The sequence below is a fragment of the Zonotrichia leucophrys genome, chromosome 3, assembly GCF_028769735.1.
Source record: "Zonotrichia leucophrys gambelii isolate GWCS_2022_RI chromosome 3, RI_Zleu_2.0, whole genome shotgun sequence".
Lineage (NCBI taxonomy): Eukaryota > Metazoa > Chordata > Aves > Passeriformes > Passerellidae > Zonotrichia > Zonotrichia leucophrys.
In genome coordinates, this window is record NC_088172.1 from 65,561,304 (window position 1) to 65,633,392 (window position 72,089).

A 72,089-nucleotide genomic window follows, 5' to 3' on the forward strand; every position below is an offset into this window, starting at 1 on the left:
CACACCCATTGGCAGGTGGCAGGAATACTGCACGCTCTCCAAAGGCACCAAAACTGAAGTTAGGTTACCTGTCTCTTTGACCCTCATGGAGACTGAGTCAGTCCATGTGTGAAGCTCCTTTGCTACTCAAGACTAACAAAGCCTCAACATGTATGTGTTGCTTCTTTCGGTTCATTTTCCTGGCTGGCTTTGAACTTCCCACTTGAACCTTGAGAAAGGTTTTATGTGAACTCCTTCCCACCACCTCTTTCCCTAAAAGGCCATGTCTATTATGTGCTTGACACATATCCAAAAGGTCTTTGTTCATTATTGAGAAAGGTTGAGCCAAGATTTGAGGCTCAGCTGTACATAGAAAATGAAGGATCAAGTGGCTTTGTGTGCTGTTCTGTGGGTATGGGAGGGGGGCACTATGGAATCAATTGCTTAAATAACCTTGGACCTGGGACACAAACCCTACCTTCAGCCTCAGGAGTCCAACAATTTTCCAAACAGCCAGGGTTATATGTGAATATTGGAGTACTTGGAATAGTCATCTTTGAAACAGTAAACCACTGTCAATCCCAAATGTAACTCAGTCTTTATTCTGGCACTGTTTCTGTTTCATTCTGTGACATTTTTTACTAAAGAATGATTAAAACTGAGTAGGGACATCAGAATTTGTTCCATACACCATAATGCTGAGACAGTGCACACTGCTGTGTCAACTACAGAAATGCATGTTTTCCTGGCATGACTTCCCAGTTTGATGTAGAGCTTAGTGACCTCTTCCCACTCCTGCCAAAAGCAGCTGTAATGAGGAGTTACTTATGGCTGTCCATTTAAGTTGAGAAGTTCTTTTCATGTTGGTCTCTGGGATACAATTTAGTAGCGACCATTTGAGACTTCCCAAGTCTCATGGGTGAAAGAACCAACAAAAAGAAATCTTCTATGTTTGTGGTGCAAGAAACATCAGACATTTCACCTGTAGATTTTACTTGTAGCAGAGTATTTTTATGCAAACCGAATACATAGAACTGACAAGAAAAAAATGTCTGGCATGCAAAATGTTCCTGAACAATATAAAGGATCAGCTTCACTTTGTGAGCAGTTTTCTATGACTTTGTGAAATGTGCCTGCAACTTTTCTGGGATATCTAGGTTTTCCTGCAAGACTCCTTCTACTTCTGGAGGTTTATACAATGAGGATCATTTTTCTCTAAATGTTGCCTGCTTGAAATATGGAATGTGTATTTACTGTGGATTTTCTTTCAGGCTTTAAGATTTGTATTGATGACAGTTCAGTTTGTGTCTAAAATAAGTCCAAATTGATTTTTTAATCAGTACAGAATTCAAGGGTGCTTTTGTCAGTTTTTGAGTTGGTTTGGTCAGTTTTTTTCTCCCTAGCCATTCTTAACATCAACCTTTTGGAGTAGACAAAGGTTTAGAGATAAATTTCTTATTAGAATAATCACTCAACAGATCATGGTCTGCCTAGGAAAAATTCCTTGATCCTCCCTTCCTAGGAACATTCCTACACAGTGAAGGCCAACTTCTGTTTCCTACTGACATAAATCTCTTCTGTTTGCTTAATATTTGGTACTGTAGATAATCTGATACTTGTGGATTATCCCAAGGGATCCAGTAACAACTGCTATATATGTGATAGAAATGTTGTAGCCAGTGTAGACATTTCAGCATTGAGGCAATTTGATTCTCTTTTTGTTAGCTTTTAAGTTTTTCCTAAGCTAATACTCTCAATTAAAATTTTCTGGTTTTGAGGCTGCCCCAAAGATATTTTCTCAGAAATGTTGAGGGAAAAAACTTGGGAAGGTTGTTTATAAAGCTGGAATGAGCACATCTTACACCTGATATCCTCAATTCATATAAAAACCGTCATTTTGAAGCAGCTTTGCATCCCCATTTTTGGAATAAAGTATCAAAATTGAATTAAAAGAGCAAGAAGCAATTTTACTTGGAAATGCTGAGAAAGTAGTTTGGGAGTTACTCTGAAGATCAGATCAGGGGAGTCAGGAGTCAGAGAAAGTAGTGCTGGTCAGGAGATAGAAGGACATTTGGGTACTAGACGAGAGATGAAGGCAGGAAGGACATCATGTGATTGATGTCACACATGGGGGACAGATAATGGCATTTCTTTAAGAGAAAGACATTGGAGTGTAGGAGCAGGAGAATAAGAAATGACATCCAAGAGAGACACTGACTTGATAGAGAATTCTTATAGATAGTTCTAGCACCCTCACTGCAGAATTGAACTTTTAGGAATTTGAGTTCATGACTCCCAAGAGAGATTTGTGTGAAACCTGCAGGAAAGGGTAGGACTATCCTTGTTCAAAGCCTACATCACTACTCAGCCACTGCTTTTCCCACTCTTTAGTATCTGCAATTTTTGTCAGAAGCCTGTACTGGTGATCCAACCTGTGGGCAAATGTTTGACATAAAGGAATTCCTGGGTGTATTCATTGGGTCATGTATTACTTTTAGAACTTCTAAATAATGAGGCATGGTACAAGACCTGGAATAATTTGCACTTTTTACCCTTCCAGCCTGTCTGTCTTGGTTTATCTTGCTCTAACAGAGCTTAGAAGGTCAATTTCCTTTAATGAAGGAAATTAACTCCCCTTCAGAATCTGAGTCCAGCACTGACTTAAACAACCAAATCTATACCTGAATTTAGAATATTCTCTGCTTCTGTGTTATGGACTTAGTGTCCTCATTCATTCCCTTGGGGATTTTAGACATTGCTTCTTTGTTCTTCACTATTAAATTTCATTACCTGCATTTTTCACATTTGTTCTTTTGGCCACATGTTGAATTGTGAGAGGAGGTAACAACTTGGTAGCCAAAGAACAAATTATTATCTGAGAGATTAAGCAGGAAAGACCCAAAGGGCCTTCAAAATGTTGGATACATGGCAACACTAAGGAAAAAATTGTGTTCAGGCTTATCAGAACAATGTGTGAACTCTGACAACTCAGTCATTTACCGTCACTGCAACTTTTAAAGTCATGTTTTGTTAATTTTGGTCTTTGGTAAGCATTTTGGATCTTGTTCATTTCAGACTAGCTTTTAAGAGGGGGAGTCATCCTTTGGAAATGACTGTGTCTCTCTGTTGACCACAGAAAGACTAGAAGTTGTACAGCTAAGTGTTGTATAACCAGCTTCTGAGTTAACTGAGAAAAAATATATTTTTATATTAGGGCAGCTCTCAATGCATCACAATTGGAATTTTCCAAAATCTCAGTATCCTATTTGACATTTTTTCTTTCTCAGCTAGCATAGTCTCATTAGTTTTAAAATTCCCCTTCCATGGTGCTGTGCCATGACCTGCTTACCGCTTTTACAATGCACAGACGTACACCAAATGTGCTTTTTATCATGAAGACAGATGACTAAATGCAGTTGTGAAATAGGTTGCCTATAAAGCGATCCAGTGAAGATCAAAGAAGATCTCGGGCTGGCCTTCTGTTATGAAAGTTCTAAAACACATTTCCTTTTGGCTGTGTGTTCAACCTAACACGGACCTCAGTGATGCAGAGTCTGATGACATTTTAATTATATCTGGGACTGAATTTCTAAGAAAATCAGCATTCTAACCAGCCAAGCCTCAGAAAACAGCTTTCACTGCCTTTTTTTCAACAATAAATTGAGATAATTTTCTTTTGCGTTCTTCCATAGATTCGACTTTTGAAAACTATATATATATATATATAAGGCAGTTAGAAGCTACTGAGTTTTTGTTAAAACTAACCATTGTAGATTTATCACCAAAGTCAGACTGTGTCTTACCAAGAGAAGAAAACACTACTGTATGCTTAAAAGATAATAGAAACCCTTTTAACAGAGACAGTAGCAATGGACAATGAGCAACTTATACACCTATGGCTACACTACCACATAATTAGCCAGATGTCTTTCAAGCTTGTTTGAACTAAAAACTTTTAAGTTTAACTGTTTTTGTCTCTCTGTGATGTGTTGAAGCTGTCAGTGTACAGATCATGTCACGGCAGTCTTCTAAGCAACACATAACAATAGAGACATAACTCAAATTTACATCCTATTTGCACAGGAGTGCTGCATGCCTCTGAGGAGAAAGGAGGGTGGAAAGACAAGTTTACACCTCAGCATAAAAATGTAACTCTGTGAAAGCCACTAAGGACACGTGGTGCAAATAACCTCATCCTCTGGTTATGTGTCATCCATCAGCTCCCTTCAGAAGGTGGTTTAAGAGACTGAAAGCAGTATTTGGCTGAATATATTCTACTCCATATAAGGAACCCCAGGCTGGATAAAGAGATTGCACCACTTCCATTTAGAGTGAAACGCATTCTTTTAGAGGTGGTGTCTAGTTTTACTTTTCAACCCAAGAAGCTAAATTACTAATTCTAAACAAGGGTCAGGTAGCTAGATTTTTACTAATTACTAACAACTTGATTTCCAACAAAAAAAGAACCTTAATCTAATTTTGGATTAAAATGTATAGACACAACTAATATTCCACTAACTTACTTATACTGGAAATTAATCTGAGAAAATCACAAGAGTACTGAGAAATTACGAAAGAACACAAAACAGGACATGGTTAACCATCTCTGATGATGTAAAAAATAACCAACTTTTAAATATCCTATGAACTGCCACTGACTTTAAAATCATAAACTTTATTACATTGAAAATGTCTCCTCTTACCATGTAAGAATGTGGTCTCAAGGGGACTCACACAGGTATGAGTTAATAAAATTGTAGCTACAGTTCTTAGTGAAAGGTTGATGCAGGGAATATGCCTTAGCATTTGCTTTATGTCTGAAGAGAAATGCATAAACAGTTGTCCAGGAATATTTCTTCACGATCAAATCTGAACAGGACTATAGACTATCTAACATCTTAACACAAGTCATATGTTGCAAGCCATAGAGTAAACTGAAATGTTAAGCAAGTCTTAAAGTCCTAAAGAGGAGGTACTCCAAACGGCCATGTTGTTTTTCACTTAGTATCCAAAATTCAGTAGCAAGAATATCACTTTCTCTGCAGTTCTATAAAAAAATTGAAAAACAACCGATCATAAAAGCCTGTTTCTAATGAACTATAGAATTATATTTCCACAGACTTACGCTATAGGAACTAGAGATTCTGAAGGTGTGTTGAGTTGCTTAAAAAACAGAGGCTCAGTTACTTGTTTATTTTAATGTGGGAGCCAAATGCATTTTAGTATGATTTATTGTTTCAGACACGCTCAAAATCATGTGTCTGAAACAATAAATAAAGACATATAACCAGCTTTATGTAAAAAGCACTTCAATACTTCTGGGATGCAGAGGGTGGTACTTGGGTACCTCCCTTTGACATCCTTGAGTACATTAAAGTGCCACAGTAATTCTGGGGCCCAATGGAAGGAGAGAGCATTTGCATAATTTAACAGAATAATTGATCAAAATAAGGTATTTTACTTTGGAGGAAAAATATGGTTGACTTTTTCTACCTCAGTTCTAAGAGAGCACTTATTAAGAAATTTAATAGGAAAGCTAGTAATATCTATGTTACTAGAATCTAGGTTAATAGAAAAATATGTTCTCCAAGACAGAAACTTAGTTTTCTTTGAGAGCAGGATCAAGAAGATAATTAAAGGCATTTCTGAGCAAAATTTAAATTCTTCAGCTGATATTTATATTAAGAGTTTGTCATTTATTGTTTCAAGAATCTTTTCACCATAGATCCATCATAGATTAAAGGCAGTAGTAAATAGAGCACAGTAACTCTTTTGATTGCAGTAATAGTTATAAGAGAAAGATCTTCACTGTGGGTGGCTGAAGACAGTATTGCAGAGAGGTCCTACAAGGGGCTCTTCTCATTGCAGCCACATTCACTAGTTGCATACACCTGAAACAAAATACCAAAACTGCTGAGGTCTTCAAATTACGTAAATATTTGACGTGGCGTCCCTTAAGAACACACAGTTTAATCCAATGAAATATGAGAATATAGGAAATGGTGACTCTAGTCTTTGTAAAGGGACACACTGCAATAATTAATTGAATAATCCATCAAGAACTACAACAGGATTATGAAAAAGTATTTACATCTTGGACATACATAAATAGGCAAATACCAAGTAGAACAGGGAAAATATTTTTATCACATATTTCACTGAAAAGCTATATCCACTTCTAGTGTTCATATTTCAAAAATATACACGGATTTTGAATGCAAGAAGGAAAAAGAAAAGGGAAAAAAAAGGAAAAATAATTTAATAAACGGTATTGAAAAAGAATATAATATCTGAGGTAGAAGAAAAGGCTAAACTCCCTGAGTCAGATATTTCCAAAATTTACATCACCAAATAATTTCTGCATCAGGACTTTGAAGGAACTGGCACCAGAGGCTCCAAATCCAGAAGTGAGTAATTTGAATCTGTCTTATCTGGGACAGTCTCACAGGAAATGGGTAAAATTAAAAAATAAAGGAGGAGAGCAAATCAGATCTCAGTAAAGCACAATGAATTTTAAAATGCTGAAACCAGGAACACAAACTGGATAAAAGTAAGATCTATTTGCCAAAGAAAAATGATGGCTTTTATGCTAAGACAGACCTTGTAGAGAAGTAAAATGCAAAATATCAAATTCTGCAGTTGTTAGCAAAACATGTCAAATGTTAGCCCAATGTCAAATGAAGAATTATCGATTAAATTGCAGGAAATAAAGACAGCTAAAAGAGCAGGAATTTTGAATGATGAGTCATCCAGGCTGGCAGATAATTAGCTAGGAAACTGCCTCAGGCACAACTTTTTCTGATGGCTGTTATTGAGCTGATGGTTTTTGGGTAGAGTTTTATAAACATGCAAAGGATTAGACTTTTAAGTGGGCACAGAAAAATGAGGAATAACAGTACAAACAATTAAAATTAAGTGAATAATTGCTTGTTTTCTATATCATTTTTGAGAAAAAATTGTATTAAATGCAAATTAAAAGCATATGAAAGGCATTCTGCTGTATTTGAACAAGGGGATGACAGGATTAACATGTAGTATATATTTAACCAAAACAAAAAGAAGTAAAGCTACATATTTGCACCCAAGCTGAGTCTGAAATTCAATATCTTCAACATAGCGTAACACAGGGAGCTTACCAGACTTATGCAATGGACATGACTTTGGACAGTTAGACACTTGTGTTCACACAAATGCATTAACAGAACCCCACACAAACCTCTACAACATGCAGGATTCCACCACCAGTGACATGTGACACAGGATCACCCCAACATCTGCAAATCATTCATCCAATTGCAAAAGAGCCACAATCATCAGCCCTGCTTCTCTTTTCCTTATTGCTGTGAACCATGCAAATTGCCATGCAAATTTAAGATGCATTATGTGGTTAGCTGAAAGAAAAATCAGAAGCTTTATCCTCAGCAGAGCTTTTCTTGAAGTAGAGTCAACTTTTTTCCTTGGGGCTTCATAGAAGCAAACCATAAGAAACATAAAATAATTAACTAAATAAAATGCAAGATGATAATAAACACTAACGTGCCTCTTCATCTGATCAAGTAGCATTCCATTGCTATGCCCCCATTTCCAACACCTCCTTGTAAGCATTCATGGAAAGGAAAGTGAAGCAATGCTAAGAAAGCAGTATCACTTGGGAAAAATGATGCAGGTAATTTCTGTAAAGTGAGTAAACAAGTAAAAATATTAATATCAGTAAACCACGTATAGGTTGAATTATATCTCTGTTGCTTAGCTTATAATTTTCTTATTGTCAGAGAACAAGTATAGTAATAGCAAGAGAATGATTCATAGCAAGGGCAATAAATTGCAGTTTCCTTGTAGTCTATCACTGATGTGAAGGCAATTAGTCCTTAAATAGAGCAAAACACAAAGCTAATCACAAATAAATAAATAAATAAATAAATTTAAAGCTAGTAACTTGCAAGAAGTGGCAAATCTGCAATGAATATGTGTGAAGGTACATGGCTTTGTTCCTGGTGTATGTTGTAACGAATACTTTTTCAACATTCCATTATATGCTTAAACCAAATTGAGTAGTCTATGGTTATCATCAGAGCAAATTTCTCCCTGTTCCCTCTTCAAAAGCAGAGAAAACTACAGTGGAACACAGAATGTAATAGCAAAACTTACTTTCTTTACCTTTGAACTCTTTCAGAGGATGGTTGAAATTATTTAATTCTATGTGGATGATGTCTTTCAGAGATGTTTCAGAGCAAAATGGATGTTTGTAAGCATAAGTATCATTAAAGGTCCTGCTTTTAACATGTATAGCCAAGTATTTGTTTGGGAAGTGATGGTGTGCTAACTGGGGAGCATGAATGCTGCCATCTGACTCCTCTTACCATTTACAGCAAAGCAAGATGAGCTGGATTTTAAGTATTTATCAAGAATGCAAATAACAGCTCTATGACCACACCCAAATTATTAATGTGCTAGGGGAAAATGTGGTCTGAGTGTGGATGTTCTTAGGAGGGGAAAAAGAGGCAAAAACATATTAGAGTAAAAAAAAAATATGGGAATTATTTGTTCAGCTTTAATCTTCATAATCATTATCAGGCCACAGCTTAATGATTTTCTTTCTTCCAGTTAGAAACACAGCCAGCAGTAGCAGTTTCATGATTTGCCTTCTTTCATCTCTTCACTTCATCCTGTGGGACTCATGACTCCATCTGTGGAAGTTCTGAACATATGGAGAGATATCAAACCCCCAGACTGTTCTCTGTGGCCTTTCAAAGTTTTTACAATCAATTTCAACTCTTTTCAGTACTTTTTTTTTTTTCTTGGCCTGTTGGAGCTTTCTTCCATTCAGTTTCTCTACCCAGTTATGCCTCCCAGTCTCTCCAGACTCCGTGAATCCCATGCTACAGGGACACACTGTACCTGGTGAGGCCGTATTTTGCTGCCAGCCAGCAAAATACATACATGTAGAAAAATGGGGCCCAGGAGAAAAGTTCAGATACCTAGGCTCTTGCTGGAAGGAGAGACAAAGCATAGCAGAGGTAGCACCTTTGGTCAAGGGACTGCATGTCTGCCAAGAAAAGGGGTCCTCTCCTGTGTTTGCACCTTAAGTCCCCTCAGGACGAGCCCCCCAACAGTCAGCACATGCAGCAGTGGGAATAATCCACATTTCACAAGGCAGTTGTGCAGGTAAGGCAAGGACCCATCATAATTCTGATGAAACAAAAGGGTGGGCCTCATTGCAATAAATAATTCTTTTTAGACTAAGATCATTCAAACATTTGTTATAGCTCATTGAGCTCTCAGTAAGCATTTGGCATTTTGTTTCACCTAACTAAATGAAAAGAAAGTAGGTCCAAGCCTTCAAAAGCAGTTTGGCGCTACGTCCTCCTGAAATGAATGACATCGATTCCCCCAAACAACTTTTAAAATCCAGCTGGACCACTGAAGTCATAATTTTAGTTGTATTCACATACCCCTCAGCTAAAGCTACTGTCAACTTCAGCATGTTTTACTTCTAAGTACGGATTTAATCCAAATAATTTAAAAGCTTGGAGATTGGGTTGGCTTTGAACATATGTAGATACAACAGACCAAATCCCATTTGACATACAAAAAGCATGGTATTGGAAATATAATAGGAATTATAATATTACAGCCTGTAAGTATAATCTTAGCTGTTTAAAAGTCAGTGCTTTAGTGACTTTTTCCTGTTGTAACTGAAAACATCAATACTTCTGTGATAAAATGTGAAACTGCGTAACAAAGTTGAATAAAGCAGGTCTTTGGGTAATAAATCTGTCCTGAATCTGGTAAAAGGTTTGGGGTTTTTTTAACCCAGAGCAGCAACATGGGATTTACAGAGCATTTTCAATGCTCATTTGCACTGCACTTGGTAGAGGAATGTTCCTTTTTGGAGGCTGAAAATACTTGGCACTCTTAGTATGTTCAGCAGCTCACGTGGGGAGAGAGTACAAAAATTCTGTAAAATGGTTAAGGACACAGTTAACTGTTTGTAGATGGATATTTGTTTTGTCATATGTACTGCACGAACAGGAAATAAAAAGGGTTCCCAGATCCAAGTTTCTGACCATGAGTTAAGAGTCTTGGGTTCCACTTACATATGGCTCTTTCCATAACTTGCTGTGTGACACCAGTTAAATCATGTAGGAACCAACGTAGCAAAACACTCAGATGTGGACTTAGCTTTAAACTCAAAGTCTTCCTGCTGAAACACTGCACAAGTTTTTGTGTACAGCCCTTTTTAAACTAAAGAAGTAGTTTGCAAATGGGTGGTAGCAGTATTTCCCTCTTTGACAAGTTTATTGTAACAGCATACCAGTTGGTGCTTGTGTACAGTCAATGGCCATTTGTTCTGACAAAATGCATTAGCATTTCTGTCTGGATATATTTTATACCTGGAAATTACTTAAGGGGGGGTTTAAAACAAGAGCAAAACACTTCCTCTGAAACAAAGAGCAGAAGATTAAGTACCTAATTATGATACTCATTTTTATCTGGCACCAGAACTTAAACTAAAGCATACATAAAGCTTTGTCAAAACTACCTCTCTCCCTCATCATAGATGAATTCACTCTCCCGTGTGTATTCCATTCCAGGACTCAAAATATGCATTTAGTTGAAGTATTTACAACATGTTATCAGCGGAAGCATTCAGGTCTCTCTCCTCATTCCTACTAGCTCATTCAAAAAACTCAGTGACTGAGTCGCACACTAATCTCAAGTTACCTGTTTCAGTTTTGGAACCTCAATACAGCGAATTATGAAAACCAAATTCCACCACAGGAAGAAAAAAAAGAAAAATTCTTCACGGCTTTTTGACAGCTTTTCTGTAAGAATGATTATCAGGTGAAATCCAGGACCGGTCATGCAACCAGATCTATTTCAGCTAGTGGGGATGCTTTTGTCAGAAAAGGAAAAAAAAGATCAGAATTTCACACAGTAAAAGTCACAGAATTTGTCTTTTGGATCATGACAAAAGCACAAAGTTTCAATTTTATCAGAAAAACAGTAAAAGAAAAAAAAATAGCATGTAAAGCATATTCCACTTTATTGGGATTCCTTCTAATGTAGGAGAGTTCAAGTCTTCCCCAAAGTCAAGCTCAGTCAGAATGACAGGGTTAAAGTCCTAGGCAAAACCATGGAATATTTGGTGGACATCCATCAAATTACAGTTCTTTTTGAGACAGTGCCATACCAGAATCTTGACATTCTCCAGCGATTTTCAGTAATGTATGTTACCTTGTCCGATGTTTACATGATCCATAATGGAAAGTAAAGTCCCAAGGGCTAGTACAGAAGGAAAACAGCAGATTGAAAAAGGCATAGGGAGGTGCATAAAGAGATGAGAAGTTAAGGACCTGTGCTCATGTCCGATGTGCTGGTCTGAAGCAGTGAAGGGTAAAATAATACAGAAAACCATCACTATGAGATCTACTGTTACCTCAGCTGTGTTCATATGTTAGCAAATCTGACTTTACAATCTCTCTAATTACCATTGTTCACTTTCCCTTTGCACTGAAAAATCAGGTAAATTGAGACACGTGAATATTATTCCAATGCTTGCATGTGTACATTGGCTCGCTGAGCAAAGCAGAGTGTTTGTTTCCTTGAGACTTTCCATCAGGAATCTTGGAAAGAAGATGTTTACCTCTTCCAAGGTGGCCAGGGGAAAAGTGAGCAAGGCAAGCATTTTTATGGTTGTGGAAAGACTACAATCAAAACTGTCTTCTCAAAGGTCATCATCCTATATATAAACCACTCAGCTCAAAACAATATGCTATCGATCCTTCATTCCTAGAGCACTCAGAGACTGAAAGGAAAGATTTGCTATGAGGCAGCTGGTTAGAAGGTGACAAATAAAATTTGTCTCTTTATTGTTATTTTATTGACTTAAAAAATTCTATTGTAAAAAGGCTTTCCATATAAATGTACAAGTAATTAATGATATTATCTCAAAGATGTTTGTTTCTTCTTGGTCTCTTAAACACTTTGCTGCATTCTCTTCTCCAGCTGTAATCCCAGAGCAGCTTCCTGATGAGAGTTATCCCAGCACAGTTCAATCTAGTGGAAAACATACCGCACAGCTACATATATAGATATAAAGACTAAGTCTTAATATAGCAGGGGGAATGAGTAAACCCACTAGAATTTGAGGTTTTGTGAACATCATTAACTATTTTTTAAAATTCTTGAGGTTTTGCAAAACTGAAAACCAAATGTTTTAGGAAGACAAAAAAGCCCTCTCCCTCCTATCTTGGCTCAGTCCCCTGGATCCTGTGAGAAAGGGGAAGGCTCCTTGGCTCCTGCTACCCTGCAAGGCCAAGGCCAGCCAAGTTGGAAGGAGCTTCCATGGCAAACGGAAAGGGAGCAGTGCTTGCATTGGCATTTTCTGCTGTAGTGACAGACTGAGCCTTTTGAAGTCTTCTGAGCTCTGAAATATCAACACCTTTTTCTATTGGAATTTCAAATTGTGACGGGTGAAGTTAATGACTTTCCGGGCTCTGTTTTTTGGGTTTTTGTTTTGTTTTGTTTTTTTTTTTTTGAGGGGGGGAATGTTTTCATTTTGTTTGAGTTTTGGTTTTTTGTGTGTTAAGATTTGTGAAGTTTGTTCACCTATGCATTTGACAGGGCTACATTTCTTGGATTTTGTGGGCAACTGAGCCAAATCCATGCCACTTCACACCAGCTGCAGAATTCTTTCACAGATATTCTGCAACCCCAGCTCAGGACTCAGCATCTGGGATCATGGTCTTCTCTTTGACTTCTGATGAATGTATCCACGTGTCACGGCAGCTTCTGTGTGTAGACCTACTACAGGAATGCATCCTCCTGCTCTCTGTGGAGCGTGATGCTGGAAGCCGTGCTGGCTGCTCCTCAGGACGTTGACCTTTAAAATTCAATGGTTGTCCTTGCTTGTGGAGAGAGTTCCCAGCTCTCCTAACGTGTCTAGGAACAGCCTAAGAGCGAGGTTTCTTTCACAAGCCCTGGCTAAGGCTCCCTCCTCGAGGAGCACGCCTCAGTAAGCCCTCATCGCCCTCCATGGAATGAAAAGGGGATGGTGCTTCTCGCGTAGAACAGCGGCACCGAGGTGTTTGCGCTCACTTGAGGGGCCGCTGGCTGACATCCAGAGAGTACTTTGCCAACTGACCGTGGGACGGCAAGTCTCGGCTTTAGGCTATTGTACAATGTAAAAGTAAAAAGGATAAAAATGTGAGAACCGAGCCCTGGAGAAGGCCGGATTTTGCCGCGCTGGCGGCAGGAGCACCGACGGAGCTCTCAAGCGACAAGTGTCCCGGACAGCCGGGCCGGCCGGAGGGGCCGCGGACGCGCGTCTCGCCCGCGGGAACCGAGCTCGGCTCGCCCCGACGGCGGCTCCGGGCCGCGCTCCTGCCCCGCCGCGGGGCCTGGCGCCGCCTCCCGGGGGCTCCGCCGCGCTCCTGCCCCCGCCACACCGACCGAAGGCTCCCCTCCGCTCCCCTGCCCGCCCCTCCGCTCCCGGGGGCAGGCCGCTGCCGGCCTGCCCGCCCCCCGCACCGCCCCTGCACCGCACGCCGGGGGCGGGCCCGGGCCGGCGGTGGCCCCGCAGGTAGGCGAGGCGGGGAGGGGGCGGCGGGGTTTGTGTCACCGCCGCGGAGGGGCGAGCCGGGGGCGCGCCCCGGCGCCGCTGATTGACAGCGGGGCCCGGCCCGCAGCCCATAAAGGCGCGGGGCGCGGGGCCGTGCAGGGACTTGCGACGGCGTCGGCAGCAGCGCGTCCATCCCGCTCCACTCCCGGCCGGCCTCGTCCCGCAGAGCCCAGCGCGCCGTCGGCTCCCCGATGCCAGGTAGGCGCAGGGCGGGGAGGTGCCGTGCCCGCTGCGGAGCCCGCTCGGCGGGCGGAGGAGGCTGTCAACCCGCTCGGAGCTCCCCGTGGGCATTAGCCGGGCTGCCGGCCCCGCAGGAACTCGGGGTGCGGGGAACAGCCGCGGGGCAGGCGGTGTGTGCGGGCACCTGCCCGGGGCAGCCCTGCCGCCGCCGCGCCCGCCCCCAGGCACGGTGTGTCCCGCCGGGAGCCCCCGGGTTCGAGAGGTGAGAGAGGCGAGAGAGGCATCCTGACGGCCGCCGGTAGCGGCGGTACCCTGGAGATGATGCCAGGTAGTAAAAGTTCCGTGTAGAACAAAGAAATGTAGACACGAAGCGCTGGCGGCATCCCGGAGTCCTTGCAGTAATGTGTGGAGTTGGCAGTGCTGAAGTTATTTGGCTGTACCCAGAGAACTGGATTTCTGCACATTCCGGGGAATGCTTCTGCTCCATTCATTGTGAGACACATATGGAGATGCAATTATGTGGTTTATAACTGCACAGTGCTACAGGGCAAGCCCGGCATCACATTAAGAGTCACTTCATCCAGCTGTGGTTGGGTACAGAGGATTGTACATATTTTTATGTATATGGAAGAGAGTGTTCGTATCCTGGCACTAAAAAATATACTGAGAAGTACCCCTATTACTGGAAACTGACATCCAGTTTAGATCCTATTATCCTACAAGGATTTTTGGCTGTATATTGTGCTCCAAAGTAAGGATGTCCTAGCAATAAGCTGTATCTCCTGTAGTGTTGTATGGTCTCTATGCCAGCTACTGACATTTCATTAAGAAAATAGTAATGTATATTTTTTGTATGCCTTTCCTTTTTATTAAGGACATCGTCATAATTCCTCTTCCCTTCACCTGATGTCACATTTCACTTCTGCCATTAAGAATAGACCCAGAATAAGCATTACAAGAATCAATCAAAATTAAAAAAATATTTTATATATATATAGTTGCTGTTTATGGCATTTCATGAGGAAAACGGCACTATTTATAACTGATAATTTCCCTAATACTTACTACTTTTTGGTTTATTCATAGAAGTTATGCTGAAGAGGAGAGGATTGCTGTGGCTTGTTGTCTTGATAACCCTGTGGGTTTCCTCAAACGCTCAGGGTAAGTTCAGACACTTCTTAACTGGATACAGACTAACTCTCAAAGTTAAAAGTTGTATAGAGTTGGCTTACCTGAACTACACTGGGCAAAGTAATCATAAAGGTTTTTTATAGAAGTTCCTGGGATATTTTTGGTAGAAAAAATACCTTGCCAGTGCTAAATGAAGATTTCTCAATATATCTCAAAATTGCTTTCTTTAGAAATTTTTTATGAAAATGTATATAATCCCAGAAATAATTAATGTTATACTTTTCTGTGTGGTGGAAATGTATGGTGAAAGTAACATAAGCAGAATCACTGATAATTTAAAAAGATAAAAGTAGAGAAATAGACATCTACAGACCAAATATAAGTAGATTACAAATTGGCACAGTGCCAGACCCTCATTTACATCTGATTTCTTGGTTACAGTCTTTAAAAGTAAATCTCTTTTTTTTTTGGTCATCATGTAGGCACATGGACTCTCATAATTTGGTTTTCCATTATCTGGTAATCAAAATGTAGAAACTGCCTCAAGTTCCTTATCCAGTCATATATTAAAAAAATATTTAATGAATGAATTGGTGCATGCATCCATGTCTAGGCATATACATGGCCTACAGAATAGATTTATGTGTAAAAGTATGTACCATATGGTGCTATAAAATATGAAGCCATAATGTACGAAGCTACCGCAGCAAATGTATAATGAAAAGTGTTTGTACGCATGGAGAGAATTCTCATGTAAATGAAAATGTCAGGTAGAAAATATGATTCACTTGCCTTCTTGTAGGAGCAGTTCCATTTGTGGAGGCCAGAAAGTGCTGGGTTTACTCTGCTGGTCCTTAATGCCTGTCATACAATTGCAGTTACTAAGTGTACTGAACGGTGCTGTTTCTTGTAAAACTTTTTGTAGGCACATTGTCACATGTTGTTAACTTTTTCAGATGGTGACAAGGAAGAGGAGACTACCTTTGATTTACTTCAAGTCAGTAACATAAACCGAAAGACAATTGGAGCAAAGGTGTTCCGGGGCCCAGACCCTACTGTGCCAGCATACCGGTTCATTCGGTTTGACCATATACCTCCATGTAAGCCCGAGAAACTAAAAAAGATCCTAAAACTAATACGGCAGAATGAGGGCTTTATCCTCTCGGCCACCCTGAGGCAGGACAGGCAATCTAGAGGCACTATCCTTGCTTTAGAGGGTCCTGGCATCAGTGAGAGGCAGTTTGAGATCATTTCCAATGGCCGGGCCAACACCCTGGACCTTATCTATTGGGTGGATGGCTTCCAGAACGTGATTTCCCTGGAAGACGTGGACCTTGCTGACTCCCAGTGGAAGAACCTCACCGTGCAGATAACGGGGGAGAACTACAACCTCTATGTTGGCTGTGACCTTATTGACAGCTTCATCCTGGAGGAGCCTTTCTATGAGCAGCTGAAAGCCGAGAGCAGCAGGCTGTATGTGGCAAAAGGGTCCACTCGGGAGAATCATTTCAGGGTAGGTGACCTGCAGAAGCTCGGGTCTCTGCTGTGGTAAGAAGGTAACTGCAGGTAGTTTGGGAAAATGCAGTGGGTGCAGTTTTGTTGTCCCAGTACCTCTTGGATTTGATGGGGTCACAGGTGTTCCCAAGCAGACTTTCTTCAGGGTGTGCTTTTATTAATTGCTGGATCTGTATTGTATGATTTTTGGGGTTCCTGAAAGCAAGGACAAAGCAAAGTCTAAATCCAGAAAAAGTGTGCAAAACCAATTTTTGGGTTTCCTGTGCAACCATCTCTTTTCTCTTCCAGATGTAAGACTTCTAGAGATGTTGAGTTTTTGTGGTGATTTGTAGAATTTTTTGCAAATTTCTTGAAGAACTGTTTTTACATTGAATTAATCTATTCAAATAATGTGAACATGTCAATATTTTTATTTTTCTACTTGAAAGAAGAAAAAATAGAATTTTTAATGAAGCTGAAGCATGTGGTGTTGGTCCATCCTGTAACAGAGCATCCCGTTTTACCATTTTGACTGTTTCTTTTCAGTTTAAATTTTAAAGAGGAAAAATCTGAGAAAAGAAATATAACAAAAAGTTTTGATTAGTCCTGTAAATGAGTTTATTTTTCTTTTTGTGGAAAACATTTGACATGAACCAATTACAAGCTTTTTGGTTTTCCTATCAAATGAAAGCAACCTTCTGCCTCATTAACTGGTGATGTGATCTGACCCATCTGCTTTAAGGATGGCTTTTTTTCAGTCACAGCTGAAGTAAGACTTGAACTCATGGCTCCAAAAATTTCAAAAAGCCTTTTCTTTCTCATCATGTTGTGCCATCTAGTTTTCAGCCAGAGCCTGACATGCTGGAGTTTGGCTCCATGGGATGACCAATCTTGGTGGGGACTTCAGAAGTTCTTGGCCAAAGTCTCTCCATTCCTGCCTCCATGACTATGTTACTCCACCAGTGGTGCTCATGGAACTGGTTTTGAAGCTGTACTGCTAAGTGGCTCATTGAAACAATCTGGCTTTTATTTTTTTTTTTTCTTTGAGGGTTTTTTCCCAAGTGAAATTGATACCAGTCTGGATTTAGAGTGTTGTCTCAGAGTAGGGTCAGCACAACTGAGCAGGCAGTGAACTGTGGTGCATGGAGATGACTGGCTAAGGATGAAAGTGTGATGGTGGTGATGGTGCAGAAAAGTTGGCTTTGACCCTATGACAAATCTAAAATTCACTATGAAAATGGAGATTTGAGCTTGTAGCAGATTAATATCTTTTATTATTGCATGTTTCAGAACATACCTATCTTTGTGGCTTATAATACTGAAATTGTATATAACAAAGCTATACCACTTTTTTTTTCCTGTATGTCAGGTTTAATGCTTGTAGATTTGTTTTTTATGTATTTGCTTCTGTCTGAATCCAGTCAGTGGCATCAAATTGAGACAGATCAATTATTAGTTACTCAAAAATTGATCTTACTGCTTTTAATTGCTTTTTAAAATTATTATTACAGGGTCTTTTGCAAAATATTCAGTTAATCTTTGATACTTCGATAGAGGATGTTCTGCGTAAGAAAGGATGCCAGAGAAGCCAGTCAAGTAAGGCTTTTGTTATCTTGTTAATACTGTTCAGTTGAATCTGAAAATCAGAAATGTCAGTTGTGAAATATTACCCTAAAACCAGGCAACAGATCCCTTTGAAATGAAAAGGAGAACAAGCTTTTTGATAGTAATGGGAACTTATATGTTTATATGATGTCATTTCTACTCTCTAGCCTATTATTTTAGTTCAGTTACTTAGGTTTATAACTCTTAACCTCTGTTTTAAAGCTGGGGAAAAAAAGTGTTGAGCAATAAATTAGTAGAAATGAAAGGGAAAAAAACATATGTAGGAAAATACATATTTTCTTATATGAGTTTTCTGCAATTCATTGCACACCAGACAGGTGGTGTTGCTTCTGAATTCTCCTGCTGACTGTCAATGAGCCCACAAACTTGTCTGCCATTCTTAAAGACACTGAATTCCTTGGCAATACCTTCAACTGAAAGAGGCTTTGAGTTTGACTCCCAAAGTATTGCTAATCAAAACAGTCTCAGGAAAATAAGAAATCAAAGGAAGAGAGATGGAAGGCTTGTATCTTATGGGCTGACATGTGTTCTTGTTAGTCCAGTTCATGCTTACCCTGCATGAGGAGGGGAGCACTCTGTGTGTGGGTGTGTAGTGGATTCCCCATAAAAGAATTAGGATTATTTGTCAAATATGTGCTAAGGTTTTGTACTCGAGTTTTTTGGAGGTGCTGACTGTTTTACTTTCCAGTGCTTGTAGCTTACAAGAACTCATTCAAGAATCAGAGCCAGCTCAATCTGTCAGAGGAATGTTGGGGGTGCACAAGACAGGACTTCAGGATTTTGTTTGAAGCTCCTGCCACCTGAAAAGCCATTATTTCTGTTACTTTGCTCAAATATATGGTATATAGAAAACCAGTTAAGCAGTTTGAACTCAATTTTTTCCTTGTTTATGCAAAACCCAGAAATTAAATGATAGCAGATCTTGACTTCTTCAAAGGAGTACTAAATGTTTTGAAATATCACCAAGTAGAAATGGAATGTTACTATACCTCTACTATGAAGAGGAAACCAATGGGATCCTAAAGGATTAATTGAATACTTCATGCTAATGCATACCTTAGGAGGAATTCTTGCACAGCTGTAAGCTGCTGATAAGCAACAGATAATATTTTCTTAACGTATTGCTATCACATCTCTCAATTGCCAGATTTTCAGTGCTATTAATTATACAGATTTGGAGTTTTTGTTTTATCCTTACTGGGAATTATTTAGCAAACAATTCAGTTCACAGTATTCTCCTTTTACTTTGCAACACCAAGAGAATAATAGAATATTGAAATTTCTTGTGCAGTAACAGAAAAGAACTAATAGCACAGTGAGGCCATCAAAATTACTTGAGAGTGCATTTTTATGTGCATGTCAGAGTCTGACATTGCCTGTCCAGATTAATTACGCACTCACAGAAATGGGTCAGGTTGAAAAGGACTGCAGGGCACCATCATTGTAATCTCCCTGCTCAGGGAGGGTCATCCAAGAGCATGTGGCACAGGGTTGATGTTTCTTGAATATCTCCAGTGAGGGAGACTCCACAATCTCTCTGGACAGCTGTTCCAGTGCTTGGTCTACCACACAGTAAAGAAGTTCTTCCTCATATCCTGGTGGAACTTCCTGTGCATCAGGATCTACCCATTGCCTCTTGTCCTATTGCTTGGCACCACTGAACAGAAGCTGGCTCCATCCCCTTTAGATATTTATACACCTTGATGAGATCCCCTTTCAGTTGTCTCTCCTTGAGTCTGAACAGGCCCAGTTCCCTCAGCTTTCCCTCATAATGGGGAGGCTCCAGTCCCGTAATTAACTTTGTCATCTGTGGTTGGACCCAGTCCAGGAGCTCCATATCTTGTACTGAGCCTAGAATTGGACACAGCACTTCAGATGTAGCTGAGGGTGACGAGAGGGGCAGAATGGTTCTTCTCTGCCCCTCTCTCCAGCCTGTTGAGGTCCTTCTGAAGGTCGGCACAGCCCTCTGGGGTATTGGTCACTCCCAGCTTTGTCATCTGTGAACTTGCTGAGGAGGCATCTGTCCATCCAAGTCATTGATGGATAAGTTAAACAAGACTGGGCCCAGTATTGAAACTTGGGGGATGCCGCTAATGACAATTTCCACAGTTGAAAAATCCATGAATGATGTTAATGACCACAAGATATTTTCCCATTTTGATGGCAGACTCAGTGAGCTGAACTACAGGCATTAAGATGACATATTTATGTGTTAACGTCCCATGACATCAAGGCTGATGTTACCAATGAAGTTCCCTCAGCCCTAGAACACAAAAGGAGACAGGACTGTTTTCCCAATGTATCTTTAAGCCTAATATGGGAATGTGACATATGGTGAAATGGTGGCTTGGGATTGCTGTTTGGTTGAGAGTAGGAAAGTATGTCTGTAGTGTGGTGACTGCTGATCCTTTAGGCAGGATTTATACACTGCACTGGATAGGAAAGATGACAAAAACACACCTTAATAGGAACATCAATAAAATCCCTTCTTGAGTTATATCAATAGAATGATATTTGCATATGTGAGAGGATGCACATTTTACTCTTCTGGTTTCTTATTTTAATCATCTGGTCCTTAGGAAATTAGCAGGAAGCCAGCAGCAGAGAACTGATTTCCCAGTGATCCCCAGGCATCTTCTTTCAGTCACTGCCAAGTACCAGTAGGAAGTGAGGATTTAGTTCTTCTAACATAGTTTTGGTTTATGTTTCCTGCTGAGATTGCAACTTTATTAATGTCCTCAGAATGTTCCGGTCAAGGCATACTCCATGTTGGCTTGAAAAATATGAAATTAATGATCTGAGAAGTGCTGTGGGGGGATCTGAAAAATCTAGTGTTCCACTGTGGTAGGAAAATTGCATTCTTTCCAGGGAATCAAAAAGCAGCTGAAATAAGCTGTTATGACACAGAGTTCTGATCTGCTATGTGGTTTTGTCCCATACTGTAAGTGAAGCTGGACAATTGCTTCAACTTTGGAAAACTGAGAACAATTTTTTGTAGGCCTTGGCTAGTGGCAGATGTTTCATAGCTAATTTAAAAGCACATCAAGCCAATAATTCTAAGTTTGGTTGAGAAGTAATCACTTAATGTCATATTGTGTGTTGATGCTTTGTTCTTTTATTTTTAGCCTTCCAAATGAATGAAAAATAGTTTGCTCCTGTTTTCATTTCCTTTTATATTTATATATAACACTTTACATTGTATGGTAACCCATCAAATCAAGCCCTTAACATTTCTGAAAATTTGCCACCTCTGGTGATTTGTCAACACTGAATGGTATTGAGGTTTTGACACATATGTTTTATGGCACATGTTCCTGTGCTGATTTTTTCTTTTTAAATTGCTATATCCTTTGCTTGTCTTCCCTCTTCGGTAACCTTGAGCTATTCCAATGCCACTAAATGTGGTAAAGAAGTCTTTATTAAGAGTTGGAGAAGTATGGATTGCTGTATAGCTGATATCAACTTTGAGTTTCTCATGGAGTCCTTAGAGAAAGTGTCCATGGAGTCCATAAGTTATTTACCTGATGGAGATTCAAATGCTTAACAGAACACAGACTGTTTTATTTAGTTATCTAAGTGCTTTGTGCTTTTTTATTAATTGAAACCATGCATTCTGCTATGTTATTTTTCAGGAATTTACTGTAGACAGGGAAGTCTTTCAAAATTATATTAGAATATGTCCAGTTCTCCCTGCCAAATGCATGCAAAATTCTGTTTTAATTACAATCTGCCTTTTGGAGGAGTGTTTGGAGTGACAAATTAAATAATCTGTTTGATCTTAGCTTGACCTCCATTTCACTTCAGAATGAAACTGTTTTTATAACAGCTCCTCTGAGCTTAGCACTGAGCAGTGCAATATAGAGCAGCCCAGTCTGGTATACATTGCATAATGGTCCAAATTTGATCCAACCATGGAATTTATGGAAGAACAAGGACAATGACTTTCTGCAAGGAAACTCTCCTGCCTTTTTCTCTGCCGTAAGGAAATGTGATAGGTCATGAAAAAATCTGAAACTTTTTATGTCTCAGTGGATAAAATGGGTTTGCTTTTTTGATACTTCATCCTTTTTGTTAGCCTTCTTCATAAATGAATGTGTTGCAGTGCCAACAGTTTTAAAGTGAAGGCCATGTGAGACACAGCTTGGCTCTTAATTTTGAAAAGGGAAAGCCTATAATTGGAACCAGCTGACATCTAACCCCTGTTTTATTCATGGATATAATAAGCATGAAGCTGTGCCAAAATAGATGTGTTTAAACCCTACCTATGGGTGCCAGTCTGTGATTTCAGCAGGAATCTGTAATCTGTGGAAGAGCTTTGTATATGCTGCTCTTCTCTTTCATTCTCTTGCTACCAGCTGAAGTGAATACCATCAACGAGAGCACTGAAATCCTTCACTTGAGCCCCGCTGTGACATCGGAGTACGTGGGTGAGAAACCAGGCAAGGCCGAGTTCTGCGACCGCTCCTGCGAGGAGCTGGGGTCGATGTTCACTGAGCTCACTGGCCTGCGCATCGTGGTGAACAACTTGGCTGACAACCTCCAGAAAGTGGTAGGTACCTGCGAGTCTGGAGGGCTGATGGAGGTCTGCTGTGCAGTGCTCTTTCCTTCCTTATTTTATGCTGGGGTATTTAATAGAGATTTCTGTATTGCATATGAACACCTGTTAGTATATCCAGGTAATGTAAAGAGTCTCTTTTCATTTGTCTAGTTTGGTAGTTCTTGAGTATAACACTTTGATCAAGACTTGGTTTTCACACACTGGGTTTAAAAGAGCACACACACACACACATGCCCTCATACACAGAGGAAATCCTTCTACAGGTTTGGAAATTGAAAGCTAGCAATCCCAACCTTGCTTGCATACTGTTAAAGCCATTTTACCATGTTTACACCATTTATGAATACCTTAGTAAGTGGTTGCATGGGGTACCTAAACTGCAGGTAAATATATGGGACTATTATAGTTGTAGTATGATGGTGATGTTTTGCTGAAGTCTGCCCCTCTTCTTATTCTGAATCACCTAATTATTTCTGAAAAAATTTTCTTAGTATGTCATATGTGTCAGGACTGAAATCTTCTCACCTAAAGATGAGCTGTGTTAGAGTAAAGCAAAATGGCTAAGAGCAGATTTCCGTAAGTGTTGTGTGGCTGTTTGTACCATTCCTAGAAGAATTGCTATGCAGGACTGCAGTACTCAAGACCATCTTACTTACAGATATAAAACCAAATTTTTTGATGGAAGAATTTAGTCTGGTATCTTAGTTTTGTCTATTTGAAACAGTTTGCTTATGAAATACACAGTTTGATTTCATTAAATTCATCTTCTAGTCTGAAGAGAACCAAATTATGTGGGAACTGATTGGGCCTAACAAAACAACGAAGAACCAGCCAGTTTGCTGGCAGGATGGTCGTGTCTTTGCAGATAATGAAAGCTGGATTGTGGATAGCTGTACCAAGTGCATTTGCCAGGTAAGGTTTTGAAAATATTCTCTGCAGAAATGGAGTTCCTGCTCAACTGTCCGTGTCAGATCATATTTACTTACAACTTGGCTGGACTTAATGATGTTTATAAAGTATCCATGTCCCTGATATAATAAATCAAAACATTTTCACATTAAACTTCCCCAGATGCCCACCTTAATTTACCTCTCTGTGAGCATAAATCAGTAAATTTATTTTTTTGCCTTTAGGATTCCAAAATTGTGTGCAATCAAATCACCTGTCCAGCAGTTTCCTGTGCCGATCCAGTTTTTGTTGAAGGTGAATGCTGTCCAGTCTGCTCTCATTGTGAGTATTTGGCTGAGGAGAAAGATAGATAGATTTGGCATTATTTAAAATCACTACTAGTGTTTTTGAAAGTTCAAAACAAGTAAGATGTCAAGGCAGGTAAGATCAAACATAGAACTTGTATGTATACAAAGATCATACAAAATAACTTGGGTGCTTGAAGTTACCCTCAGAAGGATTTGGTCTGTCTTCATTGATTATATTGGTTACTTAGAATTGAGGTGATAACCTGCTTAACTACTTTGGACATAAAATGTTAAAAGTATGCTTCTCCCCAGTCATGTTTCACATTTTTTTTCCCATTCAGAGATTAGGGCAATGATCAATGTGCTCTTGATCATTGTTCACCATTATGCAGCTTTCAAAGGTGGGGCCACATGTCACACTGACCTATATTCTGAAGCCAAAGGCAGTTTGGACTCAGGTTTTGGCTCAGTCCATTCTAGAGACAAGATGTTCTTCCTTCAAAGATCAGTGCTTTGTGCAAACACACTGCACACTAGTTCATGAAGATCCAGAATTCTTATTTCAACTAACCTCTCATTATATTACACCAAAATTCTGTGACATCAGTGGCAGCTTGGGAAAGCAGAATTAGGAAAGGAGAGATCTAAATGTTAAAGTACATGTTCTGCAGAAAAAGAGAAGATAATATCTTCTAAATAGGATAATAGAGCAACTTTCAAAGCTAAGCACTTCTTTTTACCTTTTGCTCTGCAGCTGATGACAGTGAGGAGGGCTGGTCACCGTGGTCAGACTGGACAAAGTGCTCAGTTACCTGTGGCTCTGGGACACAGATGCGAGGAAGGTCGTGCGATGTCACCAGGAGTGCTTGCACAGGTCCGCACATCCAAACAAGGATGTGCAGCTTTAAGAAATGTGACCATCGCAGTAAGTAATCAATTTGTTCAATTTTAAAAGCTTCTTTGGACATGTCAAAGTAAAACCAAGTTTAGTCAGGACAGTATGTACTTGAGAAATCCTATATGCACAATTAAAGTAGCTGTCATTAGATTCTTTGCCAATTTTCCCCTCTCAAATATTCCTCCCTTTCCTGACAATTTAATAGGTATGTACATTCTGGGCTTAGCTATGTTAAAAAAAAGAAAAAGATGAGTGATCCTTTCTTTAACATTATGTTCTAGAGTCTTTTGTTTGAACTCAGTTTGGAGATAACACTTAGTTTGTAAACATGATTTTCAAGGCTGTTTACATCTGCCATTCAATGATTGTTGGGCCATTCCATTAACTTAGCTCTGTCTAGGAGTATAGTAATCATGGAATATTTCTGAAAAATATCAAAATACTTCTATGTTTAATGCACTTACAAGGATGATATTCCAGAAGTGTAGTTAATGCTATTGCAAGTTACCTGTGAAATCCAGGCTAATATAGTACCTAAGGCAATATATAGCAGCTGAGACTGCTAGATGTCCAAATATGCATTTTGAACAAGTTTGTTTCATTGGAAAAGTTTATTTTTAAGTAAAATATCTGCCATAATTGTTAGTCACATGTTGGTTACTGAAATTCCTAAGAAAGCTGTTCTTCAGTACCTGGGCTTTGTAAGTGAAATGGTGGGAAAGAGATGGGACATTCATCACATGTGGTGAGAGGCTCATTAGAAGGCTAACCTCATAAGTGAGTTTGTATTACTAAGTGAGTTTGTATTACTGCTGCAGGTGGGCTGTTTGCTTGAACTGTGCTCTTTTCTCTGGCAGTACGTCAGGATGGTGGCTGGAGTCACTGGTCTCCCTGGTCTTCCTGTTCAGTTACCTGTGGAGTGGGAAATATCACCCGCATCCGCCTCTGCAATTCTCCTATTCCCCAGATGGGCGGGAAAAACTGTGTGGGAAATGGGCGTGAAACAGAGAAGTGTGAGAAGGCTCCATGTCCAGGTGTGTCTGTGGTCTTGAATCAAAAGTAACACAATAATATTCCAGCTGAATTCCTTCTCCTTGTTCACATCTAAATGGCAGTGAATTTCCATGATGGAAAATACAATTTTATCTTAGGAGTGAAATAACACATAAGGGTGTTTTGAAAATGAAGGCAACAATGCAGTCAGAGGTTCTGTAAACCTTCCAAGTTATAATTTGGCTTTAAATACTACGAGTTTGAGAAATTTCCTATTTACTGATATGTCTCTGCATATCAAAAATAAACACTTCCTTTCTAAAAGGAAGCTGTCTCTGTACTTTTTAGGAATAGACATTGACTCCCTCAATAGTCAGGTTTCTTTGATATTTGTGAATACATTTTTTACACATTCAACACAATTAATTGCTATTATAATTCTTTTATTCGTCTACACTTTTAAACCATTTTTAGAGACCTTTCATTCCATACACTTTCACTTTCCTTTCATATAATTTTCCCTCCTTTTTTTCTCTTTGCATGTCTAGTGGGCATGGCAGGCTGTTTTGAATTATTGGCCCAAAAATGCCTATGAAGCAGTTGGGTGTTTTTCATTGGCTTGTTTCTGAAAATTGCTCTCAGTGCAAAGATCTGCCATCATTTTTCTATGATGGCAGTACAGTACATAGTGAGGAACTGTCTCTAGTCAGGGATCTGATGAAGGATTGTTGTCATTGGCACCAGATGTCCCCACTTTATTGCCTGTGATTCTCTGCTCTTTCGCACATCTTAGTGAATGGCCAGTGGGGTCCTTGGTCTCCGTGGTCTGCCTGCACTGTCACCTGTGGAGGAGGAATTCGTGAGAGGTCTCGCCTCTGTAACAGTCCAGAGCCACAGTATGGAGGAAAGCCCTGTGTGGGAGACACCAAGCAACATGATATGTGCAATAAGAAGGATTGCCCAATTGGTTGGTGTTCATTCTTTACTCAGTCTGAGTAGCTATTATTGCCGTTATCTCTTTAATGGTAATGATGAAGTGATGCTACAGGAATCTGCTAAGTATACCTTTGTCTCAGTAGAGGACATTGAACTATTTTGAGTGCTGTTTAGTGGGATTTTTTATATATTCGCAATACCAACTTTCTTGAACAAGTATGCATTTTTTAAATAGGGATTGAATATGCTGTAATGTGTTCAACTAAATGTAGCAATCTGTATTTTTTTTCTTCTTAAATCAATAGTAGTTAGTCTTAAATGCACTTAAAACCCCTAACTTTAGGGGTTTCATAAGAGTCCATTGCATCAAATGTGATTTAAGCTAATGATCAGAGAATCCTGGTTTCTTAAATGAGGTTTTATGTGCCTTTTATGCTCCTTACTTGATTTTGTGTATCTTTGCCAGATGGGTGCTTGTCAAATCCTTGCTTTCCTGGAGCAGAATGCAACAGTTACCCAGATGGGTCTTGGTCATGTGGGGCATGCCCAGCAGGGTACCTTGGCAATGGTACCTTCTGTGAGGATCTGGATGAGGTATTGGCTTTGTTTCCATTAACATCAGGAAATCACCATGAAAATTTCATTATTTGTGAATTACACAGCCATCTAATTGGTTTCTTTTTTTGTATTTTCTTTACCTGCAGTGTATAGCTGTGTCAGATGTTTGCTTTAAAGTGAATCAGGTCCATCGCTGTGTGAACACAAATCCGGGCTTCCACTGCTTGCCGTGTCCTCCACGCTATAAAGGAAGTCAGCCTTATGGAGTAGGGCTTGAAGTTGCCAAGACAGAGAAGCAAGTAAGTGATGTTGAAGGGAATTTGATGGCTTTGAGTAATTCTCATCTGAAATATCTTTGAGTGATGGCATAAGATAAACTTAGGTACCAAACAAAAATAGCTTGAAATAACTAACTGTTGTTTCAGAGTGTTTTTGTTTTGAGTTACAAAACACTGAATTTTGGATTGACTTTTTTAAGAGTTTGATTTTTTTTTTTTTTTGAAGGCATCTGCACAGTTGTACCAAATGAGCCTAAAGTTCCAGGGGCAAACATTTCCCTGCTTTGCATTCCTTTCTCTGAGGTTAACATACCTGTTCTGGAGAATGGAAACTGAAGAATCATGATTGTTTTTTTCATAAGTATGACGCTGTTAATTTCAGTGTTATCAGACACATGTCTGATGTTCTCACTCCCTAAATTCCTTTGGGCCAAAGCTTATCAGTGGTGAAGGACAGCAGGAAGTAGAAGTGAGGTTGAAGACTACAGTTTCCTAGAAAAGACAAAAAATGTTAAAGTGCAAGTCATGATTTGCCTTCTCTTTGTTACTGTTGAATCAACCTGTGGTTAGCTCAGCTTGTGAATTCTACATGTGAACCATCTGTGTAAGACTCTCAAATACTGTCAATGAAAAATATAGTGATAAGGAAGAGGTAAAAAAAACCTGCATGAGGTGAACACAAGAATTACTTAGGGTCTCTCTGATTTAAGAAAATAAGACAGTCCTTTTATACTGTCAGGCAAAACACTGAAAAAAAGAAGTGAGTACAATCTCCTTTCTGTTGCAGTTAATTTCTGGGGTTTAATGACACCTGGAAGAAGGCAGATACAGTTCTGAAATTGTTAACCACTTTAATTGCTTTTTAAATAATGTCCAATTTTTCTCGTGGTTTGTTTTAATGATTTTCATTGAACATATTTTTTGGAGTTGTAAACTGAGAGAGCAGTATGATTTACTAACCACAATCAAAACAAAGTTCCTGTCTTCAGAGCTCTAAATAACTGGTCTGATTTTGACAAAGCTGAGGCACGTACAGCTGGCTGTGATTATCCGGTTTCATTGAATATACTCCATCATTTATAGGTCTGTGAACCTGAGAATCCATGCAAGGACAAGACACACAGCTGCCACAAGTCTGCAGAGTGCATCTATCTGGGCCATTTCAGTGATCCAATGTACAAATGTGAATGTAGGACAGGTTATGCTGGTGATGGCCGCATCTGTGGTGAGGATTCAGATTTGGATGGCTGGCCTAATAACAACTTGGTCTGTGCTGCTAATGCAACATACCACTGTGTGAAGGTAGGTGAAAAAGGTTGATAAAAATGCTATGTGTTAACATTTCCACTTTTTCCTAGATAGTTGACAGTAACCCTTTTAATTCATTAAGCTGGTGCTTTCCGTAAGCTTTGACTGTTAGAGCATGCTGGTTTTCTAGGAGATTGTGAAATATGTATTCACTTAATCTGGTAAAATACAGTAAGGGATTCTCAAAATGAAATCCAGAATCCTCTGCCCTGGATTTCTTCCTACTCAGAGCACATGGACAATTGGGGTGCCTGTGAATGGAGTTAGCACTCTGAGAAGGAGTTGCCTAAAGCATGGGTGTGAGGCACAGAGCTAGTGAGAGCCAAACGGGGATCTCGGGGCCCAGGCCAGTGTGAAATCCTACCTGCAGGGCTTGTAAAAAGACACTGACAGCCATGTAAGGGCTAGAGTTCACAATGCTGTCTTGGACTACCCTTCCTTTTAAAGAGTTAGGCAGACCCCACACTGTGACAAGTGGATTCAGAGCCCGAGATAATTTTTAACAAAAGGAGCTTAAGAGAGGAATGAATGTGACTAATTAGAGGCGTTCTCCTTATTGCAAAGACTCACAGGAACAGGATGAGAGATTCAGCCTCTCTTGCCCTTCAGAGATGTGAAATCCCAACTCTCACCCTCGCAAGGGGAATCACCTGACCTGCCCGCCCCCATTGGCTCTACACCTGGCAAATGCCACCTATTCAATCTTGCTGTGCTGTTGTAGTGAACAATGAAATGTTACTACACCAATGAGAAAAAACAGCATCAGGGAGCCTAAAAATGGTGGCATGTAGGTTTAGTAGGTTGTGTTCACCAGATATGTTCCCTGGGACCTGGTTCTGTGCTCATCTGAAGCACACCAAGTCCTTCTTGGTTTCATGGCCTGAGGTTCCTTCCAGTGGGAATTGCTCAAAAATGGTGAGCAGCCTCCTTGTAGCTCCTGTCCTGATGCTGTAGGAAACCAGGCTGGAAGTTGTTCCACCAGTTTAACAATGGCTCTAATAGCTGAGGGTTGAAGGCACCACCTGGCAGGCAATTCCCTGGATCCTAGTTCCAAGTGGTGGCCTTCCTGATGGCTGCATGATCTCCGGTGGCCTTTCTGATGGCTGAATGACAGGCACAATACAGAGGAGCATACACTGTTTGCAGCAGCAAATTAAGCACCTGGGATGGAGGAGTTTTGTCAGAGCAGAAGGCATGTGCAGGTATTCAGTTTTAAACACCTACCTATGGGGCCACTGACAACACTGGATTACCTGCATATGATCACTAGGCAGAAGTTCAAGTGTTTTGCTAATTAGTCATGGCTGTAAGGGTTTTTCTCTTTTGAGAAAATTTTCACAGACCTGAAACATTTTTCCTTCTCCTTCTGTGTTAAAGTGATCTGCCTAGAAATCTTCTTGAGGTTCTAGCAACTTCTGAAAAAAAAAATGAAAGAAATGCAAAAATGACTGAACTCTAGACTACTATAGTGGTTAAAACAAATACAGACCAAGAGACTAGGAAAGTTTGAAATCAGGCTGTTTGAGAGAATAAGTCACTTGTGTGAATCTGGGCTCTATCAGCCAAAGAGTTTCAGATATGGATGGGAATTTGGGCCTCAAATGTTGGTCTTCCTCACTTCAATTGATGTCTGTTCATTGTGGATTCAGCCAACTTAGCTGTTGCGCTTCATATATATTTCTTTCAGTTCCTGTCATCAGAATTTGCGCATGTTCACTCTTGATGTAACACAAAGCATCAGTTTTGGTTAAACACAACATGCTGAACCCATTCAGAAAAAACCCTGTTTCCTAAGGTTGTTTAATGCTTTGTGTAATATGTGTTGATCTAATAGACACAAGTACTTCATTAAGAGGACCTCTCCACCTGCCAAAAAACCCCCTTAATACCACAAATTTTCAGACCCTTGTGTTCTTTACAAAATATCCTCGCTGAATAATTTGATTTTAAAAAACTTCTTTCCTTGAGCTGATAATGATTGAAAATTAACTTACTCTTGAGACTATTTTCTTTCATTATTTAAAAAAAAAATTTGTATTACTGGTAGCCAGTGTTGAGGTGGATAGTCAAGACTATTCACAGGCATTTGATAAAAAATTTTGGGGCTTTTATATTTATCACAATATTTCCAGTGCTCTTTTTCTTAAATTGTCTGCACTATTAGAACCACTGAGATTAAAAACACCTTACTATAAAATTAGTTTTTTAGAGTATGCGTTACAGAGGACATATTTGTGCACTCTTTTGACAGATTCAGTTTTGGGTGAGGTAGATGTGGAATGTGAGTAAAGATGAGAATAACAGAGTGTATTTTCATAGATGTATTTATTCATAGCAAGTGGTAGAGTTGAAGTCCATTTTAGCTGATTTTAGTATTTAAAAAAAAGCATATTAAAAGTTTGGCAAGCTATTTTACTTATTTTTCAGTGTGACTTAAGAATTGTTTATATAAAATAATCATTCTTTTCAAAGCTGTGTTACAAAATAAAGAGATCTGTTTGACTTTTATTTTTAAAGCCATGGGAGTGCAAAGGTACTGTTTTGCAGAACAGTATAAAGACACTTTTTTCAAAATCCTTTCTTAGAGTGTTCCCCTTCATTGATGTGTAGTACTTTCCATTGCTGTGTAGTAACTTTCCATATGAACAGCTGTTTCTGAAGACCTTCTCTTGGCTTGGTTTTTTATTTTTCTGGCAACAAAACCTGGTGGTTTTTTCTGTAATCTTCAAACATATCTTCATGAATTGTCTGCAAAAAGTTGGTGTAAGAGTGCATGTCTGTGCATGTGGTGTGTTTGTTCTTTGCTAGTTCCCTCTAAAATTTACTAGAAATGTCACACTAATAGCAGCTGGGAAATAAAATTATTTGCAGCTGCATTTCACTTACTTTACAATATGAAAGCAGCAAATGAATTGGCAACAAAAAACCAGGCACTTTCAATAGTACTTTGCTGATTGCTCTGGTTTTATAGTCTCTGGTGTACCATTTCTACTCTTCTGCTCAGGCAAGTTATCCTGACATAATGTAAGCATAACGTATTGACTATTTCTTTTGGCCAGGATAACTGCCCTCTTCTGCCTAACTCTGGCCAAGAAGACTTTGATAAAGATGGCAAAGGAGATGCCTGTGATGAGGATGATGACAATGATGGTGTCGAAGATGACAAAGTAAGCTGTCTGCAGTGTGTTTGACCTAAACATCCAATTTTAAAGAAAAGCATTACAATAGATGTGAACTTTATTGTTCAGAGCTTCAACTGAGTTATTCTGCACTTCCTTCCCTGAATGATGGGTAGTGCAGAATGAAGCTGTGTTCAGTCAAAAGAGAGTAGTACTGTGCAGAGCAAAGCAGCCTGGGAAACCCCAGGAACTATGTTCTCTGTATCAGTTTTGAGTTCAGTTATGTACGTGAAAACAGTTTAATGGAAAGTAGTTTTGGATTTTTTATATTGTAATGGGAGAATAACAAGTCTACTGTATTTGAAAAGCTGGTACATATTATATATATGATGTTATTTTTATTCATTGTAAATTTTTTCTGAAACAACTATAAACACAGCCAGTATAAAAGGAAAATGATGGGAGGAAAATACCTGGCCTGGTTTATACTTTCCTTCAGATCCACCCAGAAGACAAATTCATTTACCTGCAGAGTCTAAAAGATAGCCACTTAGTCTAAAACTGTTCCCTTGTACAAGCAACAAAAAGATAGAGGCACTTTGAGAGTTTGCTTCACCCTGGCTTTTTAGAACGTGTTTAGGATGAGTGAATTGTTATTAGAATTGTACTGTTCCTCTTTGTTTCCTTCAGAGGCAACCTAGATGCTCTAGAGCTTCAGATGGTTAAAGCTGGGTAAAGAGCTGTGCTCATTTGGTCTCTATTTGGAAAACTTAATAAAAAAAGGCAAACCCAACAAAAAATAATTTGATAAAGAAAAAATATTTAGTATGAGTAGTTTTTGAAGCTAGAAATTGTTTTATGAACAGCGTAAGATTTTGACTTGCCTCTATATGTTGCCGTTGGCTATATGAAATGTATTTCTGGGGAATTTACAGTATTGTGCTAAAAAATTATTTCCTATTAAATGTGGGTTTTTTCTATTTAGCAGAGAAAAAGGATGTTTAAAGATTTTTTTCCTTATGACCTCCCTTCAGATTCCATGCTACTGATGTAGCCCTCACTTCTACTGTTTTGATTTTCTTTCTTTCTTCTTTGCATTTCACAATAAGTACTTTCTTGTGCTTGTGAAAAAGTCCATTAGCAATTTGGGAATGTGTGAAATATAAGAATTATTCTTCTGGCAGATTTTTCAATTAAAATTATAGGAAATTTTCAAAATTTCATTTAAAGATCTCAGGTAAAAAGATTTTTGGCAAATGAGAGTATTTAATTTTAACATTTTTAAAAAACTTTTTACATTTTATTATCTTGTTCAATAGAACACAATCAATAAAAATTCAATACTTGCCTAAGTTGAAAAATCAACATATGTGATATAAACTTGAAAATATCCACAGTAGTTTGTTCCAAAAAAGTCAGAGTAATAATTCTAGTTGTTTCTTTTTTGTTTTTTGAAAGTTATAAAATGCAGCAGAAGTTGACCTGATTTTGCAACATGTTCTGATTTTTTAAGTACATGTACCAGTGATACACCTTTATTTAAATGTCTGAGTACAGATCCAAATGCCTGTTGCTCTCCCTGTGAGATAGGGAGCACAATTCACATGTTTTGTACAAAACAGACAGTTTTGTACAGGCTGTCCAGGTGCCATCCTGTTACCACCAAGGCCTTCAGTACAGCTTGTCCATTGAAAAAATAGCGGATTATTATTTGCTTTTTGAATTCTGTCCAAGATGAATAGGAGTTACACTTCATAGTATGTTCTCATGAGTTGTGATTTACATTGTGAAACCTATTTTTTTTCTTACTAGGACAATTGCCCTCTTCTGTTCAACCCTCGCCAGTTTGATTATGACAAGGATGAAGTTGGTGACCGCTGTGACAATTGCCCCTACGTGCACAACCCTGCTCAGATTGACACAGACAACAATGGGGAGGGGGACTCATGTGCTGTGGACATTGATGGAGATGGTATGATTGCACTTTTGAGAACTAGGTGCTGTTCCACAAGTGCACTTTGCTTTATGGCCAATAAGATCAGCTACTTGCTTTTATATGTGGAATAAAATTGCGTCTAGCAGCTCAAAAATGTTGGACAAGACAGAAAAGGCTGAGGTTCATCTGCCCTGTGTAGTATGGTTGCCCATGCAGTTCCTAAATGACTACAATTAATATTACTAAAGAATAAATCACAGCACTTCTTTATCAGTGTAATATTAAAAAAAAATAAATCTTTCCTTCATTTGTGTTCCAAAGTAATCAGGGTCTAATATGACACTTCTGTTGAGTTTTGCTTTTCCTTTTAGGGAGGGAAAAGAACATCAGAACATTCACACAGTTAAGACAATATCCATAGTAAACTAATCTGCTTTTCTATGAATGTAAAAGTATACAAAATCCACTTACTTGTGGTAGTTCTGCATTTGAAGAAAAATCCAATCATATGTTATTGGCTGAAACATTATGCAAATTTACGGGACCATGTAATACAGGGAAGAGTTCTTATATCTTTCCCAGAAAGATATGCCGACATGTGTTTGCTTCTTTTCATCTTATAATTTTGAAGTAGATTGTTGGCTTTGTAATGAAGCTTCCTGAGGAGGAACAGTTTCTTTTGAAAATTTGACACACTATACAATTAATGATGCACATGTTCTGGTAAAATTAAGTTATTTACTGGTGAGGCAGCTGAATATTAATACAGTTGTTTCTATACAAAAGTTCAGAAGTTTGAACCTGATGTAGCTGTGCATTCTATGCCATTTCTTAGAGTAGGGGAATAAAATCCAAAACAAATTATTAAAAGAAAATTACCCCACCCCTTTACCTGTTATTCAATTAAAAAAACCGAAATTCTTAAGACATAATCAGCCCTTATTTTTCCATCGGTAAATACATACAGAAAATTTTGTTGTAATAAGAAAATGGAATTGATGCCATAATTTTTTTCTAATATTAGTTTTAACTATTTGTAGCAATGATGTTGTAGCAATCAGAAAGCTTGAGGCCCTTAAGAGCCTTGCTTCTTCACTGGTGATTGCTACAGTGTATGGCTGTCTGCATTCTATCTTGTACTATTTTGATTTTTTTTCAATATTTTGGTGATTTTTTTCCCCTAGACATTTTTAATGAAAGAGATAATTGCCCTTACGTCTACAACACAGACCAGAGTGATACAGATGGTGATGGAGTTGGTGATCAGTGTGATAATTGTCCATTGATGCATAATCCAGACCAGGTAAATGAATTCAGTTTCCTTAATGGTAATATCAAAACAAGGGCAGAGAAAAGACCACAGCAATTGCTATCAGTCCCTGTACTGAGCAGCTAAAAAGTTGGATCCATATTGCTCACAATATGAGATATTTACATCTCATATTGTGAGATCCCTTTGTATCAGATGAAGGGAAGTACAGTGACGATTGCTTTAATCCATCTGCAAGTAAAGCCCTGCCCTGCAAGTGTCCGGGGACCAGATCTTACCCAGTGATAGAAAATTAAGTTGTCATACTAGCATGAGGTTGTGCTTGCGCTTTTAGCCCAGTTGTCCGTGCGATATTTGTCACTACAGAAGCCCTTGAAGAGAAGTGTTGAGCAGTTAAGTACCATGCTGTACTTCTGTATTGAGTAAAAATAATAAAATTACGCTGTACAATTCTTTTTTTGGGGTAGACTGATGCAGATAATGACCTTGTTGGTGACCAGTGTGACAATAATGAGGACATAGATGAAGATGGCCACCAGAACAACCAGGATAACTGCCCTTACATCCCCAATGCTAACCAAGCTGACCATGATCAGGATGGTAAAGGAGATGCCTGTGATCCTGATGATGACAATGATGGTGTCCCAGATGACAGGGACAACTGCCGCCTCAGATACAACCCTGAGCAGGAGGACTCAGATGGTAAGAGCAAGGTTGCGTGAATTTCATTCAGTTCTTAGTGTCTGATTTTGATCTTGGAGTATTAACATCTGGTGAAGAGAGGCTTCACATTTGAGACGCTGCTTTTGACATTTGAGACACCAGGAATTAGATGGAACTGAACTGCTCAGTTTGGTCAAGGGTTAGAGCATTAGGAAATGTCTTTGACAGGAGCTCAAACATGAACATACTTAATTACAGGAGAAAACCTTTAAGAAATTTTTTAAAAAAACCAAAACAATCCATGTTTTTTGTTAATATTCTTATTTTTACATTTAATTGAAATATTAAAAGTGTCAGAAAATATTTCAAATAGCTTGAAATACTAGTGTCTTAAAAAATGAAAAGTAAGCTGTTTCACTTTCCATCTGAAAATTAAAATGAAAAATGAAAAAAGTGGTTTACTGCAGTTTTGTTTTGAAAAACAGACTATTTCTTCAGGATTTTTTAAGTCAATTTTTTTTTTTTTTTAATTGACTTCGGAGCAGCTTTTCTCAAAAATTTTTTTACAGAGTGTTTTAAATATGTCTTGATGATATACATGTCGCAGTTTAAAAAGGGATACATAATTGGCTTTTTTTTTTTTTGGTAAAATGTTTTTGGTCACCTCAGACGGTACTTCTCTGTGCTTGGCATTATTTAAATAATGAAATAGTTTCACAATTACAATTTTAATTTTGAAAATGTTTATTATCCTTTAAAAACCACCAAATATGTTTACAATAATGACCCTTGCAATAAATGCAGGTAAGCAATTTCTGTTCCAAGTTATACAACTTGCTGGAGCTGTTCCATGGCTGTGCTGTACAAATTGAAAGCAGAATTTATTACCTACACAATATGTTTTTATGTACATTTAGAAAGATAAAATGCTGAGCCTTGTCTGATTTCCTGGTAAGACAACTGCTGTCAGGAGGAAGTTTCTGGTTGATAGTCAGTAGTAGCTCTTAAATTATATAACCTTTCAGTCCTATAATATTTGTCCAGGATATCTTTGTATTTGGTAGTCCCTGGAATAGCCCCTTAATTTCATAAATCCAGAATAAGGGTGACCCCAAGCTGAGATAGTTTAAGTTATCCATTACCTGGTTCTTGTAAAGGAAACTACATTGACGTATGGATTAATGATTCAGAAGAAGCATATATTTAATCAGTTTAGCCAGCTCATCACTGTCACTAGCAGCAGGTCCAACAGAAATCTTGGAAAAGGGTAAAAAAACCCAAAAATTGCACATAAAGATGAGGCCCTGGAGAGAGCTGTTGGATGTGACTGGATAAACAAACACTTTCTAACTTTCCTTGACAGGGAATGAATGTTGTCAGCAGCAACTCACTACCAAATGAACATCAGCTGGACTTCTAGTGAATAATTAGGTTCTTCTGTGAATTATCTCTTTGATTTGGCAAAGGAAACAAAATAGGAAATTAATTCCCTTTTCTCCAATGAGTGCTAAGACAAACAGGTGGAGGAACACACAGCTGGTCAGGATTTGGAGTTGTCTATTGCAGATATCCTGGGTGGAAAATGGGACCATTTTACCACATATCTGAGCTGCAGAGAGCCCTGAGACACTAGATGTTTCAATTTTCTCTAATTACTCTTTTCTTTTTGGCTGTTGCCTAAAACCCATTCTGCTTTCTGTCTGAAAGCTCCATACTTGGGAGCTTTGTTGGTTTGTCATGTTAATGTAGCTTTCCATTTTGCTGTGAAACATTTAGTAATAGATCAGCATTGAATGAGTTGGTGTTAATTCCCATGTTCTTAGGGCAGTCATAAACACTGGGGGGAAAAAACCCAAAAAACATATGCTCTGCTATGTGAGGATAGAAACAAATTAGTTGGCAGCACTGGTTTTGCATTAGTACCCAATGCAATATCCAGTGGTTTCTGTTGTAAAAGTTGGAGCCATTTGGGAATTTGTTTCTATGCTTGTCTAGTCAAGCTTTTCTACATTATTTTCAGGTCTTTTTGCTGTTGTGTGCCATGGAATAATGGAGTCATTGACATGAGTTTTTTTAATAGATTTCTCCTTTCACTTCTTGCTATTTGAGGCAAGTCATGTCTCCTGGTGTCCATTAATATTATAGGTAAACTAAGAAAGGAAATAATTTTTAGCTTTTCTAAAATATTTAGTGTAGTAAAAGTGTTGAGCAGAAGCACAGCTACAGATGAGCTGTACTTTTTTGTTCTCTAAAAAACTTCCTGCAATCCCTGTAACAAAACTTAATTTTTTCATTCTTCTGAGGCTAGTCCTGTTGAATGCAGTGCTGCCTTCTTTTCTCATGCATTTTTCTGAAGTACTATGTTATTTAAAAGCCAAATTGTTTTACCTACAAGTGAAAGAGTGGCTAAGCATATTTTATTGCAACACTCTCCTCCCTTTCTTTTGGTGTAGAGGTGACACATCTGCAATCTGTGGCATCTTAGATGGGTTGTTGCAGAAAGAATCTTAAGACAGTGATAAGAGTCTGAAAAATAGTTTAATATGATCAAGAATATATAATATTTAGTAGTGTATGATATTTAGTGATGTGTGGAAGATTAAGATTTTAATGCTGTTCTTTGAATTGACTTGCACAGCACAAATTAAAATGTGGTATTGTATCCACATCTGGAACAAATCAAACTGAAAATGTAATGCAAGCATTAGTGAATTACATCGACACAGCAAACTTCCAACTTTTCCCACCCTGATTCCAAAGTGGTGTATAAACTGGGGCCAGATAAATTGCTAACAATTGCCTCTGCTTATTCACATTGCTTACAGGTGATGGCAGAGGTGATATTTGCAAAGATGACTTTGACAATGACAATGTTCCAGATATCTATGACGTGTGCCCTGAAAACAATGCCATCAGTGAAACTGATTTCAGAAAGTTCCAGATGGTCCCTCTGGACCCCAAGGGAACAGCACAGATTGATCCCAACTGGGTTATTCGCCACCAAGGCAAGGAGCTGGTGCAGACTGCTAACTCTGATCCTGGAATAGCTGTAGGTGAGTATCAGATGTAATCATCTTTGGAAAATTAACAAGTGATTCTGTGATAAGGAAAGAGGAAAAAAAGTAGATGAAATGGTAGAAAAGGTTGGAAAAAGGGTACATAAATGCACCTTGTTGCTGCTGGAAACGTTGGACTAATGATGGAGGCAGTGTGTATGCCCAAAGTATACACAGCTCAATGCTGTCTGCTTTTTTTGTCCATTCATCTCATCACTGACTATAACATACATAAAATACTCAATTGAAAAAAAATTGTAAGTATAGTGCCTGCTGTCTTCAATGCTCCTTGTATGCCACTTATTTCTCTCCATAAGCCTCCATGCAGGCAAGTGTAATCACCTCCTCTTCTACAGGTGAGGAAACTGGGAAATACCATTTATGCCTCCTGCCAAAATTCAGGATGTAGCTGGGACTCTTGGGTGTGTGTAACTGGACCCAGCATTGTAACTCAATGGTTTGTATCACGTCCTCCTCCAGGCTACGATGAGTTCAGCTCTGTTGACTTCAGCGGGACGTTCTACGTTAACACAGACCGTGACGACGACTACGCCGGCTTTGTGTTTGGCTACCAGTCCAGCAGTCGGTTCTACGTTCTGATGTGGAAGCAGGTCACTCAGACCTATTGGGAGGACAAACCCACCAGGGCTTACGGCTATTCTGGTGTGTCACTCAAAGTAGTGAATTCAACAACTGGTACTGGTGAGCACTTACGAAATGCTCTCTGGCACACAGGAAACACCCCTGGACAGGTGAGAGATTTAAAACTTTAGGCCAACAGTGCATGACTAATGTTTTAAAAATAAGGAACATTTTTCAAAAATAATTCCCTCTCACACCTCAATTTTTGCAGTTGTTTATCAGTTTTTCTTCAATTACCTTATAAGTAGTGTCAATAGTAACACGTGCATTGTATTTTAAAGACAATCACATAAAAGGTAAGATGAGGTGTGATCAAAAGGAAAATGAGAGAGATGTCTCAGTTATGCAGGAATCCTTTGTTACTTCTGTATTGGCACTTGCTTCTTTGGTGTTCCAGCTGGTTTGAATTATACATGGTTTAGAGTACAGTGACAGAAAAAGAGAAAAGATATTGAAAAAAGAGAGAAAAACAGCTGCAGTTCCAAATAGGGTCCAAGCATGGAAGAAACTTATGCATTTTGGAAATTAGGTTAGTAGGGCTTCACTTGTGGATAGGAATTGACAGGACTGTCACTGAGAGGAAGTTTTCAAGTAGCAGCCGCAGGCAGTAACATCTGTACAAGCTGCAGTTCCTCTCCCTCACTGGAGGCACTCATTCAGCATCAGCTCTGTCAGTCTGGTTGTGTGTATGTGCAAACCCAAAGCGTTCCAAAAGCATTTGGACAATACTCTTGGACACAAGATGTGACTCTTGGGGGTGGTCCTGTGCATGGCCAGGAGTTGGATTTGATGATCCTTGTGAGTCTCTTCCAATTTGGCCAATTCTGTGACGCCATAAGGGAAGTCATGGTTCAATGCCGTAACAGTCTTCAGTGACTCTAGCTGTGAAACTGCAGGTGAATATCTGATCAACAGTTTAAGACAGAAATTTCCATTACCGTCACCCCATAAAAGAAGTCTTTTGATGATAGAGTCAAATGTTAAACTATTTTTGGTTTCATACTCTGCAGAAAACAAGCTTTGGTATTTACAGTGGTGGATGTGGAGTTACTGGGGCATGGTGTGTTTCTAATAAAGCATTTGTATTCCTACTGTAGGTGCGTACTTTGTGGCATGATCCCAAGAACATTGGCTGGAAAGATTATACTGCTTACAGGTGGCACTTGATTCATAGGCCTAAAACAGGATTAATAAAGTAAGAAATATTTCTGTACCTCTACATTTTCTAGTAGCAATGCTTTTGTCGCTGTTGATTTAAAAGCTATGTTATCAGTTTCATTGTTGTTTCTGATAATTGTTACTTGTGTGACAGTTTGTCCAACATTTTGGGAACATTTTATTATCTTCAGAATAATTTACTTTTCTTTTCAGATGTATTTAATTTAATCTGGATGGTTCAATATTTACATCAGCTAAATACTCTTAAATTAAAGAAAAAAACATAGGCCTCTTTCTCAATAGCTTTTCTGTAAGGAGACCAAAAATTCCTGAGCAAAACTCAAAGCAAGATTAGAACATGAGATTGCTCCCCAGCCTGAGGAATTTCAGTGAATGAAAATAATTATAAACATGAGCATTGCCTCAGGGAAGTAGGCCAAGGGCCTGTCTACTTCAGCATCCTGTCTCCCATAGTGGCTTACACAAGACACTGCCAAGGTGGCCATGAGCACATCTGTAATGCACGCAGGGAGATGTGGCAAATGACTTTCTGTATAGCCCAGCTGTTCAGCTCATGTTCCAAAGACTGAATATTAACTGCCCATGTCAGTTTTATCTTCTCCTAACTACTGAAACTGTAAAGGATATTTTTCATGGGGTAGAGTCAGACCTTACCTCCAAAGGTCTTTCTTGGGCTTATGTGCAGGAGGTTTTCATTTGTCTGTGAAAGACAAAGTGTAGACAAATTAGGATAGACTAAGTTACCTGTTTTTTGTAAAGAGAGAGTTTCTTTATGCTTCAGTGTGTTGCAGTACAAAGCATTGACTGATAAAGGTCAAAAAGAAACTTTATTTTTTCTTTCATGTTGCTGTTATCTGTAACTTCCTTTACAGAATCTACATAGTGTCAGACAAAAGATGTTACCACTGGTGTCACATTAGATAAATCTAGCATGGCAAATTCTGTGGCTTGGGGCATTAAATTCCTTCATATGTTAGGGTGTTCTGATATAAAATGAATTTATTATTTTTTTCACTAATGAAGTTGTGAAACAATTTATTTGTACAGAAATATCAATTCCATATGAACATGATAAAAGCTATGTAATTTTTTTGATGGGTTGAATGAACTATTAAACTCTTTCCATATGTTTTGCGTTCTTGGTATTTTGAGAATTATGTTAAATAGGATTACATGAACTTGAAAATCTGTCATTTTTTTTTACTGTTCTTTTCACCATCCATTAAATACTGATCTCAGGGAGCAGTTCCATAATTGTCTTTGTGCACTTTTCAGGGAAAAGAACACTTTATTACAAGTGCATGGACATGTATTTCTGTCTAAACAGAAATCTGCCCCTACCTAACTGCTGAGTTCTAGGAAGCTGCTCAGGTGTTGTCATCCTCATGTGAAGCCATCTTGCTGCGTATAACTAATGTATTGTCAGTTGAAGCAGGACAATAATCCCTGACTCCAAAAGCTAGTCTAATTAATAAACTATAGAGTAATTTCTCATTTGGCCAAGGAGACTGAGAGCCTAAAAATCTAGACTATCGCAAGGTCTCCCAGGAGAAGCAGAGGATCCAAGTTTGTGGAAATGCAGTCTCTGATAAAGAAAGAAAATGAAGTGCTGACTTTCGAGGTCTTTTGTCTCCAGGGTTGATGCCTGAAAGACTGAAAAAAACAAGTTCTCCTTTTCCAATTTATGATTAGTCTAGCTTTTTGTGTCCAAATCCTTCCAGCTTTCATTAAGCTCTTAAAATGCTTGAAATTGAGTTTCAGCATGTCTCCATTTAATGCTTTGTTTGAATCTAAAGGGATGGTTCTTCCAATTTCTGATGCTGGCCCTTGCACCTAAAGATAAATAAATCAGCTGTTCACACAGCTGCAAAGACGGCTTTGTTCAGTGATGTGACAAGGAAGGCCGTGTGCTAACCCCTGAGTTCACTGGGACAGGGGCTTATCAGTGAATGCTAGTACATGACATAGTTCATTCCAGGAGACATGACTGTTCTAAATAAAGAACTGGGAAATCTTTTGCAGATGGTGTGCATGAAAACACTAAAGGAGCAGTCCCACTGCTTCTGATTAATGTGTTATGGCTGCCAGCCACGTGGGTGTGAGATAGAGATGAGAAGTGATCTGTACGATGAGGCTGGGTTTTCTGGTGCCTTGATAAAATTAATTCTGTTCCAGGTTTTACAGACTGTTACCAGCTCTTACACTGGATACTGTATTATCCTCTTTGTTTAATTTATGTTCTTCTTTACAGAGTTCTGGTTTATGAAGGGAAGCAAGTCATGGTGGATTCTGGACCAATCTATGATACAACTTTTGCTGGTGGACGATTAGGTCTTTTTGTCTTCTCTCAAGAGATGGTCTATTTCTCTGACCTCAAATATGAATGCAGAGGTTAGTTACAAAAAATGTCTGGAAGACGCTTAAGCCTTTCATAACTTGTGGAACAAGCACAAAGTGTCTAAATGAAAAGTATCCTGTAAATGAAAAGCAATCTGTAATATCATAGCGTGGCAAAGACCTTTGGTGAAATGCCATGAATGCCCCTTGCCCCTAGAATAATCTCAATTTGAATAATAAACCCCAGATGTTTAATACTCTCCACCTGGAAAAAATGAGGTAGAAATTTCTGAGAAAGACTTGCTTAGAATTCCTCTATATATCCACTGTCCTCTGTAGGCTATTTCAGTATGACCTGCAGGCAGAGAGATACTTCTGAATCACCCCTCTTTCAAGAGGCATAGAAAAGAGAACAGATATCTTTAATGAGCATGTCTGTCTGAAATGCCTTGTCTGAAGTGTTTTGAAATACAGATAATGCTTTTCCAGGTTTTCTTGTATTATTTTGTGCAGCTAGATACATAGCTGCACATACACATGCTTCTCTCTTTCTCTATGTAGGCACATGTGGTTTTATATAAATGTCCTCCCATTTGCAGGAAAATGAAGAACAGAAGGTGTTGTGCTGCATCTCTTAAGTGTATCATGGTGGAGTTCTTTTTTGATTGACTTCCTAACCAAAAAGCCCCCAATCATAATTAATATATTTTTCCCATTTCTTTCAGATGCTTGAGCAGTGGTTGCTGCATTACCAGCAAAGTACTGTAGATGCTATGCAACCCAGACACCTCAGTACACCCTGGTACTCCCAGTTTCTGTTTTTGTGTGCCTCCTGTCCTCTCTCCCTATGCTCCACTCTCCAGGATCCTCCCAGCTGCCAGGAGTGCTTCAGCCACCCTTCCACCCAAGTGCCTTCTCACAGCCAGGACCAATGAAACCTAAACGTGAACGTCGGACCCACCACTGAAGCAAAAGCAGATTGATACATTGCAACACTTTTGCAGAGTGAAATCTTAGCAAAACTTGCTTGTTTGTTTACTTGTCTTTTTTAAAGAATGACGTTTACATATAAAAATGTAATTACTTAATGTATTTATATATATGGAGAAAAAGAGGGGGGATGATGATTGTCAGTTGTTATGTTTAAGTGAGGAAAAATGTGTCTTAAATTTTTGGGTGCATGGTTGACACTTCCTAGCTCTGATCAAGACTGGACTTCAGTAACACAGAGCTTCTGGGTCTAATTTTAGCAGAGTAATGGAGGGCCATACCAACAGTGAAAATTACTTTAGCTATTAAAGATCAATGTTAAACATTGCTTGATTCAAAAAGGTGCTTAGTTGATAAGGATGCTCTTAGTAACACTCTTTAAAATTATTATTGGTAAAAGTGTCAAATTTCCAACCTAAAGCATTCTTTAGTAGGGGCTTTATTTAGGCCAAACAGAATTGAACTAGAAACTCTCATGTGGGAGAAAGGGAAGAGTGATTAATTTAAACATCTGAAGCTATCACTATTGTCTGACTTCCAAAAAATTATTTCCAGTTGCCCTGTTTTCATCATATTCTGCATTGCCTTGTAATAAAGAATATACCGTTACTAAGTGGAGCAAAATGAACCTGAACCACTTTTCCACCTCTGCTGCAAAAAGCACTTTGACATCCTGAATCCTGATGTGGGTTTTTGAAAAGGTGGCAACGCCGCCATTACTTAATTTGGTAACATATGAATTTAAGGTTCCATTTATAAATATTTTGTTAGTAATTATTGTGATTATCACACCAAGCTACCTTCTCTGATAATTGATTTTAAAACATATAATCCATCAATAATACATTCACAAATAATGGTATTTTAAAGCTAATTTTGAAAGCATATCACAATATGTAGATATTGTCAAAGCATGGCCTACACTTAAATATAGTTCCATGGGTTTTAGTCATGTATACTTCAAAGTTAAATGAATAATAATAATAAGGAATTTACAAATGGAACCTTAATATATATCCTAATTTTAATATTTTTATATTGTTACCTATGTCTGCTGTATATAGAACTTCTTAAATAATGCTGAAGGGGTACCAGTGTTTATTCTAAACAGATACAACAGTTACTCAGATAAACAATAGTATAGACATGTTTAACATTTTTGTTTTGTTTAAGATGTATGAGTATGTTCACAAAAAGAACACAGGCTGGTGTAATTTTATTCATAGATGCGATACCTGATGGAAGAATACAGTACCTCTGCCTTCTTCTAGGGCACAGTGACCTAAATGTTGAATCAACTTTTTCTCCTTTGAAATAGATTTTGTGGCTACATTCATTAGAAAGGAATCAACAGTTGCTGGCTTTATTGCACATTTTATAGTATTCATATTATCAAATATTTTTTTATTTTATTTCAGTTTGTTCTGTTGCTGGTTTTTCTTTTGGATTTTTTGTTGTTTTCACAAATCCTCTTCATGAGGTTTTAAGAATTTCAGTTTCTTTTTGGTGTTTCAAATGGCATCCCCAATTTCCAAGTGACAGGGAGGATGACTTCATTAAATATAATGAGTAGTGACTGTGTAGGGTTTATGTTTTGTCAGACAGAGACATCAGTTTAGGGATGAAGATGTTAATATTTGGACTGTACCATAATTTTCCTATTCTATGTAAATTATTTATGATGGGTTTTTAAAATTTCTTTTTCTTTTTTTTTCCTTGCAAGCGTGTGTGAGAGAGTGAGACTGATGAAATTTCATTTTGTTTTGCCAAAGATTGTAAATAATTATTTATTTGTTTACAAGGACAGACATTTATCAATTGGCGTCCTGATTCATTTAGTCAGATCCTCATTTTTATATATATATTTTAAGAAATTAGTAATAGGAAATAAACTGTAAAAAGGTTTTATAATCCAAAATCTCTTTACCTTTTTTATAGTTGCAGTTTTTCTTTAAAGAAAATATTCCATATTGCTAAGCCCTTAGCTGAGCCTCTTGCCTTGCTGGAAACCAGTTCATTTCAAGCAAACCAAGAAATCTCTCGCTTTGCGAAAAAATCACTAACTGTCTTAAGTTTGTAAACAGCAGGTTTCCTAGGATCTCTGACAAGACATCATTCCCCATGAAGTTTTTATCTGGCAAACAATCACAAATTTTATTTATAGCGTTGTGAATGAGAAATTTTGGTCCTGCTTCTCTGTATTGTGTCTTGGCCCATATGTTTGAACAAATATATCTTATTTTGCAACTGCTGCTTCTCTGAGTCCCATCTGAGTCATTGGGATTCGTTGGTGTGAGTGGGGATTGCCTTCCTGCTGGAGAATTTCAGGAACCAATGAATCATCACAAACCAAAGAGAATAAAATACAAGAAAATAATTCTTAGCATGAGACATCTTTCCTATGAATATAAACAACTCACAGGGAGGGGAATTTGAATTGCATTAGGAAAAATAAGAATGCCAAGCATGTCAAATGCCAGTTTTGAACTTTGAACACTAGTTCGAACTTTTCTTGGCCTTACAAATATCCCAACTATTTGGTTTCCTTGGCTTATGATTCCCATGAGAGTACTTAAAACATTACACAAGAAAGCCATGTAGCCTTCAGTACATTTCTTTGTGAGTACTTTAAAATGATACAAATGTTCAGTCTTGTAGGCATCTGCAAGGACGTGAATTATTGACATTATTCAGCTAATTAAGTATGATCAAGAACTTATTCTCCACTTTCTCAAGAGTTTTTTAAGCTCTCTGGTATGGATCTTCATGAGAGTTTTGAACATGAGCACTTATTTATGATTCTGTTGGGAAAAAAAATCAATTCATGGCACCAAAAAACCACCCACAAAACTAAAGACAGGGAAATAAAATGACTGGAAATGTGTGAAAACATAACAGCAGCACTTTAGCACTAATACAGGGTCTCTCAGAAAAACAGAAGGAAGGACCAAAAAAAGCAAAATTTCTGGAAATGAGCAGGTTCACCTAAAGCAGTGGCATCCTCTGACCTTTGTCCATTGGTCTTGCCATCTTTTTTAAGGCTTTTGAATGTACTCGGAAGTATTTACCACAATCTGGTAAAAATACATATTTAAAAATTATGCAGTGTCTGCACATTCTGGTTCCCAAAAAGAGATGGGTATGGAAGAAGGTCTGAAATTCCTGTGGAGAGGCTGTTTTTTCTCACGAGGGGAAGCTGAGTAGAGTAGGTGAGGATTCTGCCACTAATATATGAGTAATACTAGGTAGAATTTTTTTCACTTCCCTGGGCATCATGTTCCCACCTACTAAAATTTAGTGATACATTTCCTCACATTTAAAATACTTATTATATCTTGTGTGTATCTAACTGGTTTTGGGTCAGGAAAAACAGGAAATCATGAAATCCTGAAACCCTCCTAAAATTAAGTTTTGATGAGACTTCTTGACCCCTTCTAAAATGTGGGGGTTTTGGATAAACTTTGGATAAGCCACTGAATCCTGAAAAGTTAAGATGAACTCACAATATTTAAGTATTTGTCCCTTATAAGAGAAGCAGATTTGCCATGGTTTCTTCCAGAAAGAAAGGAAAAAATTCCCCCCAAGGATTATACCTGGGATTTTGCATTCAGGCAGCCCAAATAACATATCATGAATACTAACATACGTGTGTACTCCCTGCTGGCCACACGACGGGACAAGAGCGCAGACTGTCACGATCAGAGGGCCAAACCCTCATCTTGGTCAGCTCAGTGGGAGTTTTGCTTGAGTGATAGCTGGATGAGGTTCAGTCTTTGGTTTGTGCTGCAGACATCCACAGAGCAAGAGCTCTAATGCTTGCATGGGAACATCTGCTCTCTAAAGCCACTTGAAAAAAATTATAACTATGTAATAACTTGGCACAGCATTGTTTCCATTGTGGAGAAGACCACCCTTGTAGATGAGGAAGGGGGGCTTTGAAGGAAAAGAAATGTGGTGCTGATTAAACCAAAGGTTCTTCTAATCTATTATCCTATTTCTTGAAAGATGCCTGTATCAAATTCACTAGAAGAAGGTGTCAAGTATTTATCATTAAAAACCATACATTAGCACTCCTAGAAGGAAAACATAATAGCCCCAGGCAGAAGATGGGTGGGTCTGCCTTTGTGCCTGCGTGGTTTATTTGGCACTAACATAACTGAAAATATTATTGTTATTCATAAAAATATCCCAGATTTTTAATTCCAATTCTTCTTCTATTGAGAGCTCTGGAGATTGATTATACATTCTGTATGGTATAAATTTCCTTTTTACCAATTTCAGGTCTGTTGCTGTTTAATTTCATTGACAGGCTTGATTTCTCACAGACTTTGGAAAGGAATTAATAGCATATATTTCATTACAAAGCTGTGTGTTAGAAAAACAGTATCCTACTTTGGTTTTACTGCTTTGTGCAAGTGTCTGTAATGGGTTCATGTGGTACATCAAAGGTAGAAGAATTTCCTCTGCTTACTGAAAAGATCAGCTGTTGTGTTGTTGATATTTTGTTGTAGGTACAGGATGCTCCCCATGTTTATGGCCTTCTCCAAATTTATCATTTTAGCTCTCGTGCAGATATGTTATGTATATGCACATGCATACTCAGAGAGAAAAATCTACATATTTTGCAAAAGTTAAGTATCATTCTGCGCTTGGCTTGTTCTTAATGACTTCCCTAGCCAGCTGCTACTGGCCACACTTGGAATCAGGCAAATGATATGGACAGACCTCTTACAACCTTTCCCCTTGTCAATTATCACTGAGCATTACCTGTTCTTCTTAATATATTTAGAGCTAGAAGTGTTTGGTTCTCTTTTAGAAGCAAGTGCATTTCTTTTTAGACACTGCTGTCATGTCTGAATTCTTTTCAGCTCTGTTAAATGCACCAGCCTCTGGAAGCTGGAGAGTTGCATTACAAACCACACTTCAAATCTTAGAAACAGCTGTAATAAGGTAACTTTTAATTTAGAAAATTATTTTAGTCATTGAGATTACAAAGTCATTCAGTAACTTCTGGCAGATAGTCTTGATACTCCCTTTATGAGCTGATTTTTTCTCTTTAAATAATGTTGATGGAAAAGAAAACAAAGGAAAGGATAGCAAGCTGCAGGCACCATTAGCAGCTGGAAAGGATAATTTTTGTTCAATGCTTTTTCTTCATATTAGTGAAGAAAAAGAAACCTAATGGTTTCAGTTTCATGCAAGGAAGTCTTCGACTGCTCATTCAATCCAGTGTACTTCCTGGAGCTGCTGCTTCTGCCTTCTTGCAAATAGCAATAACCTCCACTAGAAAGACATTGTTAAGGCACTCCTCGCTGGTGAGACTGGAGTACTTCCTTTCTGGAGTACTCAGAGCTAGAGCCCAAGAAAATTAATCTGTCCTAGTTTTCAAAGATTCAGCTCAGTGTCTAGGTTTCTGCAGCCAGAAGCAAAGGACCACCCATCTGGATGTGGATGTAATCCAGTGGGTTTAACTATATACAGTAGCTCACCCTGGATGCTGAAGGAATAGGGACAGTGTTTTGAGCTGAAACTAGTGACAGCTGGAAGATCAATTGCCTTCTCAAGTGAGATTAAGTTCCAAAGATATTGTCAATCACTGCTCTAGAGAACAACAGTTTTCCATTTAAAAAGTTCCAATGGTTGTAAAGGAGATGGAAGGAAACCAGAAATTGTTAAATGCTCAGATTAAGATCTGCACAATTTTCAAATAAATTGAGCATGTACAGGCAGTAAAATGGCAATAGATCACATTTTTTTGTTTTTTTTTCTTCTTGGAAGTTCCTCCTTTTAAGCATTTTTTTAAAGACAGATATAAAGAGTCTCTTTTTTTCAGATTTGTTATCTATCAATGTAAAGCTCCCACTAATTTGAGAAGGAAACAAACTCAATTTTACACAGAGGACACTGAGACAATTATTTTTTTCTACAGTTCCAAATTCCTCCATAGGATTTAATTAATTGCTTTTTGTTGAAGACTTTATAATTTTCTTTGTTTATTTAACACTATTAAAATGGTCAACAATGACAAGTTATCCTTTTGGGTCAGCTTATTTGATTTCTCCACCAAAGACTGGTGTACAAACTTGAAATATACCTTAAATCAGTCTTAATCATAAAATGGAAAGAAATTAAGCCATTCATGGTTATATATAGAAGGATTTCTCAACTCTGCATAGAAACTGTATTGTCCATCAATAGACAATCAAGAAACTTGTTGTTCTTCATGCCTAGCATCAGCCATTGCTGTGGTGTGAGAAGATAACATCCTCTTGCCCCTAAACATAAAGAAAAGGGAAGCTGTAGCTGAACAGAAATGAATCAGAGAGATTCTGAACACTAGGGCAATTACTTTATCACAAGACCATCTGTTTTAAAACATGAAGGCACAAGTCATTATGACAACAATATGAAAAAAAAATCAGCTCCTGCTATTTCCTGTTTAGAATTTCCTCTAAAAATGAATTGACATCCCTTCAAGAGAAATTAAGATAGGCAATCTTAACTTACCTTCTAGTTATTCAATCAGCCATGGGTCACTATGCTGGAGGCATAGATGAAAAGAACTCTTTCCTGCTAACTTGTTATATTTGGCAGGTTGAGACCAATACACTGTAAGGTCCAGACTTTCAAACATATCTGCAGTTTTCAGTACAGAAAAATGTTCTGGAGCTAATGCCTAATTAAAAAAAGTGACCCTGGTATTCAATATATTATCTGAGTTTATTATTAAGACAAATAGTATCTATGGAATATTTTCAAAGTGGGAGTGAAATATTTACTATATATTATTTGACAATTCCTGGATAATATCCACTTTTTTGCATTGATTGAGGGGTCTTTCATGTAATCTTTTCAGTTCTTAGGGTTGGTTTTTTTTTTTTTCCTGTTTCCATCTGCAGTAACATAAAAATGAGGAGATTATTTTTGTTATTAGCAACCATTCTTAACTGCAGATATGAAGTCTGTTTTTTTCTGAAATCACATGCCCTGGGCAGGAATGTTCTATCCAGAACCATTTGACTCTTCTGTGGAGGGGAAGAACTGTTCTCTCCCAGTTCTCTTCCAGAAGGCATTAACAGCCTTCTGATGAGAGGTACAGTACAACTGAGTTACTGAAATCAGAACCTGGCATCTGTGGCACGAATCCACTTAACCTGCCATGGCAGCCAAAGAAATAGCCAAGGTAAGAAGTCCTGCTTACACTGTCCTGGGTACAGTCTTCTACAGAGAAGGGGGAATCTGTGCCAAAGCCATGGAGAGTCACTTCACCCACTGAGGTCTGCAGATCAGCTCCATGGCTTCTGTGTTGCCTGTACTAAAAATACGTTCCCCTAGCCTTACGCCAATGCATCTGTGTACAATCTAGTTCCAGATTTAGCACCTGAATACTGCACTTAAGATTTATTTCTTTTCTTAATGATGCATACAGACTAAAATTAAACAGTCTTACTTGCTTATTTCTGGAGCATTTGTGCCAGCACTGCTTTTTTTTCCTTCTACAAGCTGGGGTTTCATAATGCTCCTGTATGTCCCAGAGCATAGAATGACTTGAAAGAGTTCTTAGAGAAACTCCAGTGCAAACCACTGTAGTGTTATAGTACTGGATGGGTCATTGCTTGAGCATTTGCATTCCTGTCCAGGACAAGTTCACAATGTGGTGGGTCCTATTTTTCAGAGTGTGAATTGTTTAGCTCCCTAATTATATACATACTTTCTTCCCTCTGTTGTTCCTCCTGACAAAGCATTAAATATTGTGATTTACCAATGCAGACAATAGGCTGGTAAATCACAACCTATTTCATATCAGCTATTATTTCATATCAACTTTTTAGGTCATGCACAATTCCCAAAACAGACTGCAGCCACTAGTTTTTGTAGTACTTTCAGAAATAAAAGATTTTTGTAAAAGAGTTGCATTAATTTCTATAGTTTCAAAAGAAATTAATGTGTGTGTTGGCACATATGGCCTTCTTATAAAGAGCAAGTTCACTTTTCTGTCCAATTTTGATGCTGCATTTCCATATGGATATGGAAAAGACATTATCAATGCACATTTTTGTGTCCCTTCCTGCCATATTCTAGTAAAGTTTTAACACTGGGGAATGGCTTGGAAAACCTTTGGGCTGTGACATCTAAACAATTCAAGACACAGAACTGGTATTTCTCAAGAATAATGATTAAGTTTTGCAAGAAACTGTAAACATTTCACTGTGATTAATAAGGTAATAAATTGAAGTATCTTTACCTCTTCTACTGTTCATTCAATACTCTGCATAGAAGTGTCCTTGTGGAATAAGCCAGTGCTGGCAATTTGCCTTATCATGACTGCCAGTTTTCCATTGACATGTTCAAAATTTTGAGACTCATACATCATTTTTTAGCAAAAAGCTTGACAATTATTTTGCAAATGTTTTGCATTTGAAATGTAAAATAAAACTGAAACTGTGAAAAAGTTATTCATTCAAAAGGAAACAATCTCAGAGCATTTTAATTTCCTACCATAACCATAATTTTCTATCTCATCATCTGGGGCTGTGACACAGATTTATGTCTGTGACATCCCTATTGCAAGAAAAGTTTTTCCATTTCTCTTAGGGTAACATATAGAAAAGACAGAAAATCCTCCCCCTTTTTACCTGCCACAAATCTCAAAAGTGCATAGCAGTGCCAAGGTGGTGGGAATCACTCAGCATTACAGACCACCAGGTTCTGAGAAGGAAAAAAATTAAAAAATTATGACAAAAAATGCTGATGGTAGGAATTGCTACTGCTATTGGCCAGGTCCAACAGCATCAAATAACAGTTCCTGATGGGAGCTTTTAGGGATTTCTAAATTTTCTTCAGTTTAATTTCCTGAAGTATATTAAGCCAAGGGATTTTTTGTAAAACTGTGAATGCAAGTATATCTGTTGTATAATCTAGATAACCTTATCTATCAAAAGTTTTTTTTCATTCCCTTTCTATTGATGATATTTCACTTCAGGGAGTAAATCACAAAAAAAAATTCCTCCTTATTTTCCTACTAAATGAAACACATTAATGTTCACACATTTGTGTTGTACGCATTTTGTGTACTACAAAGAGAATTATTTAACTGTCAGAGAGAGCTTTTTTGCTTATTTAGAAACTGTTATGGATCTTCATGAGTGCCAGAGATGCTGCCATGGAGGAAGGGAAAAGTCTGACCCTTGTGGTGAGACTAAGATAATGCACGGTGAGGGGCAGGGGAGTGCATCTGAATTTGGGTGGTTTAACTCTGAGGCATAAAGCCTTGGGAAACTCAATTAATAAAGTCTATTAATATAGGTTTTATGTTGATTACTGAGTCAATGATACTAACTTTACTCACTTTACTCACTCTGTGAGTCAGTCAAAAAGCACTTGTGACAATGTACAAACAGACAAAACTGTATTTTGACATATTCAAAGTAAATGCTCTTGTGCACAGGGCTTACCATGCAATTCACAATGAAAAATGTACTTATTGCACAATTCCTGTTAACAGCAGCGTAGCTGCTGACTCAAAATTGTCATAGACAAAAAATATCAGTACTAAACTTTCAGACTCAGTGGCAGATGGAGACATATTGTGATGATTTGTACTGCAAAGGGGCCTCCACGTTTTTATAGTATTTATGCCAATATCACTTTGCTAAATCTATTGAAAAGCCAGCAGAAATCTGTCAGATGCAGACATGTAACATTCCAGATGTGGCTTAGAGGAACAAGTACAGGAAAAGCAGCAGCCATAAAATTGCGCGAAATCTTATCGCAACTGACAAACCACACAAAAGAGGTGGGCAGAGGTAGAAAAATCCTCTGCCCAAGTCATACTCAGTACTTGCAGAAATGTATGGTCTAGTCTGCAGAGACTATCAGCCAGTGTCTGAACCACCTAAGATGCCTGGCAGGATACCCTGGGGAGCTGCAGTGCTGTGTGCTTTCCTTGTTGCTGTGCATTTTTTATTAAATAACTATAAAACCAGAAAGCCAAATTCCTGCTTCCCTTGTGCAAAAGCAGGATGAAGAGTTTGATGTATGCGTAAAATACAGACCTTATCTTCCTCAGAGTGAGTTTACAGAGATGGCAATCTTCACTTATATTCCTTTTGCTTGGGAGATTTTTCTCTTTTACTGTTCTTAATACTTTCAGAACAATATGAAGGCCACTGATCCATGTTCATAGCTAGGAAATACTGAGGGTTGTTAGAGATGAAAACAGAAATGATTGGAGATTGTTAATGCTGAGCTGAGGGCAACTGTAAAGTTGTTAACTGTTAACTGTTAACTAAATGCAGCTCATAAAGGATTGGCCATTCCATTTGGTCTGTGTACCACAACAGCCCATTTGCAGATACAGCTGTTAGTAAAGATTTATTTCCAGATGTGTGAGACAGAGGATGTTATGGTAAATAAATGCGGGAGGGAGCGGGGGAGAAGGGAGAAGGCAAGAAAACCAACTACCAAACCCAACCAGAAATGGCATTTAACCATTTAATCTGAGTAGATATCTACACCTGGCTTAACTTCTTATGCATTCTTTTCTGTTAGTGTAGGAAAACAGTCTTTCCTTGGAACAATTTTTTTGTTTTTAATTTAGATGTATAAGATAGGACAAGTAAAGCTGAAAAGCTCAAGTCCAAGCCAAAAGAACACTTGAAAGAAGACTTTAAAAACTGTTATTTTGGATGCATAGGGAAAACAACATTCCTGTTGTGATCTACTCAAAAGTGAATATAAAATCATAATTATTCCATATCTTCCTGGTACAGCCTTTAAGTGAGAAAATTTATCTTACAAACTCCTAGTGGGATATAAATAAAATCATTATTTTCAAGGTGCACTTAGTCTTATCTAGGAAGACTAGAGCAGGTGTTTGTTTGACTATGTGGAATCAGGAGGATTCACTGCCTGTGTTCACTGGAGTGACTTCATCCAAGCTGACCTTGTGTTTGATTCACATCCCTGCACTAAGGCATTTGAATAGAATGACTCATTAATGACTTATTTCTGAGCTTAAGCAAAAATCTCTGAAGTGACAGAAGGACCCAAATGCTTGTGATTCTGGATCCTAACAGCTGCACTCACCTGACATTGCTAATTTTAGAGTTATTAACAATATTGGAATAGATACAAGTCACCTCCTAAAAATTTAGTAATGCTGCTATGATATATAGGCCATTGCTTGGATATAAGAAACCTCATCACTAAAGCAAAAATCAGTTTTGAGTAACTGTTCCAGCTGGCTCTGCTTGGAGCAGGGGGGTTGGGCTAGACATTTTCCAGCAGTCCATTCCCACTTCAGCCGCTCTGTGACCCTATAGAAAATGATGGAAAAATAAAGGAGCTCTTACACAGACTCCTAGAAGCACTGGATTCAGGTGCTTCATTGTTAATGGCAAAGCTTCAGCAGCAAATTAGACTGAGCAGGAAAATCTGTAATCAGTGGTGAGCTTAAATCTGAGTTTAAGACAGTGATATGTGTGAGGCTGTACAGTTATCTTCTATTTAACCTGTATTTAGTACCACATGCAGACTATCAAATTACACAGATCTGGAAGGAAGACAGGGTTCTGACTGCTCTTACACAGATGTAGGAAGTGAGTACAGTCCTACTTAGACCACTAGATGTCTGGAGCTGGAACTGGCTTTAACCACCAACAGAACTACCTGAGTGGTCCCAAGACACCTGCTTTCCATCAGAAAATCAGACATGTGGAGAGAATTGTGATGATGCATCTTTGCAAAGGCTTTCATCTCTTTATTTCTCTGACTGAAAATAATTTGTATTGAGAACAGTTGAAATAAGAAAAGTTAAAACCAGAAAAAAATAAATACAGTCAAAAGAAGTAAACTATTAAGGATACAGAACATGCTTTGTATCCATTTTACTGTGAAAAATTAACTAGCAACTGAAGTAGGGTTCTTACAAATCCTAGTTTCTCAAAGAAATTAAGTTGGCACAACCATGCTCTCCATCTGTCTATCATCTGCTAGTAAATTACTTACCACCAGAAGTTTTAAGCTCATTGGAAAGTTTTTTAATTGACTTGACAGATCTAAATTTGACAGATATTTTGAAGATTACAAGGTACATATGATTTTTGTGCCAATAGGATTGATTAAGTTTTCTCTTCCATGTGGATTCTCTCTTTTTTACTAGTAAGTTACAAAAAGACTGAAATCTTTCATCATAATTAGCAGATCTCTAATCTCTTTTTCTTTGATGTCTTATAAAGCTCCTGAGGAATGAAAATTCAGCTAAAAGAGTCATTGGAAGTCAGTCATTAGTTCCAGTGCCCACAGAATTGCGTGTGTCCTGGGAAATACTTCAGAACCCTCATGAGTCGTCTATTCATGTGGAACTGAAGCAAATAAACAAAACCAAGTTGCAATTCCTTTGTTCTGTATTAGTACTAGTCAATGGGTAACTTGCTAGGTACTGCACAAGCACAGTTTGAGGTGCATTTGCTGTCCTGGAAAATCTGTTAAGTGCCCAAGATAGACTAAAGGTACACATGTTCAAACCTGTGTGGAAGTCATGAGAGAAGAGAAGGGCAGATGGAGAATTGTGTAATAGGCAGGTCAAGGGGATTTCCCCAGATTTTCACAGAAGGTGAAGGAGGAACAGAGCACAGCTTTCCCAAATGCCAAGTTTTTCTCTTTCTCATTAGTATCTAATGAGAAGTCTTAGGAAGGATTTGAAAAGCTGAGAGGAACGAGTTTAGTTTGTCCTCTAACAAGTAAGATCTCTTAGACTTATTATCTTCCTTCATGGTATTGGACACTGAAATTGTCTATGGTAATACAGATAAAAGTAAAAAATATGCATTCAGGGAGAAAGGTAGGAAAATACTTAGGAGAAAAAAAATCATGTCATTCAAGAGTCTGCTGCTTTTATTTCAATGAAAAATAGTTTTATTCTCTATCCAATCATTGCTGTAGAATAGGAAAGATCCATGATCCAGATCCATGCTTCCTCCTCAAGACAGGACAACCTCTATCTAACCCATTCCTGAGAGATTATTTTCTTTGTCTGTTCTTCAGAGAAGGAATTTTACAACTGTCCTAGATATTATGCTTAACCACAGCAACAGACAGAAGAATTTCCCTAATTCATGAAGTATTTTTAGCTGGTCATTGGATCAATTACATCTTGTCCTATCCACAATGAATACAGACAATACTTCACTGACAAACTCTGTGGTAACCTTTTACATATTTGAAGACCTATTTTTTTATACATCACTTCCTCCCATGCAATCCAGTATCAATTTATTCTCACAAGTAACACACCGTAGGCCGAAAACACCTTTCCACTGTTTTCCACTGTAGTATTTTCAGGTGTCCTGGTTTTTTAACATGCTTGTTAAAAAATGCCCCAAATTAGAAACCAGAACAGAAGGATTGCATCATGTGTCTTGCAAAACCACTCTCCAGTTTATAAATATCCAGTATGAAGTTTATTTTTTCAGAAGCTTATTTTGTGATCACCTCTCATGTACAGTACAGCCCAAATTCTGTGCAACCTACTTTCTGTTTGGAGAGTTGGGTTTCTTTTCCACTTGTCTATATCAGTTGTCCCCTCCTATGGGTGTACTGGAGGAATGGTTGGCCCCTTTGAGAGCAGGACTGTTTTGTTCTTTTAGGATCTGGATGTCCTTTCATGATGTGATTCTACTCAGTGTTCTGAGTTCCTTTCTGAACCAGCATGGACATAAGGTAAAGAAGCAGAAGTATATAATGTTGATTTCTTTTCTATTATTGAACTTAAAAAAGCCTCTGGTCTCTGTAAAAAAGCTTAGCAGTTATTCCAGTTTCCATATGGATAATTAGATAAGAACATGGCTACACATGCTGACTAGGTCTCCTTAAATACTTTTTGCAGTTTCTGAGGTCCTTCTTGGTAAAAGGGTGCTTTCTTTAAGCAAGAAGTAATTTTGTCTTAAAAGATGGGTATTGTTTCAATCCAGCAATCCCAGTGTGGAACAGCTTATGCCAAAGAAGGAATCTCATTTGATTTCTGTCTAAAACTAAATATGATTAAAGAACTTTCAGGGAACAACTACTTAATTAGCACTGTTAAACTAACACTTCTGCATCTATTGACTATGGTACCAATGATTTTCCTGGGAGAAGATGAATGCTGAGAAGAAACTGTGCTATTTATTATACATGAACTGCCCTTTACAGTTTGGCATCACAGCAGGTGGACAAAGAAGAAGTAGGAATGTCCCCAGCAGATCCTGCTGGCCAAAGATTTCAAATTTGCAACCTCATACTGTGTGTGCATGCCAGTAGAGGACTACACATATGGACAAATACTCAAAGTGGAAATTAATGTTTCAGCAGTCACACTTCTTAACAGTAGTGAGAATCAGAACCTCATGTTTGCAACTCTTCATCACTTCTGTGTGGGAATATCCAAAAGCCTTAATTGTCCGTGGACCTAATCATGAGGTGATGATCACTGCCAACAAAGTGCTGAGAGCTCTCAGCTCTCACTGCTGTCAGAGCGGGGACATGAGGACACTTGGTACTTCACAGCAACTGCAGCATCATCTTGCTTCTCCAAACACATGCTGTTTTCTGAAGTTGTGACTGAGAACAATTGTTGTTCCTAAACAAACAACAGCAGCTCAGCTGGAGTCCCAGCTGCACTCAGGGCAACAGCCTCAAATCCCCAGTGTCACTTTGAAACAATCTGTTTCTGGCTCTGGTGGAGAAAAAATACATTTGATATGTGGCTAGAAGAAGACCATTCTTTCCCCCATCCTCCTGTGCCTTTCACATCTCCTTGAATTGCATCTCCTACCACCTGAGTGCAAGGGAAGCCAATTCTGCTATGTCAACAGGACTCCAAGCAGACTCTGTGCAGTGAAAGAGCTGCTCCTCCTCGGAGACCTGGAGCAGCGCCTGGAGTGAGCATGGGCTGCCAGCCCTGGACAAACATTCCTGTTCTTGAACAGGGTCAAGGGGCAGTGCTGGCCCAGTGATTCATCAAATCAATCAGGCACCAAGGAGCAATTCCAGAAAAGGGGTCCAAAGTAAACACTGTGATCCTGAGAACGATAAATGACACAAGAAGCCAAAGGAGCCCTTGAAGAAATGGTACTGCAATATTTCATTAGACCACCTATTGCCACAGTTAAACAGCTCCATTCTGCACAAGCTTATGCTTGTAGGTCTTGAATGATGAGGTCTTGAAAAACAGAGAAGCTCTGCAGGAAGGATGGGATGTGTTCTCACTCACAAAGCAGACTAAAAAACAGCTACAGCTACAGATATTCTAGTCCTGAAGCTTGTAAAAAAAAAAAAAAAAAAAAGGCAATTTTGCCTACAAGAATTCTTTGAGGTGATTATTTTTTCTGAATGTATTAGCATTAGCGGTTTTGGATTCTTTCTAATACGCAACAAAGGTTTACTGATGCCAGGACTATGATAATGGGACTACTATCAGTATTTTAAATCCCATAACAAATGACTGTGTGTACAGTATATTATTTTAATTTTTACTTGTAGATAAAAAGGATATTTTTTTGTTTTTAATGCTACTCTCCTCAAAATCTGTTAGGCTAGATTTATTCAGAAAAGTGAGACTCTTCAAAAACTAAGCCCCATATTACTAAATTCATTATTATCCTATAGTCCTAATGCTCATGGTCCAAATCTTTGACTACTGTCTTTCTTACATTGTGGTGATTTTAAGGGGTACAACAGCCCAGACTCCCTCCAGCTAAATCCCCAGGAAGAAACGAGAGGGTAGGAAGGAGGCAGGCCACACAGGGCCCTGAAAAATTGTTATTCAGATGCACTCAAATGTTATTCTGAACTTCTCTGGTCTGAAAGACTTGGCAGGGCTGACTCTTTTGTAAAACTTGAGGTTATTTGTGATTCATACCAGGTTTCATGGTCTTTTAATGAAGCACAAGAGCAGGCCTGCCATAACACGTGGATCAGAGATGCGAAGACCCATACAGATGAGTTACAGTTGCATTCATGCTCACTTTTTCAGAAACCAGAAAGTCAAATGTGTAATCCCACATAGGAACTGGAGCCAGAATTTTTATCTGTTCCTTAGAGCTATTTTCCCTGCTGTGCTCTTTCAATACAAAGCTTTGCCTTCCAGCAGGACAACAGCCATCCCACTGCATGAATTTCTGCTGCTTCTTCACTAGGGAATTAAAGAGGACACACGGTGTTGCAACGCAACTTCAGCTTTGCTGGCATCCCACTGGAAATTACCTTTGGCTTTCTCAGACAAGTTATGATATTGACACAGGCTGTGCTGGTGGAGGCTTGATCTTTTTATTTCAAGAAATTCTGTAATGGAGAAACATAAGTTGTAGGTTTTTTTCAAAATGTCATAAAAATTATTTCCCCATTTTCATGATAGTCACCCCTACTCTTACTGGTACACTCTCAGAAATGAAAGCTCAGCCTTGCTGTTCTCTTTGGATGGATGGAAGAACCATTCTGTATTCCAACACACCTGTTGAAACGGTTGTGAAAATGTTGTTTATGCACTAAGGATTCCAAAGCAAGCAGGTACAGGTGCAGATAATTGGTTTCACTGTGTTCTGAGGAGTGAAAAAAGTTAACTTTGTAGACATGTACTTAGACAATTAAATCAATAAATATTAAATACATGATTCTATGAACTTGTGGCTTGGGACAGTTCTGCCATGCCTAATTTCAGTGAGATTGTTCTGCCTATTAATAATACTTATGATTTAACAAGGTGTTTCAGAATCATTTGTAGTTTCTATGTGGTAAGAAAAGTGCTTAATATGAGCACCAGCTGACAAATAGCCTGGCCTCAGATTATGAGCCTGTAACCAAAGAGCTCTGGAGGCAGGGGTGGGATTGGGGTTGCAGGGACTGAAGAATCAGGAAACAGGGAAACCTGTATGAAAAAAGTCATTGAATACCTGCTGTTTGATATTAGTGGATAATAGTAACCAGGAAGTGGATAATAGCAACCAGGAAGCATTTGACATATTTTATTAGATACCAAAAAACAAAAGTGCAGACACAGGGCATTGGTTGTAAATTTTTTTTTAATGGAACTAGTCTGAATGGAAAGTAGAATTAACTATATATGTTTGCAAAAGACATGGATGCATGACCACACATGATTTTCTTTTTCAGGTCAGTGGATAACTTTGCAGGTGTTTCACACATTTGTGAATTTGACATGACGGGATGTGCCCATATTATCACAGAAAATGTCACACACAATTAGTGCAATTTTATATTATTGAAATGAATATAGTAGGGATCAAAGTTCAGACATTGGAAAAGAAACAAAGGGACAGAAGAAATTACAATTTGGATGAAGCATTAAATAGATTTTCTCATTATTGTATAGACACATAAATCATACTTGAGTAATGGACATTAAGTGGTCATTTCTAATCCATGTTTGAGGTGTTGTCATACAAAAGACAGAACTAACTCTGATTGTCTCATAGATATTTACCATTAGGTAAAATACTTTTTTTAAAATAGACTCTGAGTAGCAATTTAGAACTTTTATGTCTTCATCTACTTTCTGCCAATCTCAGTTTTTTTTTTAAATCTTTCCTTTTAACTCAGATTTTCCAGACAGTTGATCAGTTTTTCAACTATGTCCAGCTAGTTCACATCTTTTTTGAAATACAGAGCCCTACCCCTTACATAGGCCTCCATTAAGCAGTGTCTGCACAGTGCAGCAGAAAGCAGAGCAAATTCATTTATTTTGCAGGCTGGATTCTTATTTAAATATGCAGACATGCTTTGTTTGGGTTTGTTTGACTGGCGGTTTTTTGCATGTGTATAACAATGCTGACAGATTCAGCTGGTTACTGTTAGTCCCAAATCACATTCTTTAGTAGTTGCTCTCCATCTTGTCTATGTCAGCTTGATTATTTCTTTCAGATACTACCTATTGCTTGTTCTGATGAACTTCATCCAGATTTTTTTTTTTTTTGCGAGTAGCTTATACTACAATATGTAGCTATTGAAATTAGTATAGCTTGTTTTACATTCTGCATGGGTTTATTTGGTTTCTAAAAAGGCCTGTAATAACACATCAGCAACATATGTGGGAGAAAAAAAGGATTTTTCTTTTGTGACTTTTGAGGTCGCAAACCCAGTTTCAGCTGCACTCTCTACTATGCAGACAGGAAAATGTTTCTCTTTGCCAGAGTTCCTTAGTCTGATTTACCACACTCTTTAGTCTAGGTCTCCTTTGTTTATGAAAAATTACCTTGTTGACTCCAGTGTTTGACCTGAGCTATCCTCTTGTGCACTAGTGCAGAAGTCAGCTCTTGGAGAGCTTGGTCATGAAATCAGACTTGCTTCCAAGAACAGTGAGATTTGTATAGCTAGATAGATTGAGAGTTTTTGGCAAAGAGACACCCTGACAACTGACAGCTGGAGCAAGCACTGCATAGTGTGTTTCAATAAACACACTATGCAAAGTGTTTTCAAAGTATTTCAAAGTGTTTCAATAAACTTTGGGGAAAGAGGAGGAATAGCTACCATCTGAAGGTACATCTTATAACTAACCAGCCTTCAGCACTGGGTAAAAAGAGTGGCATGTCTGGATTTCTGAGGCATGTTGTAGCAATACAGTCTCTTCTTTTAAAACTCTGCTACTATTTATCAGGACAAGATAAGAGCTTTTTTCATTATCTTCATGTCTCAAGCAGAGTAAAATATGTGGAGAATCTGTAGTATGTACTTCTACTCATCAACCTCCCAAGTTGCTTCATAAACACACAAAACCATCATACTGTGAGAGGATTGTACAATGCTATTTATTAATTCATCTTAAGTCTATAGTCTCAAATGTCATAATCTTTGGAAATCTGTATGAGGGCCATAACCTTTGTGAGATCCCAGAACTCTTTTCTCATGGCTAGCGAGGGTTAGATAAACCATAGCAGTGTTCTGTTATTTATCTATCTCATATTTGTTTTATTTACTAATTTTTTGATTCACTCCCCTTGAGCCTTTCAGAATGAAATAGTATTGCTTAAGTCAAGGAAAAAGAAATGCAAGCCAAGGTTAAAGAAAGAAATATAAATATTTATAGTTCAGACAATTCTGTAATTGTTTTGTCTGGGTCAATATGATCTATAAAAGCTTCCTTGGGAATGAAAACTCAAATGAAAAATTTTGGTCAAATCTCATTAAATTTATGCAATAGTGATAGAAGAACTAAATCTCTCTGTCTGATAGACACATTCTTCTCTTTTGTGCATTATGGTTTTGCTTATTTTTTGCTATGCAGCGGTCCTTGGAGGTTCCTGTAGTCATTAAGTCCCATTCTGTTAGTAAAAAGGAAGAGAGAATCTTTGGAAAGGTCCTGTAATGGAAATAGCAGGATCAGGAAAGGGTAGAAATGCATAACCCACACTATGATTAACAAATCTGTTGTTTCAAAATTTTTTTTTTGTTTAGTCATTCCAGTTTTTATCCACTGGTGGATTGGACTAGAGTTTATTTACTGTATCTTAGTATGTCAAATGTGAGCTAGAGCAATGGTGGGTATAAAAGGAAAAATTTAGATAAAGCAAAGGCAGAATCAGGCAAAAGTAGGGTGGGTGATGATGGTGAATGGATGTTCTCTGGCCAGATAGGTAAGCTTGTTAAGGAACAGAAAGAAAACTTAACTAGGTAAAGAGTATCTCTTCAGAACCTTATCAGTTCCTGAAGATGCCTCAGAAAATGTTTAGTGCAGGAACCAAACCTCAGTGCAGTTTTTCTCTCTACTGTACAATTTCCTACAGGGCAAGAGTAGAAGAATGCCTAGTTCTATTGTTGCCCTTGTCTGTACACTTTCAGTGAGTGAAGAAGAGAGGGACTATTGTTTTATAAAATCAGTTTATTCTCTTCTGACTGTATCTGCTGAAGTTTCCAAGGTGTAAGTGAAAATCCTAGCAAATGAACTCAGACTGACCTTACTGCCTTAGGTGACCTCAGCTGTGTATGCTTTTCATGGGAATCTCCTGATCTCTCTCACTATCCAGGTAGGATTCTTGCTGCAGAGTCATCCTGCAGCGTGTGAACCTGGTGCCTATGAGTAAACTGAAACCAGCAGACGTGCTCCAGAAGCAATGGACTGGTCCTACCCATGACCTGGTGCTGCCAATGAGATTTCAGACCACAGGATAGCCAAAAACCAGAGCATCCTGTCTCACATCCTTGGAACAAATGCAGCAATGTGTCCTGCCCCAAAATGGCAGATCTGTTGGTCCTTCTTCCATGTTTTTGTTTGCCTTTACCTTCTGAACAGAGGTGTTTTTTCTCTGAAGGCCCACTGGGATTGAACTCAAATCTTGCTTTGGTTTCATGCTGTGAGCTAACTTTGGCACCTTGGGCTTTGAGTCAGGTGGTTGGAAATGCCCAGATGAGTCCATTGCTACTCGTAATTATCACTGGCTAAAACATTTCCATGCCCCACACCAAGACAATATAACTGTTTGATACTTCAAGGTAGTGAAAGTAAAAATATGGAAGAGTGCAGAGACAATAAAATAGTGCCCTCAACATCCTTCTGCTTCAGCTGCATGCTGAAGCTGAAAAACAAAACAAAACAACAGCTTAAATAAACTTCAAATAGTGAGTAAATTATCACTGGAATAGAGTTAAAAAATCAAGCTGGCATGAAATTCCAGCTGACATGGCTAAAAAAAAGTTCCGCTCTAGAGTTTGAGTTGCATGGAGACAAGATTTTACATTTTTTTGTCCTCCCATCTTGATTGCTGCAGTGACACTGTCTTTCTCTTTTACAGTAAAATTTACAAACTACTTTGTAAAATACAAGCTCGCTCAGTCATACAAGGCAACACCAAAACAATCCAAAAATGTGAAAAACAAGCAAACAAAATGGGATCATTCATCATCTCTGAGTCTCTATGAGTCTGTAGATCAATCTATTTCACTATAAATATGCAATTTAATAAAGGAGTCAAATGACTTCTTTCATGTGCATAAGGAGATTTCGTAAAAAAACGCCAAACAATCCAATGACTAGAACTGTAGCAACAACAAAATGGATTTTAGCCTTAGATTATTGCTTCAAAAGCATTTGGCCTTGACTCCTGTAGCAGGGCTCAGCTGGTAAGTAGTCAACAAATTCAATATTTTTAAGCTCTTTTTTTTCTCTAGTGTGTATGTTTATGCTCCGGTTTTCCACTAAACCTGGTCCCCATGATATATTTTTGGTGCACTCCTAAATTTTGTTTGTCAGAAATACCTCTGTTTATGCTTAGGTCAAGACCATGAAAATATTAGGTCATTTTCACTTTTTAAAATCTGGTCAGAATTGACACCTTTTCTGGACCACACAAAAGGTAATTTACAAAGTGGGCAACCCAGTGGAAATTCTCTAGTGATATATTCTGCCTTGGTTGTAGAGTCTGTGCTGCTAAGCTCTGTGATCAGATCAGCTGTGAAGACATTTCAGTTCTATTCATGTTAAAGTGGGCTTTCAGCTTTCAAGGTTATTAGCCAACTAATTTTACTAGCACTGAATACCCTACTGCATTTATATGGAGTCAGGCCAATCTGTAAGCCAGGTGGAAGCAAGGGAGAGGAGGAGAAAGGGCTTGTCTGAAGTGTGAAATACTGTGATGTACTTGGGTCAGACATAAGGAGGAACCATGAATTTCAGGAGATGGAAAAAACCCTGAGTATGTACTTTGGGATTTTTTGCCTGAATTAGGACATGGATCATTATTTACAATCCCCAACCATTGCTTACTTCTGGTGGGCTGAAAAGGAATGTGCAAAAACTTAAGAGTCACTTATGTTCCTAAACACAAGTAGTACTCAAACATAACTAAGAAGTGTGTAGACTTGATGTATATCTCTTTCTTCCAGGACTGATTTCACCTTAGGAATATTAAGTGACTTGCTCAAGGAAAAAAAATCAAGTGACATAGCTTTTCTTTATTGTTGTTCTAAAGAAAGGACTAAGAATCAGGGAGATCTATCACCAGAATATTTTCTCAATAAGAAGCACTTCTGCACTTCATTAAGATGGAGAATTATCAATTGTGCCAGGGAAGCCATGTAAATGAGGCCTTGTAAGGAATAAAAAAAAAAAAAAGCACTGAGAGCATTTAAATATTTCAAAAATACTTTGGACTTTAACATTAGAGCTGGTTGAAAGACAAGTCTGGGGAGGTCTTAATAGAGACTTAGTAGCCATTTTGGAAATATATACATATACTACCTTAGCTCTAACAAACTATAATATGGATGACCAGGTTCTTTACAGACACTAGCACTATTCCAAAGAGGAGCATTTTGCCATTTTCTGTCTCTCTAGACTGCTGGCACCATTAGTGAGATAATTCTATGAATATTAAAATCTGCTTTGTAGCTTCCTAACATAGCAAGTGTCATTAAGAGAAGGATAAGTGCATTGAAGGTTTCAGCCTATTTCGTATTCATTTGACAAAAAATATTGTAATTTAAGTCCTGACAAAATTTCTGCATGGATATTAAAGGTAAAAGACCAGAAGAGTCCCTTCAGAAAGCTTAATAATTTTATTATTAAGCAGGAATTTAGAATAGTTTGAATATTCTGTCTAAGACAATCTTTAATTTGTGGATGTATTTATGATCTTCAAGAAGTTCCATGAAAAATCTGCTCAAATTACAGCTAGAAGGTTGTATCTTAATTGACTAAAAATCCTGAAAACTTAATCTCAAAATCTAAAAGTCTGTCTGAGCTCCTTCTGGCTCCAGGGTTAGCAATAAAGGTTCTGGAATCACAATTAATGTCAAATCCTACTGAAAAGTTTGTACACTGTGGCCTGCAATATAGAAGAGAAACTATTTTTTTAAACAATGAATTTAGAAGATCAGATGTTGATACAGAGAAAGACCAGGTACCTTGAGTAGAACAGTGCCAATTTTGCATAGCTTCACTTCAGAATAAAAGATGAATTCAGAGAAAACTTCAAAATATTTTCCTAGTCAAGTCTGCTTAAACAGAAAATGTGCTACAGTGCCCAGCTATACACTCATTTATATGCTGTGTTAAACCATCCACGGAGTAATTGAGCCTATGTGTTCCCTGCATGTCATCTTTTGTTTGGCAGGGGAAAAAAATCTGGCTTTAAGGAATAGATTATGTTTAATCTTTTAAAGCGGGAATGTATCTGCTGTTTCAGAATCTGTGCATCAGCCCCTAAAAAATTAAAAGACTCCAATCCCAACTCTGAAAAACCTTTTTTTCTTACGTATGTGAAGTGCTCAGAGCTAAAAACTTTTCATTATTTCAGCCATAGAGAAAGGCTTAATGACTGGCCACTAAAACAGTTTCATGACTTCCAGCCATGTGAAAGAGCTAAGGAAGTCTGTGTCTGAACCTACCCCACTTCTGATTCACAAAAGCATTTTCCACATTCAGACTTGTACCACATTTTGTGGTGTAGTTCCTTTTGCTGTTTCCAATTCCTATGCAAGAGGCATTCAAGGACACACAGTGTGGTTTTTTAAAATGTTTGGGTTTGTAGGTTTAAAAAAATGCCATTTGTAATAGAAGTTCTGTCCTCTCAATGCTGCAAAAATTTGGTCATGTCCACTGTAATTGTTTTTCCGAGCTTCCTATTTGTCTTGGATTGCAATAAGTCTCCAAATCACTGACAATGGCTAAAGCCACTGGTGATTTTAAATGTTACTTGTATTGTGTAGGTTTATACCAAGTTCTTGTATAATAAGTATAATACCTACATGTATATTGCCCTGAAATATATTCTACTTCAGGTAACTGTGCATTTCACAAGTTTGGAGTCAGATGACAAATTTTGGACAAATTTTGTCTGCGAGTTATGCACTGTGTGAGAGAAACCATGGATGAGACAATGGGCGTGGATCCCTCATTGTTCAGATCTGCTTTCACCACAAGCTTCAAGTCACTGCCTGTCTGCCTGCTCACTTGTGTTTACCAGCACTTAAAGAACTAGAATAAAATGAAATACCTTAGGCTGCTTTGTTCATGCATAAATGTCACTTTCAGGGATTTAGAAACAATTAGTTCCTGCCAGGAAACCAAAGCCTGAAATCTAAATAAAACATGACTACTAACACACCTTTGCCAATAGAATCATCTGTTTGAATGCTATTTTGATTTCTAACTGTTTGCATTATCAATGTCTATGCTAGGGAGACTTTTAAACAATGGTACAGAATTGCCTGTGGCAGAGGAGTGCAAGACTCTTTAAATGAGCTGTATGATCAACAGCCTTATTAGGACTACCAGAAGCTGGGAAGTTCATCTTTCATAGCCAGTAAGTAAAAATGTGTGTAATTGAGGTTGCTTTGAGAATTCCTTGTAAGAAAGATTTGCATATGGTACAGCTGCCCAGAATATGGGAATCCCTATAGAAAGGCTAACGTGCTTGGCTGTCTGTTACACAGAAACAAAGCAAAGCAAAACAAACAAAGAAGGAAAAAACAAAGCCTTTTTGGCAGGGGGGTAAATGACTAATCGAGTAAAAATCCTGCAGCTGGATAGCACTGTAGCTGAGACAGTTAATTACATACAAGGAGATGTCAGGATACAGCTCAGACAGCGAGAGGGAATGGAGCAGAGCTTTGGTCACGGCAGCCAGCCGTCTCTCAGCTGGGAAGCGCTGAGCTTGCACGCACAGCCTGGATGCATGGCCTGGCCAGGGTTATCCAGCCTGGGTACATGTCCTGGCCAGGGGAATCAGCCTGCGGCATGCCGGCATGGAGGCTGGACCCATCTGTGAATGCAGATGTGGCTGTTTAGAGATCTGAAAATTCCCAAGAAAAGAGGTTGAATATGGCATTTGGTGCAGAAGGGGGCATATGTGGCCCGAAGTTTAGAGTCCGACTAGCTGAGGGCGAAAGGCCGACGCCCCTCTGCAATTCCTGGCCAGCACCCTTCGGCGTCTGATGGCCTCGGGCTGTGCTGGCTGCGGACTGGCGTACACCGCTGGTATAGGAGAGGAACGGAGCTGACCATTTCCCGGGGGTTAAACATCGGTTTATTGAAGGTGTTGCGGAATCCAAACGCCAGGAAACCAACCGGGAAAAAGTTTTTTTTTCATAGGGGGTGAAAACAGGATTATAAAGGAGGGGGGTGGGTACAGGCGGAACCAATCGGGAAAGGTGAGGGGATGAACTTCACAGAACTGATACTCCATGGAGACCAATAATCAAAAGGTAAAGGAGGTGTCCTGGGACCCCAGCCAACCACCATCTCCAGAGAGGAGAAGGTTCTCGAAACCTGGGAGGAGGAAGGGAGTGTGTACTGGTTTAGGGCAAATTTGTTAAAGAATCTGCAAAGGAGGGCCCCTCCAGAAAGCGAAACCCACACGGCCCCTCCCCCCAACCGGTTCGGGAAAAAATTCCTCGGAGAGAGGTGGAAAGAACCTGTTTATTTGACTGGCCCCGCACCTCCCAGCACACAAAATGAACAATACCCGATGACACCGCTCTGAGAAAGATGACAAAATCAGAAAGTCTCTTTCAGGGGTGGTTGCTCTGTTCTCAGTCCCTCCGGCGCTGGGCCAGCCGCTGCAGCCGAACCCTTGGTGTTCCCGGGTCCCAGTCCGGAGCAGGTTCGAGATGGTCACAGGAACAGGAGAGGAGAAACAGTCCAGGAAGCAATGTGGACTGTTTAGCTAGAACTAGCTAATAAGCAGAGGCAGAAAGCAGAGCAGAAGCAAGAGCAGAAAAAGAGAGCAAGCAAAAGCAGCAAGCCCAAAGCTGGAAGTAAAAAAAACCAGCTCTGTCTACTGCTTGTCTCTGTGTCCTGATAAGAGAAACCCAAACAAAACTTCCACTCTTCAGTGCCGGTCTTAAAGGCACAGAACAGATGAATGGGGATATACAAGCATCATAACGTCACCCCAGGACAGAGTGATTGACTGGACAGGGAGGAAACAACTTTCACTTATAAGGGAAACCAGGGGAGGAGCAATTACATATCGGCAACTATGAATAGCGGTTACTATAGCAACTTAGCTGACAGGCTAGCAGTGGCGGGAAAAACTGGGGGAACGAAACCATTTTACACATAATAGGGGAGAACACTACATAAATTGGGGGAATAACACAAGAAACTTAACAACACACTACCACAATTTGGAATTACAGCTAGCTCTGATTTTAGGCATTCTAAGATGAAAACAACTATCAGATAGTCAATACTAAGTGATTAAAAGCACAGAACTGAAAAACTGAGCTCTTGCTCTAAGTAGCAAAGAAGACATGTGCCTCCATTGCAATACAGCAGGATTAAGATCAAGAAAGATCTGAGTAAACCATTCTGGTCTATGCTCAGTGAGAGTGGGATTCAGCTCCAGCTTTATTCAGGCTTCTGTATATGAACTAAAGTCTGAGCACTCACTGACAGGCCAGTCAATAAAATTAATGAAACCCATATTGAATAATTAACTTGACCCTATGGCAGATACTTGGCAATAGTTAATAGAGTAACTTTCCAGACTTCATCAACATCCATAGATCTGCTTGTACATGGGGATTTCACACCCCAAGGCACCCCACCTATTCACCAGGAGGGCATTAATCCTCTGCAGGTCCTGTAACACATTTGCCAGATCTGTGTGGATCCCTTGGGTCCACATCTCCAATGACTGTATTCCTCAGCACATCTCCAATGAAGAAGCCTGTGAAGGGGCATCAGAATAAAGCCTTCTTTGTTATATAGACTAAACCACTACTGACTGTACTACCTAAGCTCCAGCAAGGAGCAGAACATGCCTTTAAGTAGTTGCAGCAGCTGTTAGACAGCTACTGACTGGAACATTCTGGTACTCTGTGCTTGGATCCCAAATGGTTTGATTGCCACTATCTCACTTCAGAAAGCATTGCACTAACGGCATGCATTAGGAAAGTGATTAAGTTAGAGCTAAATATTAAATACTGTGATTCATTCATGCTCCTGAGGCCCAGCAGACTCTTTCCTGAATGGATTTGTTTCTGTACTTTACTGAAACACATTTTAATATTCTCACTGTGTTTTCTCCTTCCTCAAGGAAATGAGAAGTTCATCCCTTATGAAGCATATTAGGTCATTGTCTCCTCCCTTCCCTTAAATCCACTTGTTGATTTCAAGATAGATAAAAATATTTATTAGCACAAAGCAAAGCTACAATGAGGAACATAGCACAAGAATATGGCTAGGCATTTTAACCTTTACCAAACACTGTACATTTGTTATGAGGCAGACTAAATATGTTTGCTTCTTCTTCTTCTTGTCCTAGCATTTGGCAGAAAACATGGGACACGGCAGCAGCAAGAATGAACTGTGGTGCAGTATGGCTGGAACAGGTCTCATTAAAGGAAAGGAAAGGAAAGGTCCAGCTGCCAGTCCTATCAAGCCAGCCACTGAGGTTTGGTCTTTATTTACTTAACCACAGCCCTGCATTTGAGTTTCATAGTCAAAAGTCCCTTATGGAACCGCAATGCCTGCCAAAGACAATAAGGATTTGATTTCCTTTTACCTGTGTACTTTTGCACCTCTTAAACATAAAATCTCTCCTCCTCATACACTTGTTTGCCATACATTCCCAGCTTGGATACTACTACTCTTGGCCTTGTCTTTGTCCAGTTTGTGTTTGCATTTTAAATGATACTGAAAATATGTGTCTTAGGGATCCTATAATGGGTAAAGCAACAGGACATACAGAGATTCCTCCTGAACTAATAAAAACCAAAGCTAAGATTTCCAGATGAAAAATAATAGCATGGTGCTGATTTGCCAGTTTGTGGCTGGCACCTAATGGAGGTTTTACTAGAGATATCAAGGTCTCTCATCCATTCTTGTTTAGAAACTTGTGAGTAAGTGGTCTGAAACCCCCTATCAGAGATTATTTTGATTGAAGTGCTTCAATTATGTTTGCAATGCTTTTAGTATATTTGCCAAAAAAGCCTTTTAAATTTGGCAATAAAGACACAGAGTTAAATCCTGTTGCCACTGGAGCTAACATCAACCTCTTCTTGACTTTCCCTAGAGCTCAAATTTTGCTCATAACTAGTATCTTTTTTCCTATCTTGCTAATAAAAGTGATAACCCATTAATGACTCCAATGGTGTTTTTTCCCATCTCCAGAGCAGAGCATGTTCGTACTGGGAGGAGCCA

At 38.6% G+C, this 72,089-nt stretch overlaps 1 protein-coding gene across 1 annotated transcript; it reads left to right on the forward strand.

The window, feature by feature from the left end:
• The first annotated feature begins 13,683 nt into the window (after window positions 1–13,683).
• THBS2 (thrombospondin 2) lies at window positions 13,684–46,196 on the forward strand. Its single transcript, XM_064708594.1, has 22 exons — window positions 13,684–13,801; window positions 14,870–14,944; window positions 15,871–16,427; window positions 17,920–18,004; window positions 22,390–22,583; window positions 23,364–23,504; window positions 23,726–23,822; window positions 24,543–24,713; window positions 25,544–25,720; window positions 26,473–26,646; window positions 27,082–27,209; window positions 27,320–27,472; window positions 28,535–28,753; window positions 31,819–31,926; window positions 33,691–33,850; window positions 34,999–35,117; window positions 35,552–35,786; window positions 38,573–38,800; window positions 39,284–39,555; window positions 40,543–40,640; window positions 42,876–43,015; window positions 43,687–46,196. Exons 1-22 carry the CDS (start codon window positions 13,795–13,797, stop codon window positions 43,692–43,694), a joined length of 3,546 nt encoding a protein of 1,181 aa, XP_064564664.1. The 5' UTR covers window positions 13,684–13,794; the 3' UTR covers window positions 43,695–46,196.
• The last annotated feature ends 25,893 nt before the right edge of the window (window positions 46,197–72,089 follow it).

Excerpts from the sequence above, each read along its gene's own strand:
- THBS2 (XM_064708594.1), top strand. Across the intron at positions 25,721-26,472 it reads TGAGAAGGCTCCATGTCCAG|TGAATGGCCAGTGGGGTCCT; the intron begins GTGTGTCTGTGG and ends CGCACATCTTAG. Across the intron at positions 35,118-35,551 it reads TGATGCATAATCCAGACCAG|ACTGATGCAGATAATGACCT; the intron begins GTAAATGAATTC and ends TTTTTGGGGTAG.